At 39.1% G+C, this 63,103-nt stretch overlaps 1 protein-coding gene across 1 annotated transcript; it reads left to right on the forward strand.

Moving 5' to 3' along the window:
• Nucleotides 1–27,893: 27,893 nt before the first annotated feature.
• Nucleotides 27,894–54,633, forward strand: C16H11orf58 (chromosome 16 C11orf58 homolog). Its single transcript, XM_006077766.4, has 5 exons — nucleotides 27,894–28,147; nucleotides 36,722–36,805; nucleotides 51,151–51,211; nucleotides 52,748–52,857; nucleotides 53,568–54,633. The coding sequence occupies exons 1-5, from the start codon at nucleotides 28,085–28,087 to the stop codon at nucleotides 53,793–53,795; spliced, it is 546 nt and encodes a 181-aa protein (XP_006077828.1). The 5' UTR covers nucleotides 27,894–28,084; the 3' UTR covers nucleotides 53,796–54,633.
• The last annotated feature ends 8,470 nt before the right edge of the window (nucleotides 54,634–63,103 follow it).

The following is a 63,103-nucleotide window of genomic DNA, read 5'->3' on the forward strand; positions in this document are numbered from 1 at the left end:
AGAAGAGCTATGACCAACCTAGAGAGTGTGTTAAAAAGCAGAGACATTACTTTGCCAACAAAGGTCCATCTAGTCAGTGTTATGGTTTTTCCAGTAGTTATGTATGGATGTGAGAGTTGGACTGTAAAGAAGGCTGAGTGCCAAAGAATTGATGTTTTTGAACCATGGTATTGGAGAAGACTCTTCAGAGTCCCTTGGACTGCAGGGAGACCAAACCAGTCAATCCTAAAGGAAATCAGTCCTGAATATTCATTGGAAGGATGATGCTAAAGCTGAAGCTCCAATACTATGGCCACCTGATAAGAAGAACTGACTTATTGGAAAATACCCTGATGCTGGGAAAGATTGAAGGCGAGAGGAGAAGTGGATGACAGAAGATGAGATGGTTGGATGGCATCACTGACTCAATGGACATGAGTTTGAGCAAACTCAGGGAGATAGTGAAGGACAGGGAAGGCTGGCGTGCTGCAGTTCATGGGGTTGCAAAGAGTTGGACACAACTTAGCAACTGTACAATTTGCTACACCCCTACTGTTTCTTATTAATCTTAAAAAAAATTGTTTTCAGTCTTTTAGACTGCTTAAGGATCTAGGGCGTATGTTAAAGGGGAGATTCTTAGGCCTTCTTTCCAGAGGTTCTGATTTAGAGGTTTGTCTTTTTTTCATTTATTTTTAATTGAAGGATAATTGCTTTATAATATTGTGTTAATTTCTGCCATATATCAGCATGAATCAGCCATTGACACACATATGTCCCCTCCCTCTTGAACTTCCCTCCTACCTCCCACCCCATCTTATCCCCCTAGGTTGTCACAGCTCCACTACTTAGGGCACCTGACAAAAAAAGCCAATTCATTAGAAAAGTCCCTGATGCTGTGAAAGATTGAAGGCAGGAAGAGAGGGGGATGACAGAGGATGAGACAGTTGGATGGCATCACCAACTCAATGGACATGAGTTTGAGCAAGCTCTGGGAGATGGTGAAGGACAGGGAAGCCTGGAGTGCTACAGTCCATGGGGTCACAAAGAGTTGGACACAACTGAGCGACTGAACAACAAAAACAACAACAACAAAAAAACTGAATGAAAACTATTACAAGTAAAATTTAAATTCCTTTAATTCTTTCTTATGCATCCTCTAGAAATGCTTAGCAAAGTTTTCTGAATTTAATGTGTATATAACCAAGGTATAACACAAAGTATTTGAGGTAGTACACACTTTAGAAACTTCTGCTGCTGCTAAGTCACTTCAGTCATGTCCGACTCTGTGCGACCCCATAGATGGCAGCCCACCAGGCTCCCCTGTCCCTGGGATTCTCCAGGCAAGAACACTGGAGTAGGTTGCCATTTCCTTCTCCAATGCGTGAAAGTGAAAAGTGAAAGTGAAGTCGCTCAGTTGTGTCCGACTCTTAGCGACCCCATGGACTGCAGCCTACCAGGCTCCTCCATCCATGGGATTTTCCAGGCAAGAGTACTGGAGTGGGGTGCCATTGCCTTCTCCGTTAGAAACTTCAGATCAGTCTAGGAGATAAAACATTAATAAATTATAAAACACCATGAAATACTGATATACAAAATAGAAAAAAATAATAAAGAAGTTACTAATTCAATATAAAATCATAATCACAAAAACAATGTCCAGGGACTTTCCTGGTGGTCAGTGGTTAAGAATACACCTTCCAATGTAGGAGGTGCAGGTTCAATCCCTGGGCAGGAAACTAAGATCCCACATGTTGTGGGACAACTAAGCCCCCATGCTGCAACTACCGAACCCATGCACTTTGGAGTCCTTGTGCCACAACTAGAGAAAAGTCCACATGCCGCAATTAAGAACCAACACAGCCCCCTCCAAAATACACACACACACACACACACACACACACACACACACACAAATATCCACAGAGAAACAAGCCATCAAACAAAGCACAATCGACTCTGTTTTTTTCATCCATAACTTTTCTAACATTGAGAAAATTTTACAGGAGAAAAATTTTTAAACTGAGAATACTCCATCTGTTGAATTATATTTCCCTTCTCAACTAAAAAATGATTGTCATCATCTGACTATTACAATGAAACAACTAAGTCCAAATCACAGAAGCACAGTTTGATGAAGAAACTGACACCCAAAAAATTTCAATGACACTCCAAGGTCACAATACTACTTAGATATTCAACAATACTTGCTATTATAAAAGTATAATTCACAGTAGTCCCACATTATATAAAACATAAAATATCATAAACATAAAAATATTTTATTACTGGACACAGCAATGAATGAATTAACTACTAGACACAAGAACATTGAAGGAATACTTGATTTTTAAAATTGCCTTGAAAGAGGACAGTTCTTTCTTGGAACTAAGTATCCCAAATTTGTAGGAAATTGATTGATTGCAAGTTTTCATTCAGTAAATGTGTGACTTAACTAAACACAAAGCAGCTAACAGGTGATTAAGAACCTAAGCTCTAGAGCCAGAGCAAACCATCAGCTCTGCTATTTTTCAGTTCAATACAGTTCAATCGCTAAGTTGTGTACGACTCTGTGACCAACGGACTGCAGCATGCCAGGCCTCCCTGTCCATTACCAACTCTCAGAGTTTACTCAAACTCATGTCCATTGAGTCGATGATGCCATCCAACCATCTCGTCCTCTGTCACACCCTTCTCCTCCTGCCTTCAATCTTTCCCAGCATTAGGGTCATTTCCAATGAGTCAGTTCTTCACATCACGTGGCCAAAGTATTAGAGTTTCAGCTTCAGCATCAGTCCTTCCAATGAATATTCAGGACTGATTTCCTTTAGGATGGACTGGATCTCCTTGAAGTCCAAGGGACTCTCAAGAGTCTTCAACACCATAGTTCAAAAGCATCAATTCTTCAATGCTCAGCTTTCTTTATAGTCCAACTCTCACATCCATGCATGACTACTCAAAAAACCATAGCTTTGCTAGATGGACCCTTGTTGGTAAAGTAATGTCTCTGCTTTTTAAAATGCTGTCTAGATTGGTCTTAACTTTTCTTCCAAGGAGCAAGCATCTTTTAATTTCATGGCTGCAGTCACCATCTGCAGTGATTTTAAAGCCCAGGAATATAAAGTCTGCCACTGTTTCCACTGTTTCCCCATCTATTTGCTGCGAAGTGATAGGAACAGACACCATGATCTTAGTTTTCTGAATGTCGAGTTTTAAGCCAAAATTTTCACTCTGCTCTTTCACTTTCATCAAAAGGCTCTTTAGCTCTTCTTCACTTTCTACCTTAAGGGTGGTATCATCTGCATATCTGAGGTTATTGGTATTTCTCCCAGCAATCTTGATTCCAGCTTGTACCTCATCCTGTCCAGCATTTCTCATGATGTACTCTGCATTTAAGTTAAATAAGCAAGGTGACAATATATAGCCCTGACGTACTCCTTTCCCTATTTGGAATCAGTCTGTTGTTCCATGTTCAGTTCTAACTGTTGCTTCCTGATCTGCATACAGGTTTCTCAAGAGGCAGGTCAGGTGGTCTGATATTCCCATCTCTTTCAGAATTTTCCAGAGTTTGTTGTGATCCACACAGTCAAAGGCTTTGGCATAGTCAATAAAGCAGAAATACATGTTTTTCTGGAACTCTCTTGCTTTTTCCATGATCCAGCATATGTTGGCAATTTGATCTCTGGTTCCTCTGCCTTTTCCAAATCCAGCTTGAACATCTGGAAGCTCATAGTTCACGTACTGTTGAAGCCTGGCTTGGAGAATTTTGAGCATTACTTTACTAGCATTGAGATGAGTGCAATTGTGCAGTAGTTTGAGCATTCTTTGGCATTGCCTTTCTTTGGGATTAGAATGAAAACTGACCTTTTCTAGTCCTGTGGCCACCGCTGAGTTTTCCAAATTTGCTGGCATATTGAGTGCAGCACTTTCACAGCATCATCTCTTAGCATTTGAAATAGCTCAACTGGAATTCCATCACCTCCACTAGCTTTGTTCGCAATGATGCTTCCTAAGGCCCACTTGACTTCGCATTCCAGGATGTCTGGCTCTAGATGAGTGATCACACCATTGTAATTATTTGGGTCATGAAGATCTTTTTTGTATAGTTCTTCTGTGTATTCTTGTCACCGCTTCTTAATATTTTCTGCTTCTGTTAGGTTCATATCATTTCTGTCCTTTATCGAGCCCATCTTTGCATGAAATATTCCCTTGGTATCTCTAATTTTCTTGAAGAGATCTCTAGCCTTTCCCATTCTATTGTTTTCCTCTATGTCTTTGCATTGATCACCAAGAAAGGTTTTCTTTTCACTCCTTGCTATTTTTTGGAACTCTGCATTGAAATGGGTATATCTTTCCTTTTCTCTTTTGCCTTTAGTTTCTCTTCTTTTCTCAGCTATTTATAAGGCCTCCTCAGAAAACCATTTTGCCTTTTTGCATTTCTTCTTGAGGATGGTCTTGATCCCTGCCTCCTGTACAATGTCACGAATCTCCGTCCATAGTTCTTCAGGTATTCTATCAGATCTAATCCCTTGAATCTATGTCTCACTTCTACTGTATAATCATAAGTAATTTGATTTAGGTCATACCTGAATGATTTAGTGGTTTTCCCTACTTTCTTCAATTTACGTCTGAAATTGGCAATAAGGAGTTCATTATCTGAGCCACAGTCAGATAAGGCCTTCCCAGACAGCCATTTTGCCTTTTTGCATTTCTTTTCCATGGGGATGGTCTTGATCCCTGTCTCCTGTACAATGTCACGAACCTCATTCCATAGCTCATCAGGCACTCTATCTATCAGATCTAGGCCCTGAAATCTATTTCTCACTTCCACTGTATAATTATAAGGGATGTGATTTAGGTCATACCTGAATGGTCTAGTGGTTTTCCCCACTTTCTTCAATTTAAGTTTGAATTTGGCAATAAGGAGTTCATGGTCTGAGCCACAGTCAGCTCCTGGTCTTGTTTTTGCTGACTGTATAGAGCTTCTCCATCTTTGGCTGCAAAGAATATAATCAATCTGATTTCGGTGTTGACCATCTGGTGATGTCCATGTATAGAGCCTTCTCTTGTGTTGTTGGAAGAGGGTGTTTGCTATGACCAGTGCATTTTCTTGGCAAAACTCTATTAGTCTTTGTCCTGCTTCATTCCATATTCCAAGGCCAAATTTGCCTGTTACTCCAGGTGTTTCTTGACTTCCTACTTTTGCATTCCAGTCCCCTATAATGAAAAGGACATCTTTTTGGGGTGTTAGTTCTAAAAGGTCTTGTAAGTCTTCATAGAACCGTTCAACTTCAGCTTCTTCAGCATTACTGGTTGGGGCATAGACTTGGATTACTGTGATATTGAATGGTTTGCCTTGGAAACGAACAGAGATCATTCTGTCGTTTTTGAGATTGCATCCAAGTACTGCATTTCAGACTCTTTTGTTGACCATGATGGCTACTCCATTTCTTCTGAGGGATTCCTGCCCACAGTAGTAGATATAATGGTCATCTGAGTTCAATTCACCCATTCCAGTCCATTTCAGTTCGCTGATTCCTAGAGTGTCAACATTGACTCTTCCCATCTCTTGTTTGACCACTTCCAATTTGCCTTGATTCATGGACCTGACATTCCAGGTTCCTATGTAATATTGCTCTTTACAGCATCAGACCTTGCTTCTATCACCAGTCACATCCACAGCTGGGTATTCTTTTTGCTTTGGCTCCATCCCTTCATTCTTTCTGGAGTTATTTCTCCACTGATCTCCAGTAGCATATTGGATACCCCTCATCCAAGATAAGGAGCATTGGCTGTGCTTTGCTGGAGCAGCCGTGAAGAGATACCCCACACCCGAGGTAAGAGAAACCCAAGTAAGATGGTAGGTGTTGCAAGAGGGCATCAGAGGGCAGACACACTGAAACCATACTCACAGAAAACTAGTCAATCTAATCACATTAGGACCACAGCCTTGTCTAACTCAATGAAACTAAGCCATGCTCTGTGGGGCAACCCAAGATGGGCAGGTCATGGTGGAGAGATCTGACAGAAAGAATGTGGTCCACTGGAGAAGGGAATAGCAAACCACTTCAGTATTCTTGCCTTGAGAACCCCATGAACAGTATGAAAAGGCAAAATGATAGGATACTGAAAGAGAAACTCCCCAGGTCAGTAGGTGCTCAATATGCTACTGGAGATCAGTGGAGAAATAACTCCTGGTTTTTACCTGGTGCCAAACTATGGTGGGGGGCTTCCCTGGTGGCTCAGAGGTTAAAGCATCTGCCTGCAATGCAGGAGACCTGGGTTCAATCCCTGGGTCGGGAAGATCCCCTAGAGAAGGAAATGGCAACCCACTCCAGTACTCTTGCCTGGAGAATCCCATGGAGGGAGGAGCCTGGTAGGCTACAGTCCATGGGGTCGCAAAGAGTTGGACACGACTGAGCGACTTCACTCACTCAAACTATGGTGGAGGTAATGAACATAATGGAGACCGCTTTCAAAAGGTCCCATGCACAGTGCCCCCAACCCTGCAGCAGGCCACTGCTGACACATGCCTCCACTGGAGACTCCTGTACACTCACAGGCAAGTCTGGATCAGTCTCTTGTGAGGTCACTGCTCCTTTCTCCTGGGTCCTGTTGCACACAAGGTTCTGTTTGTGCCCTCCAAGAGTCTGTTCCCCAGTCCTGTGTACGTTCCGGCAGCTCTATGGTGGGGTTAATGGTGGCCTCCTCCAAGAGGGCTTATGCCATACCCAGGTCTGCTGCACCCAGAGCCCCTACCCCTGCAGCAGTCCACTGCTGACCCATAACTCCACAGGAGACACTCAAACACAGTTCTGTCTCAGTCTCTGTAGGGTCTCTGGGTTCTGGTGTACACAAGATTTGTTTGAGCCCTCTGAGTGTCTCTGGCGGGTATGAGGTTTGATTCAAAATGCAATTTTGCCCCTCCTACAATCTTGCTGGGGCTTCTCCTTTGCCCTTGGACGTGGGGTATCTCCTCACAGCTGCTCCAGCACCATGCAGCTGCCACTCCAACTGGAGTGGGTAGTCTTTCCCTTTTCCAGGGGATCTTCTCAACCCAGGGATCGAACCCAGGTTGCCCACATTGCAGGCAGATTCTTTACCAACTGAACCACAAGGGAAGCTCCTGCTATTTTTAGATATGTGATTTTGAACATGTTATTAACCTTTATAGGTCTCAATTTCCTTGTCTAGTTACTTAATCTGTATGTGCCTCAATTTCCTCATCTGTAAAATGATATATTAACTAACACATATGAAACACTTAAGAAGAAACTGAGGACAAAGAAAGCATTACCAACATGTTTGTCAAATCACTGGTTCTAAGAGTGTGGTCCTCAGACCAGCAGCATATAAAAACTTGCTACAAAATCTTCTACACATCACAGGCTTACTAATTCAGAAACTCAGGTAGGGCCCAACAATATAAACTTTCACAAAAAATCTTCCAGGTGATTCCAATGCACACTGAAGTCTGAGAGCTATTGGTACAAATTAATAAGATGTTATCTCTTTAGTATAAAGTCCTTTAGTATACACAGCCATTAGTATACTTGGTGTTTTGCCCCAAGTATAAAGACATCATCTTTTACTGCAAAACAACTAAAAGATTTGGTTTCAGAACTGAAAGTAACTTCATATCCACTAGGATAGCTATAATTAAAAAAAGAAAAACACATAATAACAAGTACTGGCCAGACTGTGGAGAAATTGGACCTTCAAACATTGCTGGTGAGAATGTAAAATGGTGCAGTCACTTTGGAAAGAAATCTGACAATTCTTCAAAAAGATAATCACTGAGTAACCTCATGACACAGCAATTTCTTTTCTAGGCATAAACACATGAGAATGAAAACATGTTCACACAAAAACTTGCACATAAATGTCCATAACAGCATTATTCATAATAGCCAAATAATGGAAACAATCCAAATGCACATGAAGTGGTGAATGAATAAACAAAATATGGTATATCCACATGATGGAATCTTATTCTACTATAAAAAGGAATAAAAGCATTGATACATGCTACACTATGAATGAACCTTGAAAACATTATGCTAAGTCAAACCAAACCCCAGAGACCACATATTGTATGATTTCACTTATATGAAATAGGCAAATCTACAGATGCAGAAAGTAGATTAGTGGTTGCCTAGGGTTGGGGGACTTCCTTGGTGGCTCGGATGGTAAAGCGTCTGTCTACAATGCGGGAGACCTGGGTTCAATCCCTGGGTCAGGAAGACCCCCTGGAGAAGGAAATGGCAATCCACTCCAGTACTATTGCCTGGAAAGTCCCATGGACAGAGGAGCCTGGTAGGCTACAGTCCATGGGATCACAAAAAGTCAGACACAACTGAGCAACTTCACTTTCACTTTCACAATCTTTGATGATTACAAAAATACTAATCATAGCCATAAAAAAGAAAATGATCATCATAAACCTGTACCGAGTGGTCACTACAGGCCAGGTACTTTGCAGGAATCTATGCTCAAGCTATATTAGATAAAGAATATTCCTCTAAGTTAGGTACTGATTAATATTTCCATTATCAAGATAAGGAAACAAAGGCTTGGAGAAGGAAATGGCAACCCACTCCAATATTCTTGCCTGGAGAATCCCAGGGACGGGGGAGCCTGGTGGGCTGATGTGTATGGGGTTGCACAGAGTCGGACATGACTGAAGTGACTTAGCAGTAGCAGGGGTGGGAGAAGTGGGAGGAAAAACTGCTAATGAACACATGGTTTCTTTTGGGAATGATAAAATTGACTGTGGTGATAACTGTATAACTCTGTGACTATATTAAAAAATAATTGTGTACTTTATGAATGATAAATGTATACTTTATTATGTGAATTAAGTGGTATGTGAATTACATCTCAATAAGCCTGCTATGTAAAGAGCCTAAGGCATAGGTCAAAATATTATTGATGGAAAATATTTGTAATATAAAAATTGATGCAATAACAAAAATTTGTACTTAAATTCTAAATTATATTATCTTGAAAGTGAACGAGGGAAGAACAAAGCGAAAGGGAAGGTGTTAAATTCTTCATACATCTAACGGAAGTCAGGAGACATTGAGATAGTTATAACCTTGATTGGAGCAAAAATTAAAATATAACCATTCATAATACTGAAAATAAAATATATATCCTCCAAATCAAAAGAAAAAAGAAATGAGAAGGGATTACACTTGGATGTTAACTAGTTACCCCACAACTATTGCTTTATGAGTGATTTTTATTTCCTCTTTGATGTGTGTGTGCTCACTTGTGGCTGATTCTTTGCAATCCTACGGACCGTTGCCTGCCAGGCTCCTCTGTCCATAGGATTTTGCAACCAAGAATACTAGAGTGGGTTGCCATTTCCTCCTCCAGGCGATCTTCCTGACCCAGAGATGGAACCCACATCTCCTGCATTGCCTGGCAAATTCTTTACCACTGAGCCATCTGGGGATATCCAAGCCATGAAACTCACTAGTTACCTCACAACTCTGGCACCATGAGTGACTTTTTTTTCCGCTTTATTTCCCACATTTTCTACAAAGGGTTGTTTTATCTTTGTGTAAGCCTGCTTACCTTTGTGACCTTAACTTTTTTAAAATCCAATTTCATTTACTTATGTATTCATTTATGGTTAATTTTAATGTGTTAATAGATTCAAATAATTTAAAATTCAAAAGATACAGAAAGTATGGTGAAAAGACTCGCTGCTACCAGTGTACTCAGTCCCCCAGCCACTACCACAAGCACGGAGGCTACAAATATTATCAGTTATTTCCTGGGTATCTTTGTGAAAATATTAGATGCATATATATTAATTCTTTTCTGTCTTTTTAATACAAATACAGTGGAACATACACATTGTTCCATACTTTCCTGTTTTTATTCAACAATGTATCTTACAGATTGTCTCATATTAGTATGTGTAGAGCTTCCTATTTCTTTTTAATGGATACATGGTAGCCCACTGTATGCATTATCATAATTTATTACAGTTCAGTTCAGTTCAGTCGCTCAGTCATGTCCAACTCTTTGCGACCCCATGAATTGCCGCACGCCAGGCCTCCGTGTCCATCACCAACTCCCGGAGTTCACTCAAACTCATGTCCATAGGGTCGGTGATACCATCCAGCCATCTCATCCTCTGTCATCCCCTTCTCCTCCTGCCCCCAATCCCTCCCAGCATCAGGGTCTTTTCCAATGAGTCAACTTTTCACATGAGGTGGCCAAAGTATTGGAGTTTCAGCTTCAACATCAGTCCTTCCAATGAACACCCAGGACTGATCTCCTTTAGAATGGACTGGTTGGATCTCCTTGCAGTCCAAGGGACTCTCAAGAGTCTTCTCCAACACCACACTTCAAAAGCATCAATTCTTTGGTGCTCAGCTTTCTTCACAGTCCAACTCTCACATCCATACATGACCACAGGAAAAACCATAGCCTTGACTAGACGAACCTTTGCTGGCAAAGTAATGTCTCTGCTTTTGAATATGCTATCTAGGTTGGTCATAACTTTCCTTTCAAGGAGTAAGCGTCTTTAAATTTCATGGCTGCAGTCACCATCTGCAGTGATTTTGGAGCCCCAAAAAATAAAGTCTGACACTGTTTCCATTGTTTCCCCATCTATTTCCCATGAAGTGATGGGACCAGATGCCATGATTTTAGTTTTCTGAATGTTGAGCTTTAAGCCAACGTTTTTTACTCTCCTCTTTCACCTTCATCAAGAGGCTTTTTAGTTCCTTTTCACTTTCTGCCATAAGGTGGTGTCATCTGCATATCTGAGGTTATTGATATTGCTCCTGGCAATCTTGATTCCAGCTTGTGCTTCTTCCAGCCCAGCGTTTCTCATGATGTATTCTGCATATAAGTTAAATAAGCAGGGTGACAATATACAGCCTTGACGTACTCCTTTTCCTATTTGGAACCAGTCTGTTGTTCCATGTCCAGTTCTAACTGTTGCTTCCTGACCTGCATATAGGTTTCTCAAGAGGCAGGTCAGGTGGTCTGGTATTCCCATCTCTAAGAATTTTCCACAGTTTGTTGTGATCCACACAGTCAAAGGCTTTGGCATAGTCAATAAAGCAGAAATAGATGTTTTTCTGGAACTCTCTTGCTTTTTTGATGATCCAGCAGATGTTGACAATTTGATCTCTGATTCCTCTGCCTTTTCTAAAACCAGCTTGAACATCTGGAAGTTCATGGTTCACATACTGCTGAAGCCTGGCTTGGAGAATTTTGAGCATTACTTTACTAGCATGTGAGATGAGTGCAACTGTGCAGTAGTTTGAGCATTCTTTGGCATTGCCTTTCTTTGGGATTGGAATGAAAACTGCCCTTTTCCAGTCCTGTGGCCACTGCTGAGTATTCCAAGTTTACTGGCATATTGAGTGCAGCACTTTCACAGCATCATCTTTCAGGATTTGAAATAGCTCAACTGGAATTCCATCACCTCCACTAGCTTTGTTCGTAGTGATGCTTTCTAAGGCCCACTTGACTTCACATTCCATGATGTCTGGCTCTAGGTAAGTGATCACACCATCATGATTATCTGGGTCACAAAGCTCTTTTTTGTATAGTTCTTCTGTGTATTCTTGTCACTGCTTCTTAATATTTTCTGCTTCTGTTAGGTCCATATCATTTCTGTCCTTTATCAAGCCCATCTTTGCATGAAATATTCCCTTGGTATCTCTAATTTTCTTGAAGAGATCTCTAGTCTTTCCCGTTCTGTTGTTTTCCTCTATTTCTTTGCATTGATCGCTGAGGAAGGCTTTCTTATCTCTCCTTGCTATTCTTTGGAACTCTGCATTCAGATGCTTATATCTCTCCTTTTCTCCTTTGCTTTTCACTTCTCTTCTTTTCACAGCTATTTGTAAGGCCTCCTCAGACAGCCATTTTGCTTTTAATAATTATTTAGCCTCATATAAAACTTATTACTTTTATAATTGGCAAGAACAGCAAAGAGATTATGGAGGAAAAACTATCTTTTAATCTCAGGCTCTTTTTCCTCACAAAAATGTATTGAGTCATGGTTTATCTACAAGACATGGTGCTAAGCTTAGATCCTATCCAAAAGAATCTTACAGTCTAGAATAGCCAGTAACAGATGTATCTTTATTCATACCTCTATGATAGCACATATGCTTTTGCTATAAATAGTGATGACAGATTAATAAAGATAAATAAAAGGTAGTGGCTCAGGGATAAAGAATCCGTCTGCAGTGCAGAAGACTCAGGAGATACAGGTTCGATCCCTGGGTTGGGAAGATCCCCTGGAACCCACTCCAGTGTTCTTGCCGGGAAAATCCCATGGACAGAGGAGCCTGACAGGATACAGTCCATGGGGTCGCAAAAAGTCAGACACAATTGAAGTGACTAAGCACACAGCACCGTACAAAGTAGTATTGGAACAGGTGATCGAGGTCAGAATATAGACCCTTAATTATAGGCTTAATTATATCAACTTAAAATCTGTATGAAATGGGAAGCTCCTGAAATTTTTTGAGTAGGGGAGTCTCTACATTCCATTTTCAGATGATAGATCTGACTGTGATGTAGAAAAATTATTTAACTGGGGACCTATTCAAGGATGGGAGAACATATCTATTAAACAGATGATGGGAACCTGAAAAGACCTAAATTAAGACTTTGATCAGGTTGTCTTTGATCAGCCTATCGAGTTTTCTCTCAGAATATAATACTTTTATGCTTATCAGGTTTCATTCACATAGGACACTCAATTCAGTTCAGTTCAGTTCAGTCACTCAGTCGTGTCTGACTCTTTGCGACCCCATGAACTGCAGCACGCCAGGCCTCCCTGTCCATCACCAACTCCCAGAGTTTACCCAAACTCACGTCCATTGAGTCGGTGATGCCCATCCAGCCATCTCATCCTCAGTCGTCCCCTTCTCCTCCTGCCCCCAATCCCTCCCATCATCAGGGTCTTTTCCAATGAGTCAACTCTTTGCATGAGGTGGCCAAAGTATTGGAGTTTCAGCCTCAGCATCAGTCCTTCCAATGAACACCCATGACTGGTCTCCTTTAGGGTGGACTGGTTGGATCTCCTTGCAGTCCAAGGAACTTGCAAGAGTCTTCTCCAGCACCACAGTTCAAAAGCATCAATTCTTCCGCGCTCAGCTTTCTTCACACTGCTGCTGCTACTAAGTCGCTTCAGTCGTGTCCGACTCTGTGCAACCCCATAGACAGCAGCCCACCAGGCTCCCCCATCCCTGGGATTCTCCAGGCAAGAACACATTTCCTTCTCCAATGCATGAAATTGAAAAGTGAAAGTGAAGTCACTCAGTCTATTCCCAAATACATGCTCCACCCTGCTCCACTCTTTTCCAAGGCCTAGCTCAAAAACTTTGGGGGAAGAATTTCCCCCATTTCCCTCAGCTAAAATGAACTGCTTCCAGAGCATTTTATCTGTAACTTACTGGTGCTACTTAATCATTCTCCCCCCACCAAGCTGTAAACTCCTCTAGGTAAAGGATTACTCATTATTTATTCCGGTTTTCCAGAAATTTAGTACACTGCCTGACACATACTAAGCACTCTATATAAATTGTTGAGTTATACTGGCACAGTGGAAAGTGCATGGGTTTTGGGAGTTTCACAGACTTAAGGACTTAATCGCAGCTTAGCCGCTCACTCATTGGCTATATGATTATGAGCAGGTATTTAACTTTTCTTATCTATAGAATAAAACTTGCAAATTGTTGTGAAGCTTTGAGATAAGTACCTAGGAAAGTATACAGTGCATAATGGATAGTCAATGAATAATAGTCAAAATAATGGCTCCAGAATTTTTTTTTTTAGTCTCAGGTAAAAGAGCAGATCTCTTGTATTTTTATTTACATTGTTATCTATGCTCAGTTATGACTCCTCTTTGTTGAGGGATATCAATGTATGCACTCAACAAACATTTTTGAATGCCTACTACATGTTAAGCATTGAGTATATAAAAATGAGGAAAGCATGGTCTCTATAATTAGGACAATTATTTCAAAATCCTTTTAGTAACAAGATCTCCTCTCCTTGTCTTTACTACCCAAGAAAGAAGGACATTGCAGAGTTTCCGGGCTTTATATGAGATGTCACACTGTTGCATTGTATAATTTCATATTTCCTATATTAATTAAAAAAAAAACTTACTAACTATCCTGTGGCAGGCATTGTTCTAGAAGATACAGAAACAAACAAACAAACAACAACAACAAAAAAATACAGAACAGCCCCAGTCTTGAAGAAGGTATTTCAGAGCATCTTCTTGTTTTTCAAAACTAGGAAGAAGAGTATTACTAAGTTTTTCTACCACATATGCATTTCTATTACACTGTGTAATTTCATCCTTACCTATAGCCTTCTGTAGATGAAACTAAGTAGAATCTGATAAAATGATCCAGTCTTTACTACCTCCTTTGTTATTTGTTGACTTTTAATCTTGTTTTATGGTAACTTGAAGATTTAGCCATCCATGTACCAACAATTCTGGGGACGAAATAAAAGACATGTCACTAGATCATTAACCTTTTCTGGACTTTCTCCAACATTACTGATAGTTCTTTTTTTTAACTTCAGAATTCTTTTAGCAATCTAAATTACCAACTCAGCCATCCTATTTACTAATAACAAAACTAAAGGTTTTAAATTATATATACTACAGTCTGTTAAAACCTTTGAGTGTGAACTGTAGCCCATCCTAGAAAATTCTCTAATTTAATTGTATTTCATTGTAGTTAAACTTATAAACATTTTATAGAATCATAGAGTTAGACAAAATGTTATAAATAATTTCATAGTTAAGAGCAAGCAACCACTTCCCCAAAATACCTTTCCTCCTCTTGATTTTACTCTTCTCCTCCTTGATTTAAGGTTTATTTTTACCACAGAACTACTTGATAAAGCTGCCCTTGCTTGGTTATAAAATAGGATGTCACAGTTAGATTTTAAAAAATATTTCCTAATTATAATTGTTACTCCCTTGCTTCCAAAATAAAGGAGTAAAATTCGAATACTGCATAAATTAAAGAACTGTCTTCTACTAGTCACAGTTCAATAAAAGGTTCAGTGATCATCAGAAATTTAGGAAAGTAATAGGACCACACAGGCAGTCAAATTAGAGTAATTGCTGAGCTCAGAAGCTAATAGCTAAGCAGCTTCATAGGCTGCGCTCAATACCAAATTGCACATTCAGTCTGTATTGTCTGTACAGACCGTACGTACTGACTTTGGTTTTCAAACAAAGTTAAAATTCTGAACAAGGTAAGAAAGCTTCAGAATAAGTAAGGAAAAAGAAGTTCAGGTTCAGCCAGGTTCTGGCCTAGTTAAAAAAAATTCAGATACCTTGCTACTCCATGAATTAAACTCCAATACCGGAGGTGGTCCTAAGATGGCGGAGGAATAGGGCGGGGAGATCACTTTCTCCCCCACAAATTCATCAAAAGAATATTTGAAAGCTGAGTACATTCCACAAAACAACTTCTGAATGCCGGCAGAGGACATCAGGCACCCAGAAAAGCAGCCCATTGTCTTCGAAAGGAGGTAGGAAAAAACATAAAAGACAAAAAGAGAGACAAAAGAGGTAGGGATGGAGCTCCGTCCTGGGAAGGGAGTCTTAAAAAAGAGAGAAGTGTCCAAACACCAGGAAACACTCTCACTGCTGAGTCTGTGGCAAACCTTGGAACCACAGAGAGCAACATAACTGGGAGGAAAAATAAATAAATAATTAAAACCCATAGATTCCATACCCAATGGTAACTCCCCCAGCGGAGAAGGAGCCCAGAGGTCTGCATCCGCCACTAGCATGGAGGCTGGGCAGGGAGGCTCGGGCTGCATTGCTTAGAGTAAGTACCGGGCCTGAAGGCCCCGAGGGCAATCTGAGGGAACCAACTTAGGTTAGCAAACCAGACTGTGGGATAGCTACCACATGAAAAGCCCTAACCTAAGACACCACCAGGCCCGCTCACAGAACAACGGACTGACTAGAGCTAAGGGAAAAGCCCTAACCTAAGACACTGCCACTCACAGAACAAAGAACTGAGCAGAGCTAGCCAGCTGCAGACCATCCCCCTCCAGTGACAGGCAGCCAGAGCCAAAAGGGGGCAATTGCAGCCCCAGAGAGGCATTATCCTATCAAACTGCAAGCAGACTTTGTTGCTAAGACTTCTTGGGATTCTGGAGGGTCAACATTCACCTGAGAAGGTGTGCCGGTTGTACACCCAGAAAACCGAGCAGCAGGGACAGGGGAGGCAATAAGTCGCAGCAACCGTGCTCACCAAACACCTGGTCACCTGAGCTGCTCGGACCTGGGAAAGGCACAAAACGCAGGCCCAACTGAGTCTGCAGCTCTGAAGACTACCCGAGTACCTGAACCTAAGAGGCTTAGACCTGGGAAGTGCATACAACCCAGGGCTGGCCTCACACAGTTTCCAGCAGAGCAACCTAGAGCATAAGCAGTGTTGACAGGGAAAGCACACACACTGTGAGTGGGGGCAAACCCAATGTGGCCAAGACACTGCAAGCACACACTAGTGTTATTTGTTTGCAGCTTCCCTCCCTCCCCAAGTGAGCCTAAAAAAGTGTCCACCACCACCCCCTTGAGTCAGGGCGGAAATTAGACACTGAAGAGACCAGCAAGCAGAAGAAGCTAAAACAGAGGGAACCTCCTTGGAAGTGACAGGTGCACTAGATTAAAACCCTGTAGTTAGTACCAACTACATAGAAAGGGGCCTATAGATCTTGAGAAATATAAGCCGGATCAAGGAACTATCCGAAAATGAACTGACCCCACACTGCCTACAACAACACCAGAGGAAGTCCTAAATATATTATTACTATTTTTACTATCATTCTTTATTTTTTTAATTTTTAAAAAATTTTTGCGTCCTCTATTACTCCTTTAATTTTTTTTTTACTTTTTTTTAAATTTTATTTTATTTTTAAACTTTACATAATTGTATTAGTTTTGCCAAATATCAAAATGAATCCACCACAGGTATACATGTGTTCCCCATCCTGAACCCTCCTCCCTCCTCCCTCCCCATTCCATCCCTCTGGGTCGTCCCAGTGTACCAGCCCCAAGCATCCAGTATCGTGCATCGAACCTGGACTGGCAACTCGTTTCATACATGATATTTTACATGTTTCAATGCCATTCTCCCAAATCTTCCCACCCTCTCCCTCTCCCACAGAGTCCATAAGACTGTTCTATACATCAGTGTCTCTTTTGCTGTCTCGTACACAGGGTTATTGTTACCATCTTTCTAAATTCCATATATATGGTTGGTACACTGTATTGGTGTTTTTCTTTCTGGCTTACTTCACTCTGTATAATAGGCTCCAGTTTCATATTCCTTTAATTTTCATTTTTATAATCTACTATTAAATTTGTATGCAGGTCAGGAAGCAACAGTTAGAAGTGGACATGGAACAACAGACTGGTTCCAAATAGGAGAAGGAGTACGTCAAGGTTGTATATTATCACCCTGTTTATTTAACTTATGTGCAGAGTACATCAAGAGAAACGCTGGACTGGAAGAAACACAAACTGGAATCAAGATTGCCGGGAGAAATATCAATAACTTCAGATATGCAGATGACACCACCCTTATGGCAGAAAGTGAAGAGGAACTAAAAAGCCTCTTGATGAAAGTGAAAGTGGAGAGTGAAAAAGTTGGCTTAAAGCTCAACATTCAGAAAACGATCATGGCATCCGGTCCCATCACTTCATGGGAAATAGATGGGGAAACAGTGGAAACAGTGTCAGACTTTATTTTTTGGGGCTCCAAAATCACTGCAGATGGTGACTGCAGCCATGAAATTAAAAGACGCTTACTCCTTGGAAGGAAAGTTATGACCAACCTAGATAGCATATTCAAAAGCAGAGACATTACTTTGCCAACAAAGTTTCGTCTAGTCAAGGCTATGGTTTTTCCAGTGGTCATGTATGGATGTGAGAGTTGGACTGTGAAGAAGGCTGAGTGCCGAAGAATTGATGCTTTTGAAGTGTGGTGTTGGAGAAGACTCTTGAGAGTCCCTTGGACTGCAAGGAGATCCAACCAGTCCATTCTGAAGGAGATCAGCCCTTGGAATTCTTTGGAAGTAATGATGCTAAAGCTGAAACTCCAATACTTTGGCCACCTCATGCGAAGAGTTGACTCATTGGAAAAGACTCTGATGCTGGGAGGGGTTGGGGGCAGGAGGAGAAGGGGACGACAGAGGATGAGATGGCTGGATGGCATCACTGACTCAATGGACGTGAGTCTGAGTGAACTCTGGGAGTTGGTGATGGACAGGGAGGCCTGGCGTGCTGCGATTCATGGGGTCGCAAAGAGTTGGACACGACTGAGTGACTGATCTGATCTGATCTGATTACTTTGCAAAAAATATATATATATAAATAAATAAATAAAAGAGAGAGAGACCCTATTTTTAAAAGCAAACTCCATATATATATATATTTTATAATTTTTGTGACTTAGTTTTGTTTTGTTTTTTTCCTTTTCTTTAATATTGTATTTTTGAAAGTCCAACCTCTACTCTAGATTTTTAATCTTTGCTTTTTGGTATTTGTAATCAATTTTGTACTTTAAGAACCCAATCTTCAGTACCCATTTTTACTTGGGAGTGAGATTACTGGCTTGACTGCTCTCTCCCCCTTTGGACTCTCCTTTTTCTCCATCAGGTCGCCTCTATCTCCTCCCTTCCCCTTCTCTTCTGTACCCAACTCTGTGAATCTCTTTGTGTGTTCCAGACGGTGGAGAACACTTAGGGAACTGATTACTGGCTGGATCTGTCTCTCTCCTTTTGATTCCCCCATTTATCCTCCTGGCTACCTCTGTCTCCTTCCTCCCTCTTCTCTTCTCTGTATAACTCCGTGAACATCTCTGAGCAGTCCACACTGTGGAGCGCACATAAGGAAGTGATTACTGGCTAGCTTGCTCTCTCCTCTTTTGATTCCACCTCATCTCATTTGGATCACCTCTATCTCCCTCCTCCCTCTTCTCTTCTCCATGTAACTCTGTGAACCTCTCTGGGTGTCCCTCACTGTGGAGAAACTTTTCATCTTTAACCTAGATGTTTTATCAACGGTGCTGTATAGATGGAGAAGTTTTCAGGCTACTGTAAAAATAAGACTGAAAACCAGAAGCAGGAGGCTTAAGTCCAAATCCTGAGAACACCAGAGAACTCCTGACTCCAGGGAACATTAATCAACAGGAGCTCATCAAACACCTCCATACCTACACTGAAACCAAGCACCACCCAAGGGCCAACAAGTTCCAGAGCAAGACATACCACGCAAATTCTCCAGCAACACAGGAACACAGCCCTGAGCTTCAATTTACAGGCCGCCCAAAGTCACTCCAAACCCGTTGACATCTCATAACTCATTACTGGACACTTCATTGCACTCCAGAGAGAAGATATCCAGCTCCACCCACCAAAACACCGACACAAGCTTCCCTAACCAGGAAATCTTGACAAGCCACCCGTACAACCCCACCCACAGCGAGGAAACTCCACAATAAAGAGAACTCCACAAACTGCCAGAATACAGAAAGGCCACCCCAAACACACCAATATAAGAGACAGAGGAATACCCAGCAGATAAAGTAACAGGATAAATGCCCACCAAACCAAACAAAAGAAGAAGAGTTAGGGACTCTACCTGATAAAGAATTCTGAATGATGATAGCGAAAATGATCCAAAATCTTGAAAACAAAATGGAATCACAGATAAATAGCCTGGAGACAAGGATTGAGAAGATGCAAGAAAGGTTTAACAAGGACCTAGAAGAAATAAAAAAGAGTCAATATATAATGAATAATGCAATAAATGAGATCATAAACACTCAGGAGGGAATCAACAGTAGAATAATGGAGGCAGAAGATAGGATTAGTGAGGCAGAAGATGGAATGGTAGAAATAAATGAATCAGAGAGGAAAAAAGAAAAACAAATTAAAAGAAATGAGGACAATCTCAGAGACCTCTGGGACAATGTTAAACGCCCCAACATTTGAATCATAGGAGTCCCAGAAGAAGACAAAAAGAAAGACCATGAGAAAATACTTGAGGAGATAATAGTTGAAAACTTCCCTAAAATGGGGAAGGAAATAATCACCCAAGTCTAAGAAACCCAGAGAGTCCCAAACAGGATAAACCCAAGGCGAAACACCCCAAGACACATATTAATCAAGTTAACAAAGATCAAACACAAAGAACAGATATTAAAAGCATCAAGGGAAAAACAACAAATAACACACAAGGGGATTCCCATAAGGATAACAGCTGATGTTTCAATAGAAACTCTTCAGGCCAGGAGGGAATGGCAGGACATACTTAAAGTGATGAAAGAAAATAACCTACAGCCCAGATTACTGTACCCAGCAAGGATCACATTCAAATATGAAGGAGAAATCAAAAGCTTTACAGACAAGCAAAAGCTGAGAGAATTCAGCACCACCAAACCAGCTCTCCAACAAATGTTAAAGGATCTTCTCTAGACAGGAAACACAAAAAGGGTGTATAAACTTGAACCCAGAATAATAAAGTAAATGGCAATGGGTTCCTACTTATCAATCAGATCAGATCAGATCAGATCAGTCGCTCAGTCGTGTCCGACTCTTTGCGACCCCATGAATCGCAGCACGCCAGGCCTCCCTGTCCATCACCAACTCCCAGAGTTCACTCAGACTCACGTCCATTGAGTCAGTGATGCCATCCAGCCATCTCATCCTCTGTCGTCCCCTTCTCCTCCTGCCCCCAATCCCTCCCAGCATCAGAGTTTTTCCAATGAGTCAACTCTTCACATGAGGTGGCCAAAGTACTGGAGTTTCAGCTTTAGCATCATTCCTTCCAAAGAAATCCCAGGGTTGATCTCCTTCAGAATGGACTGGTTGGATTTCCTTGCAGTCCAAGGGACTCTCGAGAGTCTTCTCCAACACCACACTTCAAAAGCATCAATTCTTCGGTGCTCAGCCTTCTTCACAGTCCAACTCTCACATCCATACATGACCACAGGAAAAACCATAGCCTTGACTAGACGAACCTTTGTTGGCAAAGTGATGTTTCTGCTTTTGAATATGCTATCTAGGTTGGTCATAACTTTCCTTCCAAGGAGTAAGCGTCTTTTAATTTCATGGCTGCAGTCACCATCTGTAGTGATTTTGGAGCCCAGAAAAATAAAGTCTGACACTGTTTCCACTGTTTCCCCATCTATTTCCCATGAAGTGGTGGGACCAGATTTGGCATCCGGTCCCACCAATATAATTACCTTATATGTAAATGGGTTGACTACCCCAACCAAAAGACAAAGACTGGCTGAATGGATAAAAAAACAAGACCCCTATATATGTTGTCTACAAGAGACCCACCTCAAAACAAGGGACACATACAGACTGAAAATGAAGGGCTGGAAAAAGATATTCCATGCAAATAGAGACCAAAAGAAAGCAGGAGTAGCAATACTCATATCAGATAAAATAGACTTTAAAACAAAGGCTATGAAAAGAGACAAAGAAGGATACTACATAATGATCAAAGGACCAATCCAAGAAGAAGATATAACAATTATAAATATATATGCACTCAACAAAGGAGCACCACAATATGTAAGACAAATGCTAACAAGTATGAAAGGGGAAATTAACAATAACACAATAATAGTGGGAGACTTCAATACCCCACTCACACCTATGGATAGATCAACTAAACAGAAAATTAACAAGGAAACACAAACTTTAAATGATACAAAAGACCAGTTAGACCTAATTGATATCTATAAGACATTTCACCCCAAAACAATGAATTTCACCTTTTTCTCAAGTGCACACGGAACCTTCTCCAGGATAGATCACATCCTGGGCCATAAATCTAGCCTTGGTAAATTCAAAAAAATTGAAATTATTCCAAGCATCTTTTCTGACCACAATGCAGTAAGATTAGATCTCAATTACAGGAGAAAAACTATTAAAAATTACAATGTATGGAGGCTGAACAACATGCTGCTGAATAACCAACAAATCACAGAAGAAATAAAAAAAGAAATCAAAATATGCATAGAAATGAATGAAAATGAAAACAACAACCCAAAACCTGTGGGACACTGTAAAAGCAGTGCTAAGGGGAAATAGCAATACAGGCATACCTCAAGAAACAAGAAAAAAGTCAAATAAATAACCTAACTCTACACCTAAAGCAACTAGAAAAGGAAGAGATGAAGAACCCTAGGGTTAGTAGAAGGAAAGGAATCTTAAAAATTAGGGCAGAAATAAACTCAAAAGAAACAAAAGAGACCATAGCAAAAATCAAAAAAGCCAAAAGCTGGTTCTTCGAGAGGATAAATAAAATTGACAAACCATTAGCCAGATTCATCAAGAAACAAAGGAAGAAAAATCAAATCAATAAAATTAGAAATGAAAATGGAGAGGTCACAACAGAAAACACAGAAATACAAAGGATCATAAGAGACTACTATCAGCAATTATATGCCAATAAAATGGACAACTTGGAAGAAATGGACAAATTCTTAGAAAAGTACAACTTTCCAAAACTGAACCAGGAAGAAATAGAAAATCTTAACAGACCCATCACAAGCATGGAAATTGAAACTATAATTAGAAATCTTCCAGCGAACAAAAGCCCAGGTCCAGAGGGCTTCACAGCTGAATTCTACCAAAAATTTAGAGAAGAGCTCATTCCAGTCCCAAAGAAAGGCAATGCCAAAGAATGCTCAAACTACTGCACAGTTGCACTCATCTCACATGCTAGTAAAGTAATGCTCAAAATTCTCCAAGCCAGGCTTGGAATATGTGAACCGTGAACTTCCTGATGTTCAAGCTGGTTTTAGAAAAGGCAGAGGAACCAGAGATCAAAGTGCCAACATCCGCTGGATCGTGGAAAAAGCAAGAGAGTTCCAGAAAAACATCTATTTCTGCTTTATTGACTATGCCAAAGCCTTTGACTGTGTGGATCACTATAAACTGTGGAAAATTCTGAAAGAGATGGGAATACCAGACCACCTGACCTGCCTCTTGAGAAACCTATATGCAGGTCAGGAAGCAACAGTTAGAACTAGACATGGAACAACAGACTGGTTCCAAATAGGAAAAGGAGTATGTCAAGGCTGTATATTGTCACCCTGCTTATTTAGCTTATATGCAAAGTACATCATGAGAAATGCTGTGCTGGAAAAGCACAAGCTGGAATCAAAATTGCCAGGAGAAATATCAATAACCTCAGATGTGCAGATGACACCACCCTTATGGCAGAGAGTGAAGAGGAACTGAAAAGCCTCTTGATGAAAGTGAAAGTGGAGAGTGAAAAAGTTGGCTTAAAGCTCAACATTCAGAAAACAAAGATCATGGCATCTGGTTCCATCACTTCATGGGAAATAGATGGGGAAACAGTGGAAACAGTGTCAGACTTTATTTTCCTGGACTCCAAAATCACTGTTGATGGTGATTGCAGCCATGAAATTAAAAGACGCTTACTCCTTGGAAGGAAAGTTATGACCAACCTAGATAGCATATTCAAAAGCAGAAACATCACTTTGCCAACAAAGGTCCGTCTAGTCAAGGCTATGGTTTTTCCTGTGGTCATGTATGGATGTGAGAGTTGGGCTGTGAAGAAGGCTGAGCACCGAAGAATTGATGCTTTTGAAGTGTGGTGTTGGAGAAGACTCTTGAGAGTCCCTTGGACTGCAAGGAGATTCAACCAGTCCCTTCTGAAGGAGATCAGCCCTGGGATTTCTTTGGAAGGACTGATGCTAAAGCTGAAACTCCAGTACTTTGGCCACCTCATGTGAAGAGTTGACTCATTGGAAAAACTCTGATGCTGGGAGGGATTGGGGGCAGGAGGAGAAGGGGACGACAGAGGATGAGATGGCTGGATGGCATCACTGACTTGATGGACGTGAGTCTGAGTGAACTCTGGGAGTTGGTGATGGACAGGGAGGCCTGGCGTGCTGCAATTCACTGGGGTCGCAAAGAGTCGGACACGACTGAGCGACTGAACTGAACTGAACACCTAACCTACTCAAACTCTTCCAAAAAATTGCACAGGAAGGTAAACTTCCAAACTCATTCTATGAGGCCACCATCACCCTAATACCAAAACCTGACTGACAAAGATGCCACAAAAAAAGAAAACTACAGGCCAATATCACTGATGAACATAGATGCAAAAATCCTTAACAAAATTCTAGCAATCAGAATCCAACAACACATTAAAAAGATCATACACCATGACCAAGTGGGCTTCATTCCAGGGATGCAAGGATTCTTCAATATCCGCAAAGCAATCAATGTAATACACCACATTAACAAATTGAAAAATAAAAGCCATATGATTATCTCAATAGATACAGAGAAAGCCTTTGACAAAATTCAACATCCATTTATGATAAAAACTCTCCAGAAAGCAGGAATAGAAGGAACATACCTCAACATAATAAAAGCTATATATGACAAACCCACAGCAAACATTATCCTCAATGGTGAAAAATTGAAAGCATTTCCCCTGAAGTCAGGAACAAGACAAGGGTGCCCACTTTCACCAGGACTATTCAACATAGTTTTGGAAGTTTTGGCCACAGCAATCAGAGCAGAAAAAGAAATAAAAGGAATCCAAATTGGAAAAGAAGAAGTAAAACTCTCCCTGTTTGCAGATGACATGATCCTCTACATAGAAAACCCTAAAGATTCCACGAGAAAATGACTAGAGCTAATCAATGAATATAGCAAAGTTGCAGGATATGAAATCAACACACAGAAATCCCTTGCATTCCTATACACTAATAATGAGAAAATAGAAAGAGAAATTAAGGAAACAATTCCATTCACCATTGCAACAAAAAGAATAAAATAGTTAGGAATATATCTACCTAAAGAAACAAAAGACCTATATATAGAAAACTATAAAACACTAGTGAAAGAAATAAAAAAGGACACTAATAGATGGAGAAATATACTGTGTTCATGGATCAGAAGAATCAATATAGTGAAAATGAGTATACTATCCAAAGCAATGTATAGATTCAATGCAATCCCTAACAAGCTACCAACAGTATTTTTCACAGAGCTAGAACAAATAATTTCACAATTTGTATGGAAATACTAAAAACCTTGAAAAGCCAAAGCAATCTTGAGAAAGAAGAATGGAACAGGAGGAATCAACCTGCCTGACTTCAGGCTCTACTACAAAGCCACAGTCATCAAGACAGTATGGTATTGGCACAAAGAGAAATATAGACCAATGGAACAAAATAGAAAGCCCAGAGATAAATCCACGCACCTATGGACACCTCATCTTTGACAAAGGAGGCAAGAATATACAATGGAGAAAAGACAATCTCTTTAACAAATGGTGCTGAGAAAACTGGTCAATCACTTGTAAAAGAATGAAACTAGAACACTTTCTAACACCATACACAAAAATAAACTCAAAATGGATTAAAGATCTAAATATAAGACCAGAAACTATAAAACTGCTAGAGGAAAACATAGGCAAAACACTCTCTGACATAAATCACAGCAGGATCCTCTATGACCCACCTCCCAGAATATTGGAAATAAAAGCAAAAATAAACAAATGGGACCTAATTAAAATGAAAAGCATCTGCACAACAAAGGAAACTATAAGCAAGGTGAAAAGACAGCCTTCAGAATGGGAGAAAATAATAGCAAATGAAGCAACTGACAAAGAATTAATCTCAAAAATATACAAGCAACTCCTACAGCTCAACTTCAGAAAAATAAATGATCCAATCAAAAAATGGGCCAAAGAACTAAACAGACATTTCTCCAAATAAGACATACAGATGGTTAAGAAACATATGAAAAGATGCTCGACATCACTCATTATCAGAGAAATGCAAATCAAAACCACAATGAGGTACCATTTCACGCCAGTCAGAATGGCTGCTATCCAAAAGTCTACAAGAAATAAATGCTGGAGAAGGTGTGGAGAAAAGGGAACCCTCTTGCACTGTTGGTGGGAATGCAAACTAGTATAGCCAGTATGGAGAACAGTGTGGAGATTCCTTAAAAAACTGGAAATAGAACTGCCATATGACCCAGCAATCCCACTGCTGGGCATACACACTGAGAAAACCAGAATTGAAAGAGACACGTGTACCCCAATGTTCATTTTAGCACTGTTTATAATAGCCAGGACATGGAAGCAACCTAGATGTCCATCAGCAGATGAATGGATAAGAAAGCTGTGGTACATATACACAATGGATTATTACTCAGCCATTAAAAAGAATACATTTGAATCAGTTCTAATGAGGTGGATGAAACTGGAGCCTATTATACAGAGTGAAGTAAGCCAGAAAGAAAAACACCAATACAGTATACTAACACATATTTATGGAATTTAGAAGGATGGTAATGATAACCCTGTATGTGAGACAGCAAAAGAGATACAGATGTATAGAACAGTCTTTTGGACTCTGTGGGAGAGGGAGAGGGTGGGATGATTTGGGAGAATGGCATTAAAACATGTATAATATCATATGTGAAATGAATCGCCAGTCCAGGTTTGATGCATGATACAGGATGCTTGGAGCTGGTGCACTGGGATGACCAGAAGGATGGTATGGGGATGGAATTGGAAGGGGGTTCAGGATGGAGAACATGTGTACACGTGTGGTGGATTTATGTTGATGTATGGCAAAACCAATACAATATTTTAATTAGCCTCCAATTAAAATAAATTAAAAAAATAAACTTCAATACCCAATTAATACTTTAGATTCAGTGCTTTCTTTCTTACTAAACTAGCAGCTGGTGGGGAGAGGGAAGAAGGGGGAAGAGCTGCTTAGTGGATATTGAGGTGCTTAATCGTTTTGGGGTGATGAAAATGTCTTAGAACTAGGTAGAGGTGATGGTTGCACAACACTGTTTATGTATTACATGATACTTCATTATACACTTTAGGCTTCCCCGTTGGCTCTGCGGTAAAGAATCCCCCTGCAATGCAGGAGGCGCAGGTTTGATTTCTGGGTCACGAAGATCTCTTGGAGAAGGAAATGGCAACCCACTCCAGTATTCTTGCCTAGAGAACTCCACGGACTGAGGAGCCTGGAGGGCTACAGTCCACTACAAAGAGTCAGACACGACTGAAGCGACTTAGCACACAGGCAGCCAACTAAACACTCTAAAATGGTTGATTTTATATGATGTGAATCTCATTTCAATTTTTTAAGTGAATTATTTCTTAAAAGGAAAAGCTACGGGCTTTCTTGCAGAGATGGACTTCACTTTCTGAAGGCCCTCAAAGTACAAAACCTACATACCAGAAGCGAGGTTGAAGAGGGTCACTCCTGCTTCACATAAAGCAGCGTTAAAAGCTAACAGATTTTCCTCAGGTGGACCCTAGTTTCAATACTGGCCAATTAACTGGCATTTAACACCAACACTAAACTCATTCCAGTGGGAATGAGAAAGCGGGAAAATGTTTATCTGGAATTTTCTAAAAGCAGCCCTGCCGGTTTAGAAATGGACTACAAGCGAGAGAGCACCACAGGGGAAATGCTAGGAGCCATATTTTTTTCCCTGAAAGGTTTTTGTTTTGGGCTGAGGCTACTCGTGAGGTTCTATAATCCTGAAACATTACATTTAAACCCAGGTGCTTAACGGTAACGAATGGATTTGTATAAGGGGCAACGTCCCACAGTGAAATGCAAAAACCCAGTCTAGGTCTCTTTCGGTAGCAACGAATCTTTCCTACGCCGCTCACCGCCATACCCATCCGCGGGAAAGCTACCTCCACTAGCCGAGGAAGGCGGAGCCTCGGAGGGCACTCCCGCCACACAGCGCTGGCGGCGCCGCTGGGCTTCTTGAGAGTTGTAGTTTTGGTCACCCATCTATCTCCTTTGTTCAGGCGGTATGTTGTGAACCGGGAAACTACAACTCCCAGAGTGCGCCAAGGTAGCGAGCGCCCGCGGCAGTGACGATTGTGGCGGACAAGGCCCGAAGGGACTCTGCCTTGTGGAGTGGCGCTGCTGCTTGGGCCGGTGGCAGACTGCAGGCTGCTGGCGTCGCGGCTGAGGAAAACGGGCGAGTGGGTTCGACCTTTCCCGTTGTGGTGTCCGCAACGATGAGTGCTGCCAGGGAGTCCCATCCTCACGGGGTGAAGCGTTCAGCCTCCCCAGACGACGATGTAAATAACAATGGCGGAGTGGTGGAGGGTTGAGGCCTACCAAAGATTGGGATAGGCGGGGAAGGGTGGATGAAGACGGAGGAAGCGCTTGAGGTGACCCGAATGGGGAGGGCCGCGGGGAGGACCCAGAAGAATGGGAAATGTACTCTTTTCTTAATTAGGCTTGAACTGTTTGTACAGTTCTACTCGCTAAAAGCCAGAGACCTGCATGGGAAGGGGAATCGAGGAAGGAAATTCTGAATGGTCGAGAAGTGAAAGAGCTTAGTCAGGTGTACGTGTTTCCCCATTTTGGGGCTGTTGAAGCTTCTTTATGGATGTTTTTACTAGGAAATGGCAAGATCCTGCTGGTTTTAGGCTTAAAGTCCTCCTGTGATAGTCGAGATGTTCGTGCAAATTTGGACAGATTTTCTGGCCGGGATTAATTTTGCAACGTAATGGTAACAGTTAAAATTAACTGTACTATTAAGAGTACACCAAGAAAGTCCTGAACGGAAGAACTGTACCGGGGGAAGTGGCGCACAGTGCTGAGGCCTGAGACGTTGAGATGTAGAATCCAGTTTTGATGTCAAGTACTGCTCTTCTCCCTCCCCCCACAGTTGTCAGTTTAAGTAGCAGGCCATTCATTCCTTGAAGTAAACTATTAAATATTTACTGCTGTGCCAGATGTTGGGAGTTCAAAGATGAATAACTATGGTGTTTATCCTGGGCCTTTTGTGTATTTGTACTAGTTCCTAGCGCGGTGTCATGGACACTGCAGTAACCAGTAAACGTAAAACTAGGTCCCTCATACAATGGATGAATGCCATGGAAACGTAGACGGGGAAATTGGGGAGCGGGGGAAGGTGGAGAGGTTATTGATAAGGATGATGAAGGGAGGATAACTAGTTTACTTTCGATTACTTAAAGCGCTGTCAATTTCTGATTGTGTAGACGTCTTTGTTTTCTGAAGTGCGGTTCAGTGCCTTTGGTAATATTTTACTTTGCGAAACGTAAAAGACTCATTGAACTCTGTTGGTGCGTCAGTTGTAATAAATGAGATGACGTTAAGACCCATCCCTCATTAGGTAAATGGTGGAGTTAGGTCCAGAATAGTAAGGCTCTTTACGGAAATTGATTTTAGCTCTGCAGAAAGATAAGTAATCAGTAAAGATATAGTGAGATTTATTCGTGCCCACGGTTCCTCCCTATAACTGGCTTTGAGATATTTTCTTGTTAATATGGTAAGCCAGTTCTTATCAGGATTTTATCTAGGCTTTTTGAGTAACCTGAGTGCCGTTTTAAAAACCATTACGCTGTTTTCCTCCTGGTATTTAACTGTGACTTGATTGCTAGAATGTCAGGCACCTGTTTTGATAGGATCAAAGAAATAATCTTTTATTTTGACAGAAAACTCTTGGCGATATTAGGTAATTTAACAAAGTTAAAGTGATTAAATAATTAAATCTCTCCAGTTTTTGATGAGGTAAGGTTAAACTACATGACCTTTAAGACCTTTTCCAAACTTATAAGCATTCCTTTTAATAGAGATGGTTACAGTTGCAGTTCAAAATTAGGTCCTCGGACCTTAACACATTATCTATAAATTTTGCTAATGCGTGCTGCAGTTCATGGGGTCGTAAAGTGTCAGACACGACTGAGTCGAATTCCATATTTTAGTGCAATACAGTAGTAACTTGTCCCTTGACAGTGATTTTTGAGTCAGTTTCTTTAATATTTTTATTTTTGTTGGTAATTGGGAGTTATCTTTAAGTGCTTGTGTTTTTAATATTTTAAGAATAAAACATATTTAAATTTTTAAAATACATGTCTAAGTTTAGAAAATAAAATGTAAGTGGTCAACAGTTTCTAATGTGCCTCTGCACTTAAAAATTATCAGTTTTCTTTGTCCACTCACCTCATGTTTATTGGGGGTAACAAATCATGGAATCCAACTCTAAGAAAATGCTGACAATTGTAGAAATAAATTCTAGGAGTTACGACAGTGTGTACTGAAGAGGAGGTAAATTGACTGCAGTTCTATAATAAGTGGATTAAGGATGAAACCAACTTAAAAATGGTTTCATTGGTTTGATTGGAGTGGAGAAATGAAAGCTGTCTTTTAGGAAGTAGGATGAATAGGGAGGTTGACTTTAGTAACTGGTGGAGAATCTCTAAGAATGTATGGGCACCCATGTGCTTTTCAGAGTACAGCACTTGAGCAAGGTACTTTTGACTGTATGGGAAGACCTGGAAAGAAGAACTGGAAGGACTTCATGATTTTTTTTTAAATTAGAATTATAAATGGTAGATGATAGGGTTATTTATGTAAGGCATTGAAGATATTTGCTCTTTTAATAGGAAATTTTGGGAAGTTTTGCTTTTTTAGACAATTATTTTAAATTAATTCTACATATTTTATAACTGTAGTTCATAAACTACTTGTATATATCCTGTCTCATTTGATCATGTACAGAGTATGATGTGGAAAGAGCAGAGGATGGAAGCAAGTCATTTAGCCTCTTTGCCTCAGTGTCCTTATTTATTAAATGGACGCTTGAGAGAATATAAATAAAAAGTGATTTGTAAGTTGTGAAACACTATGCAGTTCTCAGGTGTTGGTATTCTTAAGACAGCCTTTCAAAAAGACTCTTAGGGCAGATGGAGAATTAAAACTTAAAAGTTAAATATCAGGTTCACAGAACAAGTGTTTAGTGAGAATCAGAACTTAAGCTTCACTAATACTTTGTTTTTTGTTTTGGGTTTCTTTTACTTAACTATATTGAGCCAGAAATAGTTAAGAACTAACTAGTCTATGAAAAAATATGAGATGTCAGGTGGGAAGAAGTAAAGATTGGGAACTTAGATGGCCAGAATCAGAAGAGCATGCCACCAAAAGGAATTGAGAAGAACCATAAGTGGGTGTCCAATATGGGACACATATTTCAACTCTTAATGCCCAGGAAGGATGATCATCATTGTTTTGCTGCTGCTGCTGCGTCACTTTAGTCATGTCCGACTCTGTGTGACCCCAGAGACAGCAGCCCACCAGGCTCCTCTGTCCCTGGGATTCTCCAGGCAAGAACACTGGAGTGGGTTGCCATTTCCTTCTCCAATGCATGAAAGTGAAAAGTGAAAGTGAAGTCGCTCAGTCGTATCCGACTCTTAGCGACCCCATGGACTGCAGCCTACCAGGCTCCTCCGCCCATGGGATTTTCCAGGCAAGAGTACTGGTCTTTTATGAATAATTTTCAGAAGAAAAGATTATAAAAGTAATTTTATTAAAAATTCTCATAACTTAAATTCTAGAATTTAACCATAACAAACCAAATTTTCTTGATTTTTTTCACCTTATGTATCTACGCATGCATACCCAAAATATTTAGCATTCTCTGAATATAGCTCCTTTGCTTTTCACTTCTCTTCTTTTCATAGCTATTTGTAAGGCCTCCTCAGACAGCCATTTTGCTTTTTTGCATTTCTTTTCTATGGGCATGGTCTTGATCCCTATCTCCTGTACAATGTCACAAACCTCCGTCCATAGTTGATAGGGCACTCAATCAGATCTAGTCCCTTAAATCTATTTCTCACTTCCACTGTATAATCATAAGGGATTTAATTTAGGTCATACCTGAATGGTCTAGTGGTTTTTCTTCAATTTAAGTCTGAATTTGGCAATAAGGAGTTCATGGTCTGAGCCACAGTCAGCTCCCGGTCTTGTTTTTGCTGACTGTATAGAGCTTCTCCATCTTTGGCTGCAAAGAATACAATCAGTCTGATTTCAGTGTTGACCATATGGTGATGTCCATGTGTAGAGTCTTCTCTTGTGTTGTTGGAAGAGGGTGTTTACTATGACCAGTGCGTTCTCTTGGCAAAACGCTATTAGCCTTTGCCCTGCTTCATTCCGTACTCCAAGGCCAAATGTGCCTGTTACTCCAGGTGTTTCTTGACTTCCTACTTTTGCATTCCAGTCCCCTATAATTAAAAGGACATCTTTTGGGGATGTTAGTTCTAAAAGGTCTTGTAGGTCTTCGTAGAACCGTTTAACTTCAGCTTCTTCAGCATTACTGGTTGGGGCATAGGCTCGGATTACCGTGATATTGAATGGTTTGCCTTGGAAACGAACAGAGATCATTCTGTCATTTTTGAGATTGCATCCAAGTACTGCATTTCGGACTCTCTTGTTGACCATGATGGCTACTCCATTTCTTCTAAGGGATTCCTGCCCCCAGTAGTAGATATAATGGTCATCTGAGTTAAATTCACCCATTCCAGTCCATTTTAGTTCGCTGATTCCTAGAATATTGACGTTCACTCTTGCCATCTCCTGTTTGACCACTTCCAATTTGCTTTGATTCATGGATCTGACATTGCAGGTTCCTATGCAATATTGCTCTTTACAGCATCGGACCTTGCTTCTATCACCAGTCACATCCACAGCTGGGTATTCTTTTTGCTTTGGCTCCATCCCTTCATTCTTTCTGGAGTACTTTCTCCACTGATCTCCAGTACCATATTGGGCACCTACTGACCTGGGGAGTTCCTCTTCCAGTGTCCTATCATTTTGCCTTTTCATACTGTTCATGGGGTTCTCAAGGCAAGAATACTGAAGTGGTTTGCCATTCCCTTCTCCAGTGGACCACATTCTGTCAGACCTCTCCATCATGACCCTCCTGTCTTGGATGGCCCCACACGGCATGGCTTAGTTTCATTGAGTTAGACAAGGCTGTGGTCCGTGTGATCAGATTGGCTAGTTTTCTGTGATTATGGTTGCAGTGTGTCTGCCCGCTGATGTAGAGTTCCAAAGAATAGCAAAGATCTGAATGCACAGTTCCAAAGAATAGCAAGGAGAGATAAGAAAGCCTTCCTCAGCGATCAGTGCAAAGAAATAGAGGAAAATAACAGAATGGGAAAGACTAGAGATCTCTTCAAGAAAATTAGAGATACCAAGGGAACATTTCATGCAAAGATGGACGCAATAAAGGACAGAAATGGTATGGACCTAACAGAAGCAGAAGATATTAAGAAGAGGTGGCAAGAATATACAGGAGAACTATACAAAAAGGAGCTTCATGGCCTAGATAATCACAATGATGTGATCACTGACCTAGAGCCAGACATCCTGGAATGTGAAGTCAAGTGGGCCTTAGAAAGCATCACTACAAACAAAGCTAGTGGAGGTGATGGAATTCCAGTTGAGCTATTTCAAATCCTGAAAGATGATGCTGTGAAAGTGCTGCACTCAATATGCCAGCAAATTTGGAAAACTCAGCAGTGGCCACAGGACTGGAAAAGGTCAGTTTTCATTCCAATCCCAAAGAAAGGCAATGCCAAAGAAATGCTCAAACTACCGCACAATTGCACTCATCTCACACGCTACTAAAGTAATGCTCAAAATTCTCCAAGCCAGGCTTCAACAATACGTGAACCGTGAACTTCCAGATGTTCAAGCTGGATTTGGAAAAGGCAGAGGAACCAGAGATCAAATTGCCAACATTCGCTGGATCATGAAAAAAGAGAGAGAGTTCCAGAAAAAAATCTATTTCTGCTTTATTGACTATGCCAAAGCCTTTGACTGTGTGGATCACTATAAACTGTGGAAAATTCTAAAAGAGATGGGAATACCAGACCACCTGACCTGCCTCTTGAGAAACCTATATGCAGGTCAGGAAGCAACAGTTAGAACTGGACATGGAACAATAGACTGTTTCCAAATAGGAAAACGGGTATGTCAAGGCTGTATATTGTCACCCTGCTTATTTAGCTTATATGCAGAGTACATCATGAGAAACGCTGGGCTGGAAGAAGCACAAGCTGGAATCAAGATTGCCGGGAGAAATAATCAATAACCTCAGATACGCAGATGACACCACCCTTATGGCAGAAAGTGAAGAGGAACTAAAAATTTTGCCTCTTGAGGAAAGTGAAAGAGGAGAGGGGAAAAAGTTGGCTTAAAGCTCAACATTCAGAAAACGAAGATCATGGCATCTGGTCCCATCACTTCGTGGGAAATAGATGGGAAAAACAGTGGAAACAGTGTCAGACTTTATTTTGGGGGGCTCCAGAATCACTGCAGATGGTGACTGCAGCCATGAAATTAAAAGATGCTTACTCCTTGGAAGGAAAGTTATGACCAACCTAGATAGTATTTTAAAAAGCAGAGATATTACTTTACCAACAAAGGTCCATTAGTCAAGGCCTATGGTTTTTCCAGTGGTCATGTATGGATGTGAGAGTTGGACTGTGAAGAAAGCTGAGCGCCGAAGAATTGATGCTTTTGAACTGTGGTGTTGGAGAAGACTCTTGCGAGTCCCTTGGACTGCAAGGAAATTCAACCAGTCCATCCTAAAGGAGACCAGTCCTGGGTGTTCATTGGAAGGACTGATGCTGAGGCTGAAACTCCAATACTTTGGCTACCTCATGCGAAGAGTTTACTCATTGGAAAAGACCCTGATGCTGGGAGGGATTGGGGGCAGGAGGAGAAGGGGACGACAGAGGATGAGATGGCTGGATGGCATCACTGACTCGATGGACATGAGTTTGAGTGAACTCGGGAGTTGGTGATGGACAGGGAGGCCTGGCGTGCTACGATTCATCGGGTCGCAAAGAGTTGGACATGACTGAGTGACTGAACTGAACTGAATATAGCTAACCGCTTATCAGTTGTCATGTGTGAAACTGAAACATAAAATCAGATCTATTTATAATAGATCTTAGCTTTATCTTTATTCTTGCATTTGCATCATCAAAAAAGAAACCTGAAATTTTTTGAAACGCTTTCATTTCTCAAAGTTTTGTGTAGAAAGGGGGGTTCCCTTCTTTGCTCTATAATTACACAGCATTTTCATTTTTAGATTATAAAGTCAACTGAAATGATCAGTGAATGCTTTCATTTCTGTATTCCTTCTAGTCACTAGCCCTTAATGTTTGTCCACTTACCAACTATATCAAATAAGTTTCGGTGTACAAATATCATAAAAGAGGAAATTAAATTGTTACATATCTCTCTAGAAAAAATGGGATGGTCCAGGCTGTTGTTGCAGTAATGCAAGATGAAGCCTGTTGAATGGCTTTCTAGATGAAAGTATCATATTTCTTTTTTTGTCTTTTTTCTTTGTCTCGCGTTGACTTCCAGGTTAGAGAAAAATTCTCTCTCTCATTGCCTTCTGGGTTGGGGAAATCTACTATTTCATCATCCAAAAACTCATAGTTTTAGATTTTTGCAGTTAAGTTTGCCATTATCGTTAGAGTGTGTACCCTACTTGTCATTTTGCATTCATATGCTGCTGCTGCTGCTAAGTTGCTTCAGTTGTGTCCGACTCTGTGCGACCTCATAGACGGCAGCCCACCAGGCTCCCCTGTCCCTGGGATTCTCTAGGCAAGAACACTGGAGTGGGTTGCCATTTCCTTCTCCAGTGCATGAAAGTGAAAAGTGAAAGTGAAGTTGCTCAGTCGTGTCCGACTCTTAGCAACCGCGTGGACTGCAGCCTACTAGGCTCCTTCATCCATGGGATTTTCTGGGCAAGAGTACTGGAGTGGGTTGCCATTGCCTTCTCCGATTCATCTTCTAATTCATGTAATAGTTGTGAAATACCTCCTGTCCGTCTAGGTTTTTTTACTCAGTTGCCATTATGGGTAGAAATGTAAAATTTTCAACTGTGTCCAAAGAAAGCTAAAGCATACAACAGAGAGGTGATGTCTTCTTGAAAGATGATGCAATTCTTTGGACAACACAATGGGATAACTTTTCTTATTATTTTAGTCATTTTTAGCATAATTGGGAATGATTAATGAATTATAATGAAATAATTCTTACATTTGTTTCAAGTTGTAGGGGAAAATATTGCTAGGATTCCATAATATTTGTTAGATTTATATAAAGGTTCAATAGACCCATTTGATAATTACAAGATAGGATGAGTTTTGTTCTATTCTTTAAAAAAAAAAAAATAGTAAACATTCCCTGTTCTTTGGAAGACCTTAAAGAATAAAAGTCCTAACATACCAGTCCTTAGAAGTAACAGAAACTGTTCAAAAAAGAAACTAAAAGTGGGTCTAATTGACTCTGAAGTTATACTGTTCTTTAGAATATTACTATAGCCAGTTTTTAACTTCAGTTAACAGCTGTGGCAGCCTTCTAGGTTCAAAGTATTAAGTACCCTTGGGTCCTGTAAGGCTCTAAGTAGCTCTCACAGTGTGGTCAACATCATCAGCATGTCTTAAGAATTTGTTGGAAGTGCAATAAATCCTTGAGCTCCATCCCAGATGTATTAAATCTGAAATTCCTGAGGTACAGCCCAGCAGTCTGTGTTTTAACCAACCCTCTAGGTAATTCTTATAGGTGTAAACTTTTGAAACCCAGATCTCTGGCTTCAAAAGAATTAAAGGAGTTTGCCTTATGGTAACAGAAAAGAAGTATTTTTTAAATCGAATATAATACATGTGGTTAACTTCCTAATCAAGAATGAGTCTAGTTTATAGTGAAAACTGATGGGAGTGGGAGGGAGGAAGAAACTTGGGATTTACTAGTAGACTCTCTAAGTTTTCTTAATATTTATTATTACACAGGAAAGATTAACTGGTCTATTTCTTTTCCAGCTTGGATCTAGCAATTGGGAGGCAGCAGACTTAGGTAATGAAGAAAGAAAGCAAAAGTTCTTGAGACTTATGGGAGCAGGAAAGGTAAGCATCAGACAGAATACATTTTTATCTTTTCTGTGAAAATATTGCCCTTTTTGTGTATGTTAAGTGAGAAAGAATGAATACACTCGGATTCCATTTTACTTTACATTTTAAGGTCTGCCTGATTACTTTAGTTTTTTGTAACCGTAACTGACCTAATTAAGCTGCTTCTAGGATTCTCTGTACCACTGGGTGATAGTGTTTAGAGATATATAGCGAAAAAAAAATTGGTTTGAGTAGACTCCTGTGGAAGAAAGAAAAGGCAAAAGTTGTGATTTGCCATCTGTTAGCCTAATAATTTGATACTTCGGGGCAGACCATTTGGTAGATCTTACAAAGAATAATCTTTCATATTTTATAGCTTGTCCAGCTCTTTAAGTAGTGGCCAAGGGAATAGCCTTTATCAAAAACTTGAATTCTGTCCTTTGCCTTTGTTTTTTTTTATTCATATGAGAATCCATTCATGCATTTTACCAATGACTATTGACTGTCTAATACATGCCAAGCACTGTCCTAGGTCCTGGAGGAGCAGGGTGGGATCACACAGATCAGTAACACATGTTTGGAGTCATCATCTGCTGGAGGATACCAGATAATGACAATATAGAATTATAATTACTATGGAAGAGCTATGCACATGCTGTGAAATCAGCAGACAAGGGAAGCTAACTCCTGTTTAGCAGCACAAGAAAGCTTCCCAGAAATAGAATTGATCTGAATCTGAGAGGATTAAGAGTTAGCCAGACTAGAACAGTGGAGTTGGGCATATGGAAAGATCATGTAAGATGTTAGGACCTATACAAAGGAAGCATTTGTATAATACTACATTAGTCCAGATTTCCAATAATTTGTTATTTGTCATAGAAAGTAGTCTGAAGTTTCTCTTGGTTCATGTAAATAGATTTTCTAAGGATATATAAAGTAATAGTTTAGGAAGTATACTCAATCTAGTAGAATTAAATTTCTTTAAGTACCTTGAAATAACATCCTAACATAAAATGTATGAAATTTAACCACCAGTGGTCAGTTATATCTCAGTAAAACAGGAGGGGGCAAGTAAGGTGGAGGAGAGATTGAACAATTAAAAAAAAAAAAGAAAAAATTTGGCTACTGATAAATGGGTATAGCATACATTAAATTCTTTGATAGCAAAGATTATAACTGATCTTTTAGTCACAGGGTGCTATCATCTTAGAATAACTTGGTGCCATTGTATATATTCAAATCTTGTTACATATTTTCTGCAATCTAAAGGAGCCATCTGCTTAATTATTGATTTGCTTTTGTGCTAATAATATGTGGGGCAATAAGCATTAATGCTTGAAGCTTTTCAGGAGTATCATCTGGGTATGGAGAACGTGGCATGATTTCACAATAGGATGATTTGTTATCTATATCTTCACACTTGATTGGTTAAGATTGCTTTGCAGAGTCAAATTTTAATGAACAGTTTTGTTGTTATTGTTGAGTTGTTAAGTCGTGTCTGACTCTTGAGCAACCCCATGGCCTGTAGCCCCCCAGGCTTCTTTGTCCATGGGATTTTGCAGGCAAGAATACTGGAGTGGGTTACCATTCCCTTCTCCAGGGGATCTTCCTGACCTAGGGATTGAACCCAAGTCTCTTGAAAGGGCAGGCAAACTCTTTACCACTGAGCTACTAATTTTAGTGAACAATATTTTTTTCAGTTGGTAATTTTTTTTAATTGAAGTATAGTTGATGTACAGTTTTGTATTAGTTTCATATATACAGCAGAGTGATTCAGTTATGCATCTATGTCTGTTTTTCAGATTCTTTTTCATTATAGTTTATTACAAGATCCTGAATATAGTTCCCTGTGCTATATATGTATAGTAGGACCTTATTGTTTGTCTATTTTATATATAAGAGTTTATGTCTAAAATTCCAGATTTGTCCCTCCCACCCATCTTGCCCTTTGGTAACCATAAGTTTGTTTTCTATGTCTGTAAGTCTGGTTTCTGTTTTGTAAATAAGTTCATTGTATATTTTTTTAGATTTTACATGTGATATAATATTTGTTTTTGTCTGACTTCATTTATTATGATAATATCTAGATCCATCCATGTTGCTGTGAATGGCATTATTCATTCTTTCTTTTATTGCTGAGCAGTATTCTATTGTGTGTGTGTGTGTGTGTGTGTATATACATATATAATTCCATTATATTTGTGATTACATTGTAACTCATGCTACATTCCTCAGTTTACTACTTATCTTCCTAAATCCTGTTTGCCCCTAACATCCTGAGCTTGCTATCTCTTAAAAAGGCTATAGTGTCTCTAAAAATGCCTAACTTCTATAAGGTATAGTAAAATATGCTAACTTTACAACATTCCTTAAATCTTTAACTTCTATTTTAATTATTTCTAAGCCCTAAATTCAGTAAACTCCTTTGCTATAAACAGTTTCCTCACAAATAGGCTTCAGATAGCAATCCTTCCCGTGGCCTCAAGCTGTGGCCTATGCACTCATCCTGGAACACTCTTTTGTAAAAGTCCTTAAACAAATGTCAATGATTAACTTTATGAATTATTCTCTGAGCAATGCTGCAGAAGGCTTTGTGCCTTCTCATGCTCCTCTCAAGAACAATAAGCACCTTAATATTCCTTTTCAGTCAACTCAGCCGAGGAGAGGAAAAAACAAGTCAGAATTACAAGGCCTAACTCCTTCATCCCGGGTCCATGCCTGCAGAATGAGGAGAGGGGGCTGGGGCAGTGCCTCCATTTTGTCAGTAATGCCTAACACGGCTCCCGACACCTCCTTGTAGTTTTGATTGGAGTTTCTGTAGTTGAGCATTGTTTCATGTGTCTTTTGGCCATCTGTATGTTTTGGAGAAATGTCTGTTTAGATCTTCTGCCTGTATTTTGATTGGGTCAGGATTTTCTTTTGATATTGACCTATAGGAGCTATTTGTACATTTTGGAAATTAATGTGTTGGTAGTCTCATCATTTGCAAACATTTTCTCCCATTCCATAGATTGTTTTTTCATTTTGCTTATGGTTTCCTTTGCTGTGCAAAAGCTTTTAAGTTCAAGTTTTTTTAGGTCCCATTTGTTTATTTTTGTTTTATTTCCATTACTCTAAGAGACAGGTGAAATAAATAGTGCTGCAATTTACTTGTATCTTTAATCCTGTTCAAGTTTATATTTGAATACAGTGTTAGAGAATGTTCTAATTTCATTCATATACATGTAGCTGTCCAGTTTTCCAAGCACCACTTATTGAAGAGACTGTTTCTCTGTTGTATATTCTTACCTCTTTTATCATAGATTAATTGACTATAAGTATATGGGATTATTCCTGGGCTTTTGATCCTGTTCCATTGATCTTTTTTGATCAATGTTTTTGTGCCAGTTCCATACAGTTTTGATTACTGTAACTGTGTAGAATAGTCTGAAATGAGGGTGTGATTCCTCTGACTATTCTTCCTCAAAATTGTTTTGGCTCTTTGGGGCCACAGAAATTTTTAAATTATTTGTTCTAGTTCTTTGAAAAATGCCATTGGTGATTTGATAGGGATTGCATTAAATTGATAGATAGCTTTGGGAAGTATGGTCACTAACAATATGGCTTCTTCCAATTCAAGAATACTTTCCATCTGTTTCTGTTGTCTTCAGTTTCTTCTGTTAGCATCTTTTAGGCTTCTCAATACAGTTCTTTTGCTTGTTTGGGTAGGTTTATTCCTTGGTATTTTATTGTTTCTGATGTGATGGTAAGTGGAATTGTTTTCTTAATTTCTCTTTCTGATAGTTCATTGTAAATGTATAGAAATGCAGCCAATTTCTATATATTAATTTTGTAGTCTGCAACTTTACCCAGTTCATTGATGAACTCGAGTAGTTTTCTGCTGGTGTCTTTAGGATTTCCTATATATGGTATCATATTATCTGCAAACAGTGACAGTTTTACTTCTTCCTTTCTAATTTGGATTCCTTTTATTTCTTTTTATTGATAGCTGTGGCTAGGATTCCCAATACTATGCTGAATAAAAGTGGCAAAAGTGGGTATCCTTGTCTTGTTCCTGATCTTAGGGGGAATGATTTCAAGTTTTCACCTTTGAGTGTCATGTTAGCTGTAGGTTTGTCATATATGGCCTTTATTATGTTGAGGCAGATTCCCTCTGTGCCCACTTTCTGAAGAGTTTTTATCATAAATGTATGTTGAGTTTTAGCAAAAGTTTTTTGTTCATCTACTGAGATTTTCAGTTGGAAAAAAATGCATAACGTAACAGTTGAGAATTATTTTATTCAGCAGATTTTCTGAGTACTTAACCCCAGAAGGCAGCCTCTCAGATTGCTCTGAGCAACTGCTCCAAAGAGGTAAGGGAGGAGCCAGCTTTGCAGCAAAAACCAGATTAGTTGGAATGTCAAAAGATTACTGTTAACTAGGGAAAATCCGATATGTTAAGTTAGTGAATTTAACACTTCATAGGGAAGGTACAAGAGTCTGGACTCATTGAAATCATTCTTTTGATAGGCATCTTAAGTGTTTAGGGCCAGTATCCTGCTTTTCTACATTCTGAATCTCTACCGGGAGCAAAGTGGTGAATGCCGTGGCTGCTAGGTTGATGGCTATAGTGCCCTTTGTTTACTGACATGGCTACATTTTTCATTCATAGTTCTTTCCTCTTGATTGAAATTCAACCAACATTTGAGAGGCCCTTTGTGACCAATTTTGTCCAACAGTGCTAGGGAGTCTCGTGTGAGTGTGAGATTAACTGTCTTAAGACCTTTGCCATCATTAGTTTTTTGGAGACCTGGTTACACATTGGGTAATGCAAGAGACAATCTTATAAACTAGACAAGATAATTAATATAGTTGGTAACATTAATAACTTTGCCATCATTAATTTTTTGGAGACCTGGTTAAACATTGGGTAATACAATAGATAATCTTATAAACTAGACAGGATAATTAATATAGTTGGTAACATTAATAAGGTCATAGTATGGCAGAGAAAGACAGAGTAAAATTAATGTTTTATTTTTGTTTACAAAGGAATACTTGATCAACGTGTAGATCATGGAATAATAAGGAAAAGTTTTTCTGGAAAACAAAGACGAAAAGCTAGTATGTTCCCCCCAAAAGTCATAGTTATATATTTATTATTTCATTCAGTCCCACGTAATGCCTATTGATTTAGATGCAGTCATCAGGTTTTACATGAGAGTTTTGTCATTTCTTACATGAATCAGTGATATGATCTAAAAGTTACCAGAAACTTACATTTTTTTAAAAAGTTCTTTTTATGAATCTTCTTGAAGATCTTCATTTTATAAAAGCATTAGAGTAAAACAATGGCTGTTCATAAATGACAGGACTTAAAATGGCATGGTTAAAGAACTGACTACAATGTAGTTGACAAGGAACTTGGGTATTTCTGTGAACATAAAACATTTTAAGACAATAAGTAGAATTATAATGATAACATTATACCACAGCATCTCAGATTTTTAGTAATTTCATGTAAATTTTGGAATATCTATTAATGGCATCCATACAATATAACATAAGGTCCATCTCTAATTACATGACAATGCTTCTCAAGTAATTTAACATACCTGATAAGCCTAATTAGTTTGACATTGCTCGCTGAGGAGGTCCCTTTGAAGCATCCCAGAGTTAGTAGGAGCTCAGGAGAACTTTAGAGTTTGATGTTTGGGAAGTCTGTCCATACTGTCAATACTTGATCAAATAGGATCATAGGTCATTCTGAAACAGTACTTAAACACAGTGACAAAAGATTTCAAAGCAAATGTAGATCACCTACAGGCAAAGAAACTCACATAATCTGTTGTCAAAAGCAGTTTTCTAAGAAAACTTTATTCTTTCAACAGAGAAAAGAAACAAATCCAGTCATGTACCAGCCTATTTTTAATTGCAAAATCCATTTATGTAATTCAGTCTAATTTTAGTCAGTCCTGACCACGTACAAAATTCTTTTCTCAAAGTTCCTTTCCCACAAACCTTCCATCACATATTATTTTGTCTCTTTTCTCATCTACAACTAACCACTTCTAGGAAAGAGTTACTTTCTTTTCTCTTATCAAAATGCAAATCTAATCCTCAGACATTCTTTTGTTCTTAATACACATCTTACTTTTCTAGCATACTGGACTGTTTTTCTTTATTATTTGTAGTAGCTTTAATTTTGTATTAAAAACTTTTCTAGTGAATACTAAGAAGTAAGCAATTATGAACTGTCTTTTACGTAGCATTCTGTATATTGGTGAACATAAATACCAATTTTTATAAACTTTCATCTCAATTCTGTCAACTCTAACACCTTTGACTCTAGTTTTTATTAGGACTCAGTCAGCAAGTCTTGGTCTTACAGGGAGTCCTAGAAGCTTTCCTTTCTTTCATCCTCCAACCATTTTATCAATTTGTATAAAAGTCTCTGGGGTCCTCAGTGAGGGGTTGAGCCAGGTGACTCAGGCCCTTTTCTCAGTCTTTGAAGCTGATAAATTGGCCCATTTCCTCAAGTAATTATTGATCAGGATCTCAGTGCAATTTTCTCGCACCCTTTAAATACATATATATATGTATATATATATATATGTAAATAAAACAGAGGTAAATAGAGCAGACCTGCTTTTGAGGTCTTTTATTGTTGGGGACCAGTACTTTGGGGCAAGGATCCCTTTGACACATTGAACTTTAGGTAATGTTGTTTGAGAATCTTTTGTTTTAATCCCTTTGACATATTTATCCCATTTAAAATAATCATTTATCTAAACATTTCTTTATCCATTTGGGATAAGTTCCTTTAAAATTTTTACCTTGTTGGGAAATAGTCTCTAGACTTTCCCTTTGTTTTTTTTCTTATTTTTCCATTAATCAACCTAATTAATATTAATTATTCTAATGCTTTTATCGGCATCTGTAAGATCCATTAAGCGGAAGCAGAAACCAAAATAAGATTTCCCAAACTAGTTTTTTGGGTTTGTTAAACTAAGGGTGTTCTTAGAGTTAACCATTATATACTGTTTTTTCCCCATCTTTTAATTTTTTTTCCCATAGGTATCAAGATAACACATATTTATAATGTTGTTTAGTCACTGAGTGATGTCTGGCCCTTTTGCAACCCCATGGACTGTAGCCTGCCAAGCTCCTTAGTCCACAAGATTTCCAAGGCAAGAATACAGGAGTGGATTGGCATTTCCTTCTTCAGGGGATCTTTCCAACCCAGGGATCAAACCCACATCTCCTGCATTGGCAGGTGGATTCTTTACCACTGAGCCACCAGAGAATCCTGTTTATAATAAGAGCTCTCTAAAAATTTAGATATTTAGAAGTTTCTCCAATTTAAAGGATCAATCATCTGGTTGTTAGTGAGATGTATCTTAATAGTGACTTAAACTGATAACACAAGAGGGTTCTCCACAAGAGAGTGTGAATGATGCCACCTAAACAGATCCAGAAAGTTTATTCTCAGAAATAAGTCTAAGAAAGTAAAGGCCTTCACTAAACAAGCTGATGCAGTGTATGTTAAGAATGCAAAAAGCCCCTGTGAGTTGGTAAATTCAGACAAAAAACTGCTCAGAATCTCAGTCTATTTGACTGGCTGCTAAATGTGCACCATATGTGTACCTTTTGGACGACAGAGACCAAGTGCTCAAAACATACACACACCTAAAGAAAAGGCCTGATGATCAGGTAAAACATTTATATCTCAAAGACACAGAAGAAAAAATGAATGAAAATCCCCCTAGAAGGGCTTTTGTTTTTTAACATCAGAATTCGGGTTTTTTTCAAGCTGACTTTTTCTAACTTAAGTGCATATACAATAAATGAGTTCCATTTAGTTGTTTTCAGGGCAAGACTCCTTAATTTACTTGCAGGTATAAGTTCTGTATGTACATGAATCTGGCTGTAGTATTAGTTGGAGGTTGGCTTTCTGACACTCCTCGTTTCTCTGAGTGAGTCTATTTCCTATTTTAAAGTTGAATTTCTCTCAAATTTACTACTGCACTTTTATCCCAACAGATTCTTATCAAGGTAGCCAATTTGAGGAAAACATCAATCAGGTCAGCCTCTTAACCCAACCATTCAGCCAAGACCGCTTAGTATGTTTTCAGTTGAGGAAATCCCAATGTCTTTCTATTGAGTTCCCCAGTGTCTTTCAGGTAGGGGGCACTTTCTCTCAGGGTCTTTCATCTGGGCTCCCTTAGTACCTTTCAACTAGGGGGAGCCACTCTCTTTCAACTGGGGAGCCAGGTACCAGTTAGATACCACCAAATATAACTCATCATCATCAGGAACCGGGAGAGACTCACCCAAAGAGACTCACTCATCCAAATTCGTCTGCACTCTGTGAGGAGACAGATGAGCACAATAGGCCTCTATTGGTATCAAGGCCTCAGTTCCTCATAGCATTCAGACAAAAGAGGGGCATCTTCTCTGTGTCCTTCCTGGTCACCAAAACTGTCCACTGGAAAAAATACACAACCTAAAAGTTGAGAATTATGTTTTATTTGGCAGATTTTCTGTGGACTTAAGTCACCCTCTCATATTGCTCTGAATTACTGCTCCAAAGAGGTAAGGGATATATAGACATTTTTGCAACAAAAACTATAGATAGTCGAAACATCAAAAGATTACTGTTCATTAAAGAAACTAAGGAAAACCAGACATGTCAAGTTAATGAATTTAATGCTTTTCAGGGAAGATTTAATGGGAAAATATGAGTTTGGACTCACTGAAATCACTCCTCTGATACGCACCTTAGATACCTAGGGCCAGTATCCTGCTTTTCTCCATCCCAAATCCCCTCAGGGTGCACAACTGGGGGTGGCTGCTGATTTGATGGCCAAAGTATCCTTTATTTTTTGGTGTGGCAGGCCACATCTTTCATTCACAAGAGGATCGTGTAGTTTTTTATTCTTCAATTAATGTGGCATATCACACTGATTGATTTGTAGATATTGAAAAATCCATGCATTGTTGGGGTAAATCCTGTTTGATCATGTTGCCTGATCTTTTTAGTGTATTATTGTATTCAGTTTGCTAGTATTTTGTTGATGGTTTTTGCGTCTATGTTCATCAGTGATACTGGCCAGAAATTTTCTGTTTGTGTGTTATCTTTGTCTGGTTTTGGTATCAGGGTAATGGCTTCACAGAATGACTTTGGGAAATTTCCCTCCTCTTTAATCTTTTGGAAGAGTTTGAGAAGGAGCGGAATAAGTTCTTTGATGTTTATTAGAATTCCTCAGAAGCCATCAGTTCCTGGATTTTTGTTTGTAGTGAGTTTTTTAAGTTACAGATTCTATTTCACTTCCAGTGTCCAGTCTGTTGAAATTTTTATGTTTCTCCTTGATTCAATTTTGGTGTGTTGTATGTTTCTAGAAACTTGTCCATTTTTTCTAGGTTGTCCAGTTTGTTGGTATATAATTGTTGATAGTATTCTCTTAAGGTTTTTTGGTATTTCTGCAATATTAGTTGTTACTTCTACTGTTTCATTTCTTATTTTATTTGGGTCGTCTCTTTTCTTCTTGGTGAGCCTGGCCAGAGGTTTGTTGATTCTGTTTACCCTTTCAAATATACCCAGCTCTTGGTTGATTTTTATTTTTCCCCCATTTTTAAAAAGCCTCTATTTTCTCTTTGAAAGTGAAAAAGTGAAATTGTTAGTCTCAGTCATGTCTGTCTCTTTGCAACCCCATGGACTGCAGCCCACCAGGCTCCTCTGCCCATGGAATTCTCTAGGCAAGAAAACTGGAGTGGGTAGCCATTCCCTTCTCCAGGGGACCTTCCCAGTCCAGGGATTGAACCTGGGTCTTATTGAAAGGACTTCCCTGGTGGCTCAGATGGTAAAGCGTCTGCCTACAATGAGGGAGACCCAGGTTCAATCCCTGGGTCAGGAAGATCCTCTAGAGAAGGAAATGGCAACCCACTCCAGTACTCTTGCCTGGAAAATCCCATGGACAGAGGAGCATAGTAGGCTCCTACTGTCCACGGGGTTGCAAAGAATCAGACACGACTGAGCGACTTCACTCTCTCTTATTGCATTGCAAGCAGATTCTTTACCATCTGAAGGACCGGGGAAGCCCTGTTCCCTCTTTCATCTTTTATTATTTACCCTCTTCTTTTGACTTCGGGTTTTGTTTTTCTAAATATTTTAGGTGGTAGGTTAACTTACTTGAGATTTATCTTTTTAAGGAAGGCCTATATTGCTATCAACTTCTTACTTAGGACTGCTTTTGCTGTATCCCACAGATTTTGTATGGCCATGTTTTCATTTGCTTTAAGATATTTTAAAATTTTCTCTTTGATCTCATCATTGACACCTTGCTTTTTTTAATACCATGTTGTTTAGTCCCCATATAATTGTTTTTTTCTTGTTTCTCTTTCTGTCATTGATTTCTAGTTTCATGCCATTGTGGTCAGAAAAGACCCTTGAAGTAATTTTTATCCTCTTAAATTAGTTAAGGCTTGTTCTGTTTCCTAGTATGTCATCTATCCCAGAGAATGATCCATGTTCACTTGGAAAGAATGTGTATTCTGATTTTTTGGATGTTATGGCCTATCAATTGAGTCTTAACTGTTGTGTTGTGTTATTTAGGATCTGTTGCACTGATTTTGTGTAAGATCTGTCCACTGATATTAAAGTCTCCTATTGTATTCCCATCAGTTCTTCCCTATGTCTGTTAGTATTTTATTTTTATTCATTTATGTGCTCCTATATTGGGTGTATATATGTTAACAACTGTAATAGCCTTTTCTTGTATTGATCCTGTTATTATTTTGTAGTATCCTTTGTCTTTATGGACTTTGTCTTAAAGTCTGTTTTTTCTGATATGGGTATTGCTACCCCCGCTTTCTTGTCATTTCTATTTCCATGAAATATCTTTTCCATCCTCTCAATTTCAAACCTGTGTGTCCTTCACCCTAAAGAGTCTCTTGTAGGCAGCATTATGGTAGTATCCTCTTGGTTTAGTCCAATCTGTACTCTCGATTGTATTTTAGTACATTTGTATTTAAGGTAGTTGTTGATAGATATTTGTTGCCATTTCAGTGTTGCCATTTCAAACCTTCTTTTCCAGTTGAGAATGTATTTCTCTTTGTTCCTTTCTTTTTGTTCCTCCTGTTGTGCTTTGATAGTTTTTTTTGTGTTACGTTTGAGTTCTCTTGTGTTTTTGGTTTTTGTGAATTTGTTGTATGTTTTTGTTTTGTAGTTACCCTGTTTTTCAAGGTTTTTTAAAAATAAAATTTCTTATAGCAAAAATTACATATTTCAGATTTATTAGTGAAAAAACTAAACAAACAATTTGGACAAGTACCTTAATATTTATGGGTTTAAACATTTTCATACTTAAGAAATGTGAAAATGTTTTCTGCCAGGTTACACGCCAAATCTCATATGAGGAAAGAAATGTACTAGGTTAATTACATTTACATTGATTGTACCCTCGGCTTGAGTTTTTAAGAAAATACTGTGAACACTGCCAGTCTGAAGCAGCCTCAACTTGTTGCCTAGGACAGAGTTAAGGATATAAATATGAGTATTGTTAGTCTTGCCTATTTTTCAAATGGTTTTAACCCATTATTCTATCTCATTGCTTTGGACTGGTAGTCATAGGTTCAAGCACATTCCAGTAAGAATCTACATTTTCTAACTTCTCTCCCCCATATTTTATGATTTTGATGTCTGTCTTCTTTTATATCTCCTGTTAAATAAGCCTTTTGCTATTCATCTTAATTATCATTGCTTTCACAAAAATTTTTTTTAAAACTATGGTACTGGCTTACTTAAGTGATTTGTTTTCTGATTGTGATTTTCTCTTTCCTATAGGTTTTTGCTGCATTTCTATTTAGAGAAGATCTTTAAATATTTCTTTTAGAATAGGTTTTGTATTGCTGTATTCTTTTAGTTTTTGCTTGTCTGCAAAATTCTTTCTCTTCTTCTAAATAACAGTCTTGCTGTGTAGAGTATCCTAGGTTGTAGGATTTTTAGGACTTTGAATTTGTCTTGCCGCTCCCTTCTGTCCTGCAGCATTTCTGTAGAGAAGTCAGCTGATAGACTTATGAGGTTTTCCTTGTAAGTAAACTCTCTTGACTGCGCCACACAGCTTGTGGGATCCTAGTTCTCTGACCAGGAATCAAACCCTGGCCCCCTGCAGTGGAAGTATGGAATCCTATCCACTGGGCTGCCAGGGAACTCCTACTTGCTGCCTTTAGAATTCCCACTTTAACTCTGGCCATTTTAATTATAATGTCACAGTATAGGTCTGTTGGGTTCATCTTGTTTGGTACTCTGTTGTGTTTCTTGTACCTGGATATCTGTTTCCTTTTGGTTTGGGGAGTTCTCAGCTATCATTTCTTCAAATGCATTTTCAGTCCCCTTTTCTGTTTCTTCTGGGATCTCTGTTACATGTAGATTGACTCGCTCTGTTTTATACCACAGATCTCATATATTGCTTTCATTTTTTTTTTTTTTTTCCACTTGTCGTTTTGCCTGCTGTTCTGATTGGGTGATTTCCATTATTCTGTCTTCCAAATCATTTATTTATTCTTCTGCATTGTTTAGCTCTCTGTTTATTACCTTTAGCTCAGGTTTTGTTGCAGTAGGTTCTTTCTAATTTTAATTGGCTTCTCTTTATAGTTTCTAGTTATAATGATCTGCATTTTTGTTGATAGCCTTTTTTAACTCCTTTATTATTTTTCTCATCTTTTTGAACTCGGGGTCTAGTATACTGGAGAGAGGTTTCATTGCACGTCCAGGGGATTTCTCTTGTTTTAATTGGGAGCAATTCCTGGCTTCTTCATTTTACTTATGTTTCTCTATAATTTTAGGAGAAACAGTTTTTTGCTATGGTCTTAAAGGGTTGTTTTTATGTGGAAATATCCCTGTATAGCCCATGAGTCTAATATTTTTGGTGTGAAGGCTGTTTTTAGTATGAATAATTGCTGCATCTTTCTTCAGTGTATGCTTGCTGTCATTACCTTGTTGTAGGGGTTATAATTGGTGTTCAGGATGTAATCTGGCCTCAGGTGATGTGAGTTTCTGTGATTCCTTTAATCTGGCCTCAGGTGGTCTCTTGGAGAGCATCTTTGCTTCCTTTAATCTGGAATGAGGAATGCTAACATCTTACATTTGTTTATGGGGTTTAGTTCTGTAAAGAACTCAGAGATTCTGTTATTTGTATTTCTCGAGGTGGAACTGAGACCCTGCCCAAAGGCTACACTGTTGTTTCTTGACTGCTCCTCACTCTGCATCCCCTCCCTTCTCTGTTTAGCCTCTATTTGAATCTGCCCTTTGGAACTCAAGGAAGGTCACGGAGGCTGGAGTCTCTTCCCTACAAGCAAGAAATGAGGGACACAGAAAGGTTTCTGTGCCCAGGAGCCCCACAGGCTCCTGTTTGGTTTCAAAACTCAGTATAAACCATAAAGAATGGATTGGAACTGATAAATTGAGACTAATTATGTAAGCTAATGAGTTGGTAACTTTGAGTTAGATTTATCTTTATGTTGTATAGAACTAGATTGTTTTAAATTCTGTGCTTTTTCATAGTGTGAAAGAGTGTTTTTTGTAGTCAGAAGTAACAAGCTAGCTGTTTGTGGTCTGTTGCTAAGTAGTAATGATTCTTATTTTTTATATTTCTATCATTTTGTTCATTATCTTTATTTAGCTAAATAATCTGATTTGCTTTTTCTTCATGATATATACCTGAGACATAGTTCAGTTCAGTTCAGTTGCTCAGTCGTGTCCGACTCTTTGCGACTCCATGAATCGCAGCACGCCAGGCCTCCCTGTCCATCACCAACTCCCGGAGTTCACCCAGACTCACGTCCATCGAGTCAGTGATGCCATCCAGCCATCTCATCCTCTGTCATCCCCTTCTCCTGCCCCCAATCCCTTCCAGCATCAGAGTCTTTTCCAGTGAGTCAACTCTTCGCATGAGGTGGCCAAAGTACTGGAGTTTCAGCTTTAGCTTCATTCCTTCCAAAGAAATCCCAGGGCTGATCTCCTTCAGAATGGACTGGTTGGATCTCCTTGCAGTCCAAGGCACTCTCAAGAGTCTTCTCCAGCACCACAGTTCAAAAGCATCAAAACCTGAGACATGTTTAAATGTAAAAAATGTTTAAATTGATCCAATTTTCTAGTTATCTGTCTGTCTTGTTTAAAACCTACATACTTTCTATCCCCATCCTCTGCTTGGTTTATTGTAATGACACTGCCTTCAGACATAACTATAATTTACTTATTGATTTTGTTTCCCCTCCCCATCCCTATCCATGCAAGAAAGTAAGTTCAGCATCAGGCACATGGGCAATAATTATGTTAAATCTGTGGTTTCAAATTCTAATACATTTCCTTCCTCTTACAGAAAGAACATACTGGTCGTCTTGTTATAGGAGATCACAAATCCACATCTCACTTCCGCACAGGTAAGAAGGTAAAATATAATTGAAGTGGAGGTGCTAAAGTTGGAATGCGAAATACTTGCATATATTTTGGGATATTCTAACTTCTGTGTATAATTGTTGATTAGTTCTGATGAGTAACATGTTGGAAATAGATGTTGTATATGTAAACATGTTACATACATCATGTAACAGTATATACTCTGATGAAGGATTTGAAAGAGTTTACATTAATATGATATTCTAACCAAGAAACTGACTTGTTTCTGTTTTCATTTTTACCAATTTACAACATGTAGTATTTTAATTGCAGTGAGGTTTTATGCCTCATCTTGCCAATTGTAGTTTCCAGAGTTTACATATATTTTGTATACTATTTACTATACAGTGTTAATAGTTGGCATATTGTACTGGTTTTTAGTTTATTCACTAAGTTTTGCTCTGAGATCTTTGAAGAGCATAAACTCATTGGAAAACCTGAAGAAATGAATTTTTCTTTTAATTTGGGGGGGGATTTAAATTAAAAACTGAAAATGAATTAGAATTTGGATTTGAATTCAGTCTGCTGAAAAATTTTCTCCCATTTAATATTGACCCTGATCTTGGACATTATTAATAATAGGGCACAATACCCCATATACATTTAAGAAAACCTTTACTTACATCATTTAAATTAACTTGATACTGACCTAGATTATGTAGCATATTTTAGAAATTAATAGGCATTTTATTTTTCTGGTGTTGAACAATTACTTCAAATTAATCTGCATTGCTACAAAAGGCTAAAGCGTCTGAACTTCGGCAGAATGGAAATGTATTTAACTGTTGCACTTATTCTTTTAAAATATGAAGTTATATTCTTGTATTTACAAATTAAAAGGCCATGTACAGAAAGCTCCAGTGGTATTGGTAATATTTTAGTCCTTGGGTGGTAAGTTTATAGATGGTTGTTTAATATTCCGCTTCATAACTTACATGCAACAGAGTATATGTTAAAAGTATATTTATATGTCACCTGATATATCGGTTCAGTACAGTGATACGCAAAGAAAGGCATATGAAGAGCCAATTCCAAGGTCATTTTATTTAGCCATTTTCTGAACAGAATTATGTGCCTTTTCATTATTTGTGTTCAAAGACAGAAGCTGTTGTTTGTTGGAGGTGTTTTTCTATGACTAGGAGGAAACTTTCACTTTCAGGAGAACCATTATTAGACTATATTAACTAAAACATGATACCCAAAGTTCTTAGTAATTAATATTTACAGTATCTAAACTTCAGGCAATTCTGAGAATTCCTTATCTGGTTTAAATTATTACATGGAAAAAATTTTCATCTTTAATAAAACAGCTTCTAGTTTGAGTAGTTACTAAAGAAGTAAGTTATTTTATCTGTTAGGTAAACTACGTATGGTATATAAACCCAGTCACAAAATTCACTGTAAAATTACTCAGAGAAATCAGCCCTAAATATAATAGCATCTGTATTATGGGTTTTTTGTGTAATCAAATATTTTTATTAATTTGACTGAAACATAATCAAAGTACACTGGACATACAGGGGAAGAAGACAAGAAAATTAATGAAGAACTGGAGTCTCAATATCAACAAAGTATGGACAGTAAATTATCAGGAAGATATCGACGACATTGTGGACTTGGCTTCAGTGAGGTAGTAATTAACATATTTTCATTAAGTGGAAAGATAATTCCAATTTGATATCACTTATTTCTGTTAAATTACTATAGCAACCAAGAATCCTATGTAGAAACCTCTCTTTATATAGTTACTTAAAATATTTTTATATGCTAAACCAGGTCTTTGTAGATAATGAGAAGAGATACTGAGAGTTTTTGAAATGTTTTTTGATACTAACTTAATGTACATTCTGCTTAGAGAACCATTAGGGCACATTTTAGGTAGGCATGGACAATGTACTCACAAGTTAGATGAAATATTTCATGTAAATACTCATTAGGAGAGTTTTCTGTTGTTTCCTGTGTCACCTCGTTCCATATAACTACTGGTTCATTACTCCAAAATAATGTAATATGCAAAACTGTTTTCAGCATTCCCATGAATCAGTGGTTAACTTGCCTTATTCTTAAAAAAAGTATTGTTTCCATCAGGAAGACACTGTTAATTTCAAACTAGGGAGGGAAGGAAAGGTGGTGGTGGTCTTCAGAGCCCTTTCTTAAGCAAAAATCCTACTCAAGTGCCAGTTTATGAAACAGCTGGAGACGCCTGAGCCCTCAGCTCTTGCCTAGGCAGCCTCTGTTCTTAAACTGTTGATTTAATGGCTAGGGAGTGAGACAAAAATGAGGGTCTGCTCCAGTTTTTGTACTGGATACTTTTAACAGGCTGTTGGTTGATGTTTGTAGGTAGATGATCATGATGGGGAAGGTGATGTGGCTGGAGATGACGATGATGATGATTCGCCTGATCCTGAAAGTCCAGATGACTCTGAAAGTGATTCAGAGTCAGAGAAGGAAGAATCTACTGAAGAGCTCCAAGCTGCTGAGCACCCTGATGAAGTGGAGGATTCCAAAAACAAAAAAGATGCAAAAAGCAACTATAAGATGATGTTTGTTAAATCCAGTGGCTCATAACTCCCAAACACTTAGTCTTTGTATTAAAAGTAAGCCTTATTGTTATAATGCACAGTGGAGGACTGCTTATAGAGCACAGACCTTTGTATTATAATTTTTAAAAAGGCCCTTTTAAATAATTACAAAGAGTGTTTGCTTTCAGATGCCATGGGTTACACTTTTATGGGCATGACTATAACCATTTTTGTAAAGAGTAAGAGTTGTATAAAATAAGAAATAAATACAATACTCAACTTCTTTTCATGTTAGCATCATCAACAATCTCTAATATCACCTTTTTACCCCTTCAGATAAAGTTATGGGGGAAACAGTATTTTTTGTGTGGTAGCTGTTTATCTTTTTTTGTTTCTTCATGTTTTTCTTTTATAAAAGTTTTATCTGGTACTGTGATGTGTTCATGGGAAATAGTCTTTTATTATACTTTCTCATAGTAGAACTATTCATCATGGATATTTCTGCTGCCAATAACAATCTAAATTAATTCTGGCAAAAGATTTGGAACTTAGTTTACTCTTACTGATTCAGCTCTACTCTTTTGGACCAAAGCAACATGAGAGCAAATACTTTTCACACCTGTTAGGTTGGGGTTGCAGTTGTCATGTATTTGGAATGCTATGATCCCAAGCAGTCTTTATATAATTTGAATGATATTGTATGTTAGTTTTTTTTTTTTAATATAAAATTGGCCAATTTTTACAGAAGAAAATTTTTCTCTGATCATTTGGTCCTATCTATTTAGGAATATGTAAAATGGAACTTTTTTTTTTTTTTAAGGTAATATGTGACCAAAGTTAATTTCCTTCCTAATGCTTAAATAAAGAGAAAGCAGTTTCCCATATTTGGTTGTAATACCTTTATCCTCATTATCTAAAAATGAGGAACAGGCTTATTGAACAAGAATCTGAAACCAAATTCTCTTCATTTTATCCCAGTGCTGTTATCTTACAAAAAGGAGTATTGCTTTGATTTTATCACTACTTCTGTTGGAGTAAGAATAGTATCTGACTACTATTATGTGGTTAATTTGTACAGCAGGTTAACACAAACTGCATTATGGGCTAGTCAGTGATGTTTGAGTAATTAATTGGATTCAAAATCTTAATGTTTCTAAGTGATGTGTTCAAAGGCTTGAGTTAAACCTATTTGTTTGCTGAACTGTTATACGTCTAGATGCTTAAGTATGTTAATGTGTTGGATTTTTTTTTTTTAGTTCCTGTGTCATTTTGAAATATAGAATGTGTTCAAGGAATGTAGCAACTAGAACAGGTGATTTTTGGATTATGCAGTCCATCCTGAAATTTTTTTTAGATTTCACACCCCCAACATTTTTTTTTCTTATTTCTCACATTGTTTTATAATAGGTGTTACCCTATATAGTAAAATACTGAGTCAGTGGGTAGTAAACAGAATGTACAACATTTAACAAATAGCATTTGGTTTAAACAAGTTTGGCTTTGTTCAGATTTCAGTTTGGCCATTGATTTTCAAATAACTAGCCTGTAGGGTTGCTTATTACAACTAATTTAAGAAGTGAAAACTGATTTATGTTTAACAGTGTTATATTTTAAAAGTACTTTTCATCACTTTATTTAAATATGCTGGGTTATTAATAAGCCTCAATTCTTATATTAATAGAAGAGCCTTGTTCTAAAATAACTACACTGGAGGACCTTTTTCCTTCATCTTCAAGTAGAGAAAGTCTTACTCCAGTTCATTTATTATTGGACATTTAACAAAATTCAGGGTCGGAATAAATTTAGGTCTGTTGGACCATGTGGCCCAGTACCACATTAAATATCATGGTTGTCTTTTAAGCATGAACATTGGGTTTTTGTTTTACTTTATGAAATTGTGGGGGAAGGGGATTAAAGGAAGACAGATACAATGCCATTTTGATATCCCTACTAAAGTACCAGGAGGGAAAACACAATTTGCTTTTGCGCAATGAAATATGCTATTGAGGTGAAAATCGAGTGGCAACTTTTTCCTACTATTGATACTTTCTTACCTGAAATATACTTCTCCCAGGTGTTGATTATACTGATGTTCCAGTGATCTTTCTATTGTAAAGGTTTTCAGGAACAGATTCCTGTATTAATGGGTAAAAGTCTTCTCATATCTGTAATTTTTTAAACCTGGAAGAATTCAAGGTATAGAAAAAAGTCTGACGTGATTGTTGTTCTGATTAAACAGTGGTTTGAGAGCAGAAAGGTGGGTCATATTTTTTGAGTAAATTTTGAGGTAGTAAATTTCATCTGCCCGGTTGGCATCAGTGAACACTGCAGGGCTATGGTTCCATTGCTTTGTCTCCACAATAACCACATCTTGGATGCTTTCGGTATCCAAAAACAACTTTACCTCGGAAATGACAAATGTAGAAATCTTACCTCTGACCGTAACTGCTCTGTTCCTTTATGTATGTTCAAATCAGATCATTTCACTGTTGCCACCTGTTTCATAAGCCCTGTCTAGATTTCTTATGTGATCAATTCAGTGTCCCTGTTGTCAGTAACCCAAATAATCTTCCCTAAATGTCATAACATTCCTAGAAATACAGCCCTGGATTATCCAGTTTCCTATGGATTATTTCTGGAGAAAGACCAACTGAACAAACCAGTATTTCTAAATGTTGATTAACAACTCTGCATATTATCCTTATTGTTTTCTCTCATCAACCCTTCTCCCATTCTTAACTGTTGAAAACCCCTATTTTCAAACTTGGACCCTCTCTTTCCTCCTTCACTCCTATAACATGTCCTTACAGTCTAGCTTACATTAAAGAACAGGTTTTATCAGGCAGAAACTCCCTGAACTTCAGCCTAATTTGACAACCATGGAGAAGTGCTCCATTCTTCTAGGTCACATCCCAGCTCTACCAACTTAGTGATAAACTCAGTGACCTTGGGCATAACTAGATCTGAGTCTCCTTTCCTCCCTTTCATCAGTAAAATGAGATTATCAGTAGCAACCACCTTGTATGGTTATTATGAGAATTAGTTAAAACAGGTAAAATGCATTGTTCAGTTGCCAAGTTGTGTGTGACTCTTTTGCAGCCCCATGGACTGTAGCCAGCCAGGCTCCTCTGGTCCATGGGATTTCCTAAGCAAGGATACTGCAGTGGGTTGCCATTTCCTTCTCTGGGGGACCTTCCCAACCCAGGGATCAAACCCGTTTCTCTTGCATTGGTAGATAGACTCTTGACCACTGAGCCACCAGGGAAGCCCACATTTTCAATAGTTTTAATAACTTACTGCTGTTACTGTTTGCTTCACTGCTATTCCCTTCCCCCCAATCCACTTCAGCTTTCTACCCACCTTTATTTAACACCACAACTGCATTGAAAACTGCTTTGATCAATGATTCTTTCCTAAACAAGATTTTTAGGCCACTTGATGCAAAGAACTGACTCATTGGAAAAGATCCTGATGCTGGGAAAGATTGAAGGCAAAAGGAGAAGGGGGCAGCAGAGGATGAGATGGTTAGATAACATCATTGACTCAGTGGACATGAATTTGAGCAAATCCCGGAAGATAATGGTGGACAGGGAAGCCTGGTATACCACAGTCGAGTTGCAAAGAGTCAGACATTTAGCAACTGAACAACATCAGAATGATGTTTCTGAAATTAACTGACTCCATGTGAGTAAGGTTTCTCAATGCTTTCATTTATAAAAAGAGAAGTTTTCTTTAGAAACTCCAATTACATGTGCATATTTCATTTCCTATCCCCATGTCATTTTTGTTTATTTTTATCCCTCTTTTCTCCTTATTGTGATTTGAGCACTGTGTACTCTTATCATTCCAATTTTATATTCATTTTTATGATTATATACTTTTTTCCTTGAATTCTGCCAGTTCATGTTTCTTCTGTTTCCTCATATCCTCTTGTATTTCTGATGTATCAGTTTATAGAGATCATAAGATATTAAGGTTGTCATGAAATCTTTGATCATAGTTTTCAACTGTTTATTGAGGGAATGTTTTTCTGGTCAGTGTTCTTCACATGTCATTTATTTTTCTTGACCCTTTTTTCTCTATTTTAATATCCTCATGCAAAGCCTGTGCCAGTTCTTTTTCATTGTTTAGTTACCTGCAGATATTTACTCAGCACCTACTCTGTGCCAGGGACTATTCTAGCTCCTGAAAGGACAGCAGTATTATCTTCCCTTCACCAGAATGTATGCTTCATTAGAGCAGGGACTGATTTCGTTTACTGCTGTCCTTCCAGGAGCTAGAATAGTGCCTGGCACAGAGTAGGTGCTGAGTAAATATTTGCAGGTAACTAAACAATGAAAAAGAACTGGCACAGGCTTTGCCTACTTTTAGGCCCAGGTAAGATGGGCTCCTGCCTTGGGGGCTACATGTTAGAAGGCCCTGCATATCACAGATATTTATCAAACAGCATGTGGGTGCCTAAGTCACTCAGAATTTGCCATTGAGGACTAGCACAGTGCAGTCTATAACCTTAATTATTTAACCTTGTGACCAGGAAAATCCTCCATGTTTTTTGCCCTATGTCCTTGAAACAAAAGGTGACTTATGTCAAATTACATGAAGGTTTGTGAGTTTCATCACTGCTAATGTCAGAGACAGACACTGCTTCTTAGCACAGAAAAATTGTAGTGGCATCAGTATTTCAGTAAGAGAAATAACTAATTTGTCAAATCCATTTCACATGGATGTAATGGATTCTTGCATAATAAGATACTGTTTCCCAGGAGTGGAAAATATAGTAAAAAGGGTGTATAAAAATATGTATATTACACATACATTCATATATAATTGGAGTCGCTGAAAGAAGAGAGAGTATGGCGAAAATAGAAAGAGATGAAGGTTAAGAATCTTCCAGAACTAACAAAAGATACCCACCCATAGATTTGAGATCTACAATTCCCAAGCTGGATAAAGACAAAACCACACCTAGGCATATGACAGTAAAAGTGCTGTGACCCAAAGACAAGAAAAAAACTAAATGCAGATGGGGTGGAGGGAGACATATTAAGGGTGCAAGTCAGTCAGTTCAGTCACTCAGTTGTGTCCTCCTCTTTGCAACCCCATGAATCGCAGCACGCCAGGCCTCCCTGTCCATTACCAACTCCCAGAGTTCACCCCAAGTCATGTGCATTGAGTTGGTGATGCCATCCAGCCATCTCATCCTCTGTCGTCCCCTTCTCCTGCCCCCAATCCCTCCCAGCATCAGGGTCTTTTCCAATGAGTCAACTCTTCACATGAGGTGGCCAAAGTATTGGAGTTTCAGCCTCAGCATCAGTCCTTCCAATGAACACCCAGGACTGGTCTCCTTTAGGATGGACTGGTTGGATCTCCTTGCAGTCCAAGGGACTCTCAAGAGTCTTCTCCAACACCACAGTTCAAAAGCATCAATTCAGCACTCAGCTTTCTTCACAGTCCAACTCTCACATCCATACATGACCACTGGAAAAACCATAGCCTTGACTAGATGGACCTTTGTTGCAAGGGTGCAAGAGTAAGACATATAACTTCTCGGCATAACTTCCCAGATGGCACAGTGGTAAAGAGTCTGCCTGCAATGCAGGAGACCCAGACTGGATCCCTGGGTTGGGAGAAGGAAATGGCTGCTGCTGCTAAGTCGCTTCAGTCGTGTTGGACTCTGTGTGACCCCATAGACGGCAGCCCCCCAGGCTCTGCCATCCCTGGGATTCTCCAGGCAAGAACATTGGAGTGGGTTGCCATTTCCTTCTCCAGTGCATGAAAGTGAAAAGTGAAAGTGAAGTCGCTCAGTCGTGTCCAAGGAAATGGCTACCCACTCTAATTATTCTCGCCTGGGAAATTCCATGGACAGTGGAGCCTAGGAAGCTGCAGTCCATGGGGTCACATAGAGTTAAGACGACTGAGTGACTGACCACACACTACACATAAGCCAAAGAAGCCAGAAGACAATGTAATATCCTCAAAACACTGAAAGAAAGGAAAAAAAAATCACCAACTTATGACCCTATCCCAGTGGAAATATCCTTCAAGAATAAAGGTAAGACATTCGTGTTGGCCAACCCACAAAGGGCTTCTAACATTGAAAGGGAAGTGCTCACAATGAGTTCCACATTCAACCCAAATTTCTCTCTAGGGTCATTTTTCAACAAAGTACAAACGGGCGGCAGACTCACTGGGTGGAGGTAGCATTCAGGGCTGTCGAGATCGCAGTTTGGAGGGAAGAGTTCCAGAGACTACAAAAATCTACATAAAGAAACTCCCCTGGTCCTTGACTAACTCCTAAGCCATATACAAACATGGTGAGCGTAGGAGAGTCCGTCAAAAAACAGCTAGTCAGGCTCTCAGCATCACAGCTTTTGGAATAGACAATCTACTTCAGGGGGGAAAGGGATACCAGAGGTTGACCTCATGCTTCCTATCTTTGCTCCATTCCTCTGGATCTTGGCTCCAGATATTTTCACAGCTTTGCAAGCTCTCCATTGCCTTCAAATACATATTTTTTAAAAATAGTTCAGCCTCCTTTTCCATTTGTTCTCAGTAGGAATGTTGCTTCAAAGTACCCTTGTCTACCATTGCTAGAAGCATAATTTTTTTCCAGTAAAGTATTTTGGAGAGAAATATTTAAAGGTTTAAATAAACATGTTCATAGACTAGGACACTCAATATTGTAGTGATATAATTCTCTCCAAAGTAATCTACATACAATGTAATCTCAGTAGAAAAAAAATACCCAATTGAGAGTGGAAAATAAAACTTGACAAGTTTGTTCTAAAATTTACAAGGAAAAACAAAGACCAAAAATAGCCAAGATAGTTGTGGAAAATAAGAACAAGATAGACACTTTGCTTTTCTGTGTATCAACACTTACCATAAAGCCCCACTAATTAAAATAGTATGATATTGGCACAATGATAGACATATAGACAACAGAACAGAAAAATCAAGTCACACATATACAGATACTTGATTATGACAAAGTGGCACAGCAGTGGGAATAAAATGATAGATTCTTCATTAAGTTGGGCATCTGTGGGGAAAAATGAGATCTGATGACCACTTCACACCTTAACTTAAAAACCAGTTCCAGGTATACTGTAGATCTGTGAAAGGCAAAACAAGAAAGCTCCTTAGAGAATAGTTTCATGACTTGAGCACAAGAAGACTTTGAACAAGATGCAAAACACCGCAAACTACAAAGGAAAATATTTACATGATTACCTTAAAACTAGTAATGTCTATTGACTGAAAGTCACTGTGAAAAGGCAAGCCAGCGTGGTATAAGACATTTGCAATGCACATCACCCATAACAGGTTCTATGTCAAATACTCTTTGTGTTTCACCACACATCCTCTAGATATGACTGTGGTAGGATCTCATTTTAGCCACACCTCACATGGTGCCCCAGGGCTTCTTAGCTGCCCCAGTGTGGGGTTCACATGGGAATCACCCACACATGTGGGATATGGAGATGTGAGGGACTTACCCCATGGGGAGCCCTTGGTCAAAGAAGGCTCTGAGCCAGAAGATAAATGCTCTTCTTATACCACAGGTGGGTAATTTTGAGGAGCATTTTACGTGACTCTTCAGAAGGTCCCAGTGAGACTGAGCCCAAGTTTTTCACAACAGTGACCAACTTGAGAAGGCACATGCTTCTGTTGCTTTCCCTTCTTTGCCACTTCCATTCCTTGGATATACTTAGTTGCTCAGTTGTGTCCAACTCTTGCAACCCCATGGACTATAGCCCACCAGGCTCCTTTGTCCATGGGGATTCTCCAGGTAGGAATACTGGAGTGGGTTGCCATGCCCTCCTCCGAGGGATCTTCCCAACCCAGGGATCGAACCCAGGTCTCCTGCATTGCAGGCAGATTCTTTACCAGCTGAGCCACCAGGGAAGCCCTCTCTTCCTTGGATCATTTCCCAAATTAACTCTCTGCCTACAAGCCCTTCCCTCAGACTTCTAAGGGTAGCCAAGATTAAGACAGGCTTATGTCTAGAACCTCTACAAATCAACAAGAAAAAGATACAGAAACCAATGGAATAATGATAAAGAGTCCTGAAGATACTTCACAAATAAAGAAATCTGAAAGGTCAAAGAGCATTTGAAAGGATGCACAATATCAATAACCAGGAAGATGCTACTAAACCTAATTCATACACATCAAAAATAGTTACAACTTTTTTAAAAGTTTTGTTGAGTATATTATCTACTGCCATGTAACAAATTACCCCAAAACTTAACAACTTAAAACAATAAACATTTATCTCACAGTTTCTACGAGTCAAGAATCTGGGCTCTGCTGGGCTTCTGGCTGAAGGTCTCTCACAAGGTTGTGATCAGGTGGCAGGCAGGGCTGTCGTCATCTCGAGGGCTGACTGGAGGCAGGGAGGACCCATTTCCAAGCTCACTTTTAGGTCCTTGCTGGCTGTTGGTCACAGACATCTGTCCCCACCCTGTGGGCCTCCCCACAGGTTAGCTCACAACATGGTTTCTCCAGTGAGAAAGCAAGGGAGGATGCCCAAGATGGAAGCAACAGTCTCCTTGTAACCTCATCTTGGAAGTGACACCCTGTTAGGTTCTGTCATGGCCTATTCATTAGAAGGGAGCTGCTAGCTCCAGCCCACACTTAAGGGGATGGGCTTACAGAGGGTGTGAATGCCAGAAGGCAGGCATCACTGGGGGGCCATCTCAGAGGCTGCCACCACGATGAGGATATGGAGAAACTCACATATTCATGGTGGGACTGTAAATTAATACCGTCACTTTGGAAACCAGTTTGTCATTTGTTACCTAAATTGAAAGTATGCATACCTTATAACCTATCAACTCTATACGGAGGTATAGACCAAAAGAAACGATCGCATGTGGATTGAGGGATATATATAAAAATGTACATAGCAGCATTATTTTTAATAGCTCCAAACTGGAAACATCCAAATGTCCTTTAACAGTAGAGTGGATCAAAACTCCTAGAATATTCCTACAGGGAATACTATACGACAGCAAAATGAGTGAAATATAGTTACAAGGATGAATATCATAATATTTAGTGGAAAAAAGCCTGACACAAAGGATTACATTCTTTTATTATTCCATTCTATTATTCCATTGGTACATATTTCAGAAAACAAAAATAAGTTAGAGTATCTGACTAGGCCTGCTTAGATAGTAAAACTATAAAGAAAAAAGTATGTAGTAATACCAAAAGTCTGGGAGAGGGAGGGCCTAACTGAGCAGGAAGGGGCATTAACAGAGCTTCCTGCATCCTGGCAAACCTGGATTTCTTAACTAAGGCAGTGATTACACAGATATCTGTTTTCTGATCATTTTTGTGAGCTGT

The sequence above is a fragment of the Bubalus bubalis genome, chromosome 16 (genome assembly GCF_019923935.1).
Source record: "Bubalus bubalis isolate 160015118507 breed Murrah chromosome 16, NDDB_SH_1, whole genome shotgun sequence".
Lineage (NCBI taxonomy): Eukaryota > Metazoa > Chordata > Mammalia > Artiodactyla > Bovidae > Bubalus > Bubalus bubalis.

What these genes read in the sequence shown, in the direction of transcription:
- C16H11orf58 (XM_006077766.4), top strand. Translation starts at nt 28,085, where the DNA reads ATGAGTGCTGCCAGGGAGTCCCATCCTCACGGGGTGAAGCGTTCAGCC. An exon ending in GACTTATGGGAGCAGGAAAG is followed by an intron (nt 36,806 to 51,150) that starts GTAAGCATCAGA and finishes TTCCTCTTACAG; the next exon opens with AAAGAACATACTGGTCGTCT. An exon ending in GTGGACTTGGCTTCAGTGAG is followed by an intron (nt 52,858 to 53,567) that starts GTAGTAATTAAC and finishes TGATGTTTGTAG; the next exon opens with GTAGATGATCATGATGGGGA.